The 72089-nt window shown below is 38.2% G+C and overlaps 3 protein-coding genes across 5 annotated transcripts in view; 1 reads left to right on the forward strand and 2 right to left on the reverse strand.

The window, feature by feature from the left end:
* Nucleotides 1-6868: 6868 nt before the first annotated feature.
* Nucleotides 6869-24418, reverse strand: prox2 (prospero homeobox 2). 3 transcript variants are annotated; one of them, XM_048190201.1, is made up of 5 exons: nucleotides 24296-24418; nucleotides 21557-22859; nucleotides 19117-19224; nucleotides 11636-11830; nucleotides 6869-7541 (listed from the first exon to the last, which is right to left on the reverse strand). In XM_048190201.1, exons 1-5 carry the CDS (start codon nucleotides 24406-24408, stop codon nucleotides 7374-7376), a joined length of 1887 nt encoding a protein of 628 aa, XP_048046158.1. In that variant the 5' UTR covers nucleotides 24409-24418; the 3' UTR covers nucleotides 6869-7373. The 3 variants fall into 3 exon arrangements, with proteins under 3 accessions (XP_048046158.1, XP_048046159.1, XP_048046160.1); XM_048190202.1 differs by lacking the exon at nucleotides 24296-24418 and adding an exon at nucleotides 23452-23558; XM_048190203.1 differs by lacking the exon at nucleotides 24296-24418 and adding an exon at nucleotides 23283-23407.
* dlst (dihydrolipoamide S-succinyltransferase) lies at nucleotides 24364-54319 on the forward strand. The gene is made up of 15 exons (XM_048190214.1): nucleotides 24364-24469; nucleotides 30685-30718; nucleotides 30888-30930; nucleotides 31051-31112; nucleotides 34352-34426; nucleotides 34507-34562; nucleotides 41580-41688; nucleotides 42156-42323; nucleotides 43088-43164; nucleotides 44065-44162; nucleotides 48108-48238; nucleotides 49926-49999; nucleotides 50212-50295; nucleotides 50762-50929; nucleotides 53680-54319. The coding sequence occupies exons 1-15, from the start codon at nucleotides 24407-24409 to the stop codon at nucleotides 53812-53814; spliced, it is 1377 nt and encodes a 458-aa protein (XP_048046171.1). The 5' UTR covers nucleotides 24364-24406; the 3' UTR covers nucleotides 53815-54319.
* A 4578-nt stretch (nucleotides 54320-58897) lies between these two features.
* Nucleotides 58898-72089, reverse strand: part of rps6kl1 (ribosomal protein S6 kinase-like 1) — a 22456-nt gene continuing 9264 nt past the window's right edge. The window contains exons 5-12 of the mRNA XM_048190193.1: nucleotides 71805-71897; nucleotides 71624-71671; nucleotides 70821-70953; nucleotides 64816-66051; nucleotides 63330-63419; nucleotides 63137-63219; nucleotides 60459-60554; nucleotides 58898-59855 (exon numbers count right to left, since the gene is read on the reverse strand). Coding sequence (XP_048046150.1) covers nucleotides 59733-59855; nucleotides 60459-60554; nucleotides 63137-63219; nucleotides 63330-63419; nucleotides 64816-66051; nucleotides 70821-70953; nucleotides 71624-71671; nucleotides 71805-71897 — 1902 coding nt within the window. The 3' untranslated portion in view covers nucleotides 58898-59732. The remainder of the gene's footprint in view (nucleotides 59856-60458; nucleotides 60555-63136; nucleotides 63220-63329; nucleotides 63420-64815; nucleotides 66052-70820; nucleotides 70954-71623; nucleotides 71672-71804; nucleotides 71898-72089) is intronic.

The following is a 72089-nucleotide window of genomic DNA, read 5'->3' on the forward strand; positions in this document are numbered from 1 at the left end:
GGCACGATTTAGCAAATCAAGTGAACAAAATAGTAAATAGTGCACATGATTTAGCAAATCGAGGGAACGAATCAATAAATCATGCACATGATTTATATATTGAGGGAACGAAATAGTAAATCGTGCGCATGTTTTAGCAAATCGAGGAAACGAAATAGTAAATCGTACGCAAGATTTATAAATCAAGGGAACGAATCAGTAAATCATGCACATGATTTATATATCGAGGGAACAAACTAGTAAATCGTGCACTAGATTTAGTAAATCGAGGGAACGAAATAGTAAATCGTATCCAAGATTTATATATCGAGGGAACGAAATAGTAAATTGTGCACACGATTTAGCAAATCAAGTGAACAAAATAGTAAATAGTGCACATGATTTAGCAAATCGAGGGAACGAATCAATAAATCATGCACATGATTTATATATTGAGGGAACGAAATAGTAAATCGTGCGCATGTTTTAGCAAATCGAGGAAACGAAATAGTAAATCGTACGCAAGATTTATAAATCAAGGGAACGAATCAGTAAATCATGCACATGATTTATATATCGAGGGAACAAACTAGTAAATCGTGCACTAGATTTAGTAAATCGAGGGAACGAAATAGTAAATCGTATCCAAGATTTATATATCGAGGGAACGAAATAGTAAATTGTGCACTCGATTTAGCAAATCAAGTGAACGAAATAGTAAATAGTGCACACGATTTAGCAAATCGAGGGAACGAATCAGTAAATCATGCACATGATTTATATATTGAGGGAACGAAATAGTAAATCGTGCGCATGTTTTAGCAAATCGAGGAAACGAAATAGTAAATCGTACGCAAGATTTATAAATCGAGGAAACAAAATAGTAAATCGTGCACATGATTTATATATCGAGGGAACAAAATAGTAAATTGTGCACGTTTTAGCAAATCGAGGAAACTAATCAGTAAATCATGCACATGATTTATATATTGAGGGAACGAATCAGTAAATCGTGCACATGATTTAGTAAATCGAGGGAACGAAATAGTAAATCGTATCCAAGATTTATATATCGAGGGAACGAAATAGTAAATTGTGCACACGATTTAGCAAATCAAGTGAACAAAATAGTAAATAGTGCACATGATTTAGCAAATCGAGGGAACGAATCAATAAATCATGCACATGATTTATATATTGAGGGAACGAAATAGTAAATCGTGCGCATGTTTTAGCAAATCGAGGAAACGAAATAGTAAATCGTACGCAAGATTTATAAATCAAGGGAACGAATCAGTAAATCATGCACATGATTTATATATCGAGGGAACAAACTAGTAAATCGTGCACTAGATTTAGTAAATCGAGGGAACGAAATAGTAAATCGTATCCAAGATTTATATATCGAGGGAACGAAATAGTAAATTGTGCACTCGATTTAGCAAATCAAGTGAACGAAATAGTAAATAGTGCACACGATTTAGCAAATCGAGGGAACGAATCAGTAAATCATGCACATGATTTATATATTGAGGGAACGAAATAGTAAATCGTGCGCATGTTTTAGCAAATCGAGGAAACGAAATAGTAAATCGTACGCAAGATTTATAAATCGAGGAAACAAAATAGTAAATCGTGCACATGATTTATATATCGAGGGAACAAAATAGTAAATTGTGCACGTTTTAGCAAATCGAGGAAACTAATCAGTAAATCATGCACATGATTTATATATTGAGGGAACGAATCAGTAAATCGTGCACATGATTTATATATCGAGGGAACAAAATAGTAAATTGTGCACGTTTTAGCAAATCGAGGAAACGAAATAGTAAATTGTACGCAAGATTTATAAATCGAGGAAACAAAATAGTAAATCGTGCACATGATTTATATATCGAGGGAACAAAATAGTAAATTGTGCACGTTTTAGCAAATCGAGGAAACTAATCAGTAAATCATGCACATGATTTATATATTGAGGGAACGAATCAGTAAATCGTGCACATGATTTATATATCGAGGGAACAAAATAGTAAATTGTGCACGTTTTAGCAAATCGAGGAAACGAAATAGTAAATTGTACGCAAGATTTATAAATCGAGGAAACGAAATAGTAAATAGTGCACACGATTTAGCAAATCGAGGGAACGAATCAGTAAATCATGCAGATGATTTATATATCGAGGGAACAAAATAGTAAATTGTGCACGTTTTAGCAAATCGAGGAAACGAAATAGTAAATTGTACGCAAGATTTATAAATCGAGGAAACGAAATAGTAAATTGTGCACCCGATTTAGTAAATCGAGGGAACGAATCAGTAAATCATGCACATGATTTATATATCGAGGGAACAAAATAGTAAATCATGCACATGATTTATATATCGAGGGAACAAAATAGTAAATTGTGCACGTTTTAGCAAATCGAGGAAACGAAATAGTAAATTGTACGCAAGATTTATAAATCGAGGAAACGAAATAGTAAATTGTGCACCCAATTTAGTAAATCAAGGGAACTAAATAGTAAATCGTATCCAAGATTTATAAATCAAGGGAACGAATCAGTAAATCATGCACATGATTTATATATCGAGGGAATGAAATAGTAAATCGTGCGCCTGATTTAGTAAATCGAGGGAATGAAATAGTAAATCGTGCGCCTGATTTTTGTAAATCGAGGGAATGAAATAGTAAATCGTGCGCCTGATTTAGTAAATCGAGGGAATGAAATAGTAAATCGTGCGCCTGATTTAGTAAATCGAGGGAATGAAATAGTAAATCGTGTGCCTGATTTAGTAAATCGAGGGAATGAAATAGTAAATCGTGCGCACAATTTAGCAAATCGAGGAAACAAAATAGTAAATAGTGCACATGATTTAGCAAATCAAGGGAATGAAATACTAAATTGTGCGCTCGATTTAGTAAATTGAGGGAACGAAATAGTGAATCGTGTGCGCGATGTAGCAAATCGAGGGAACAAATCAGTAAATCGTGCGCAAGATTTAGCAAATCGAGGGAATGAAATAGTAAATTGTGCACACAATTTAGCAAATTGAGGGAACGAATCAGTAAATCGTGTGACAAGTATATATGAGTCATTGAATCATTCATTCAAGACAATTTTTTAAAAAATAATTCATTCAAATTTAACATCTTAAATAGACTGCAGCAATGAACATTTTGTCAGAACCTCAAGTAAATGATATTTTGATTTTCATGATATTTTGTTTAGTTGTCTCTCTTGTCTGTTCAGAATCGTGATCTCTATTTGAAACTAAAGAATCATGATTCACAATTAATTTATCCAAAATTGTGAAGCTCGTAATGGAGGGGATTTGGAACCATCCCGCCAAATTTGAAATGCCTTCCACTAATGGTCTCTTTAGGGCTGGAAAAGAATAATTAATAAAAGCCAGAGTGTTCCCAAATCCACAGCATTTCCAGATATTTAGCATGCTGAATATTCCACGGGCATCAGTGATGCATTAGGCTTCTCTCAGATCATGTCTGATCATGGCGATTGTCACTCACGTTAACGAGCACCGATTTGCCTCCGATTTCAGGCATTTGTCAGCGATTTCCACAAAACTGTCAGCGAGTGAAAACTGGGGATAAACTTGTGCAGTGTGAACCCAGTTTAATTTGCAGTGTTTTCAGGACATTTAATAGAATCTGCACTGGCAATGCCAAGGTCATGGGTTCGATTCCCAGGGGATGCATGAACATAAAGTATAGACATTGAATGCAATGTAAGTCGCTTTGGATAAAAGCATCTTCCAAAATGCATAAATGTACTAGATCAGCTGAATCAGCTGATGTAAATAAGAACCAAGTTTCATATGTTCATAAGCCAGTGAATGCACCAACAACGGGATGCAGACAGACAGACATGCGCGTCAGACAGGAGTGATGAGTCGACTGCACGGGTGCTTGGAGGAGGAGCAGCTGCGCGGCTGGAATTCTGCAGCGGTTGCAGATCTCTGCTATGAGGTCATGTTGCACATTACTCATGAGGAGAGAATGCATTGTTGTTGTTTTTAAGACACGGCCGTTGCGAGAGCTCGCGTGTCCCTCACAATGAATGCGGCCTTAGAAATGTGCCTTGAATTGGCCACAGGAAACAATGTGAGCAGCATACTTTCCTGCGCAGCCTTTATATCATGGATTAGTTTCACCTTAGTGGCCTGGAATCGGGGAAAGATGTTTTCAATGGAGCTGCACACACTTACATGGGGGATGTCCAGTTAGCAGAACAGGAACACAGCCGTTAGGAGCTTTGAAAGGGTAAAGGAGGCCTAGTGGTATCAGTGTGTCATTGTGCCAAACACGTATGCTGCTATTTGTTCAGTAAAATGCTAAAGGAGAATCTTCACACAGCTCTTTTTCATACAACTATAGTGACCACAACTGTCCGGCTCCAAAAAGGACACGCGCTACAATGCGTTTATACGCACTGAAAAGCATTAATAGAATGTTCGTTCAAAGTTCACTGGTCTTTAATAACGTTCTCAAAACTTTAGAACAGAAATATTAAATACATTGTTACATTTTTTTATCTGAAACGTTTTGTTTGGAAATTCCACTAACATTTTTTAAATGTTACTGCTTGTTTCAGAACATTCAGAGAACATTCAAAAGTAATGTTCTCATAATCTTTGCAAAATTATAAAATGGAATGTTCCCTTAACGTTCACATAACCAAGAAAAAATATTTTCAAAACATAAAAAACTGGACATTTTGAACGTTCTGGAAACATTCAGAAATAATGTTTTCATAACATAATAGGAACATTACCAAAACGTTCTTAGAACATATTATATAGCCTATGTAAGCTGGGTTTTTGTCAGTGTGAATAAATTTGCCTTGAAATGCCTTGATATTTTGCGAATATACACACTACGCTTGTGCACAAGGTTCATTTGAATATATGATTCAGAAAGCAATTGGATTCAAATCTTTACATGGCTAATATTTTCCTATTTAAGATCTACACCACTCATTTAAATCAGATTGAAATTCAGATCCAGCTCATTTGGATCATTTGAGGTGTTTTACATTAAGGCTGTGTTCACACTTGGCAGGTTTGGGTCAAGTAAAATGGACTCTGGTGAGATTGCTCTGTTAAGTGCAGTTCATTCGAATAAGTGACATCCGAACACCCGTGCGCACCAGACAAGCTTCCAAAGAAACTCTGGTGCTGTTCGACGGAAATACGAACGCATCACAGACCAAAGACAATTAAACGAACCAAAAACAGGATGTGATGTCACAAGTCCCTAAAACTACTGAATGCTCAAGCACACCTGGTTCTTCTTGTCACATTCGTGAAGTTACTTACAGTTCAGTACAGGCATCGGAAAGGCCATCTCCTTGCAGATTTTTGTTTGTGTGTGACGGAGCGATTCCTGCCGCTGTTTTGACTCCTTTACACATTTTATAAACTCTTCACTTGTTTGCAGATGGTAAAAATGTCATCATACATACGCACATACAACGAGCGTATAGTTTTGGATGTTTGGTAAGTTCTATCACAAATTACTTTTTTTTTTTAGGTTCAGTGTTTAAAATGGCAGTGTGAATGCTAAGCGAACCAGGACTAAATGTATTATTTTCTTTTTTTGGTGAAGAGAACCAAACTACAAGTGTGAACGCACCCTAAGGCTTTTCAGTCCAACTGAGCCATCAATCCGATTGTTAGGGTGCATGTAGAATTTGCCAATCATTGTATGCATTTTGGTACCAAAGCAAAAAGGTACCATTTTTAAAGGGATAGTTCACCCTAAAATGATAATTAAGTTATAATTTACCCACCCTGGTGTTGTTCTATTGCAGTACGCCCTTCTTTCTTTTATAGACCACAAAAAGAACATTCCCACTCGTCCATATAATGGCAGTGAATAGTGACCAGCATCAAGCTTTTTTAAAAAAAGACTTAAACGTATCACAGAATGATCCCATGCGACACGTGCCGTATATTCCAAGTGTTCTGGGGGATTATGATAGGGTTTGGTGAAAAACAAACCGAAATTTTATTTATTAAAATCCTGACCTGGTCCGTTGGTCTTCAGTGCTCAACTGTGACTATTAGCGCCACAGTTCACTCGACTAAAACGTATGTGTGAGAAACATACAAGGGCAATATTTTCATCAAATATCCTATCATATACCTCCAGAACACATGGAATATACGACACGTGTCGCATCAGATCATTCTGTGACTCTTCTGCATCTTTTTTAAAAGCTTCATGCTGGTCGTTATGCACTGCCATTCAATGGACGAGCTTGTGTTTGTGTGTCGACTGCATTTTTTTTTTTTTCTTTATTGTAAATTGACTTAGGAATCTGACATTTTTAAAAATTCTCCTTTTGTGGTCTATAAAAGAAAGAAGGGCATTCGGCATTAGAACAACATTTCATTTTCATTTTAGGGTGAACTGTCCCTTTAAATCTGAACACAATGTCGAGATTTGAGAGCTGGAAGACTGTCAGTGAATAAGTCAAAATATGACTTAAGAAGAGCATAAAACAAAAGTAATGCTGTTATGTTACTTTACGGTGTTTTTTGTTTTTTTGGAGCTTGACAGTCATGGTCACGATGAACCATTGCTGTGTGGAAACATGAAGACTCTTTGTTCAGAATATGGTCATTTTTCTTTGCTAGAATAAAATAACAGCATACAGGTTTGGATTGTCAGAATTTATTTTTTTAGCAAATGAAGTTGAAAGTAAGTCATTATTTCCGAATCCTCAAACAATTAACCCCATATTAACTGCTACAATATGAATCTTTTATTATTAAATGAAAAACCACACACTGCTTGAAAATGATAAACAAGAATATGCAAACTAATAAACATGATAAATAAGTATAACGGCAACATTTGAGGGAAATGCTTCTACATGCAATATATTTTAATCTGGGGTCCCAAGTAAACAGCAATATTCCACCTTTACTCATATTATACAGCTAAATTATACTTATTTACACCTTTTTTAATAATTATTACAGATGTTTCATGAGATACTTCACAGAAGAAACTTAACAGACAAATCCACATTAAAACACAAATCATAACTGCTTTTCCATTTCATCACCAGGAACATTTGAACTAAAAACACACCACACATTTGTCTACAGTGGCATTATAAAAGCTAAAAATATATTACACTGAAACCCAAAATCCAAACTATTATTAAACAAGCCTATTCCACAGACAAAAATGAAACAAACACGCTTTTCAGTCAACAGCAAAATATTTAGAATATATATTTAGATTTGTTTATAAAGCTGACAGTTCACTTATAAAAAGAAACATTTGTGACTGACACTCATGATAAATAAAGGGCGTGCGGCCACACATAAAGAGTCCTGTAGGTGGCGCTCTCTGTTTACAGGTAGGAAGGTGATTTGAAGTCCTCTGGAACGTCACTGTCTAGTTTGCAGATAACCTTGTAGATGGCTTTTTTCCAGGAGGGGTCGGAGTCTTTGGACAGGGAGATGGCGCTGTAGAACTCCTGAAGTGTGATTTCAGCCACCTCCAAGAATCTGTCAGGAACCTGAGGACAAACGTTTGAAACAGACCTCGGTCAGCATACAGCGTCACAAACACTGACTCAAGCCATACATACTGCCATGCCTGCTGATTAGTGAATCAGCAGGTGAGTGAGGTGAATCCTCACTAGTACTAGTGCTGATCAGTGTGTTTGTGCTACAGTCATCAGTGATTCTTCAAATCATGTGTGCTGTTGAGGACAACACACCAGAACACCTTAGAAACACCTTAGTAACCAGCCAGAATGCCCTGGCAACCACCCAGAACTACAATACAAGCACCTAGAAACCACCCAGAACACCCTAGCATCCAAGCAACCACTTAACAACCACCAAAAATACCCTAGCAATAACATAAAATTTCTTGAACAAAACACCCAGAACACACTAGCCTTGAAACCACCTAACAATGCTTTAGCAACCACCCAAAATACCCTAGCAATGACCTAAAATGACTAAGCAACCACACAGAACACACTAGGCTTGAAACCACATGGCAATGCCTTGGCAACCACTCAGAATGCCATGGCAACCACCCAGAACCACAATGCAAGCACTTAGCAACACCCTAGCAACTACTTAACAAGCATCCAGAATGCTCTATCAACAACCTAAATTGTCTTAGCAACCACCCAGAACACAGCCTAGGAACACCCTAGCAATAACCTTAGCAACACCAGAATTTCCTGGCAACCTCACAGAACATCCCAAAATATCCTAGAAACAACCTAAAATTCCCTAGCAACCATCAAGATCACACATGCCTAGAAACCACTTAACAGTGCCTTAGCAACCACACAGAATGCCCTAGCAACCACCCACAACACCCATGCAACCACCTAACAACCGCCCAAAATACCCTAGAAACAACATAAAATGCCTTGGGAACCACCCAGAACACACTAGCCTTGAAACCACCTAACAATCACCCTGAATGCTCTGGCAACCACCCAGAACCACAATGCAACCACCTAACAACCACCCAAAATACCCTAGTAAGAACTTAAAATGCCTTAGCAACCACCTAGAACACCCTAGCCTATAAACCACCTAACAACCACCCCAAGTACCCTAGCAACAACCCAAAATGCCTTAGCAACCGCCTAACAACCACCCAGAATACCATAGTAAGAACTTAAAATGCCTTAGCAACCACCTAACAATCACCCTGAATGTCCTGGCAACCACCCAGAATCAACTTGCAAGCACCTAACAACCACCCAGAATACACTAGTAACAACTTAAAATGCCTTAGCAACCATCGAGAACACCCTAGTCTATAAACCACCTAATAACCACCCCAAATACACTAGCAAAAACCTAAAATGCCTTAGCAACCACCTAACAATCACCCTGTATGTCCTGGCAACCATAGAGAACCAATATGCAAGCACCTAACAACCACCCAGAATACACTAATAACAACTTAAAATGCCTTAGAAACCACCAAGAACATCCTAGCCTATAAACAACCACCCAAAATACCCTAGCAACAACCTAAAATGCCTTAGCAACCATACAGAACACACTAGCCTTGAAACCACTTAGCAATGCCTTAGCAACCACCCAAAATTCAATGGCAAGAAGCCAGAACCACCATGCAAACACCTGGCAACTACTCAAAACACCCTAGCAACAACCTAAAATGCCTTGGCAACCACCCAGAACACACAAGCCTTGAAACCACTTAACAATGCCTTAGCAACCACCCAAAATTCCCTGGCAACCACTCAGAATCAAAATGCAAGCACCTGGTAACTACTCAAAACACCCTAGCAACAAGCTAAAATGCCTTAGCAACCACACAGAACACACAAGCCTTGAAAAAACTTAGCAATGCCTTAGCAACCACGCAAAATTCCCTGGCAACCACTCAGAACCAAAATGCAAGCACCCAGGATACACTCAGCAACAACATAAAATGCCTTAGCCAGCACCCAGAACACCCTAGCCTATAAACCACCTAACAACCACCCACATCACTGCAGCAACCGCACAATGAACACCTTAGCAAATGCATAGCAGTGCCCTGGCAACTGGTCACAACCACCTTAGCAACGTGATGGCAAGTTTGGAGGTCAAGTCTTGATGGTCTAACCCAACCGCAGGTTCAAATCATGCAGCTCAAGGTCAGTGTCAGAACCAATGCGACCGATGTTAAAGAGCAACTGCTCATGCCCACAGAACTCTGAGTCAACACCGTCAGCCCTTGATCTTCACGGAGCATCTTTAGTGTTCTCATTTTAAAGCGCAGTGGCAATGAACCAAATACAGTGTCAGAATCATTAGGTGAGCAGTGTGGATGGACGCTTTGATTTCCTGCAGCCTGTTGCTTCGAACTTAACTGCTCGGAAAATGCATGAAAGGACCCCGTTCCCATCGCAGGAATTCAGGCGGCGCATCACTTTGAAGGACTCAGCTTGTGTATGAGGGTGGGAAGAAGGTGGATCTATCCGGCGGCATTATTTCCCGAAGAGTAGCTCCGCTCACTGTTGACAGTTTTGTTTCTCGTGCATCTCCAGACACAAAAGCAGGCCCTGGGAAAGGAATGTCTTGGTGCTGAGGTAAAGACAACTGTCTCCGCTCGTTCCCATCGGGCGGCCCATCACTCTTGGGATTTCTGGCTTCTTTCGCATCAGTAGCAATCCAAACGGCAGTCAGGCGTGGCCGGGGCATAATCTCAAGTTGTTTTAGCAGATGCTGCAGCTTCCTCTTCCCACAGTTTGATGCAGCAGCGCTGGGCTCTGGGATCATGGCCGTCTACAGCCGCACAGCTACAGGTGCGGCTCGACGCGCGGGTCAGACCGAGGACACCCGACTGAAAGGACCGGCTTAGACCAGCATGAATCTCTCTGCTGGTTTATGCTGCAGATCAGCATCCAAAACACATACTATACTATACGCTGGTGAGCAGTAATGCTGGTCTTTAAATCTCTGATGTGCATTTTAACAGAAACTAACTTTATTTAGCAAATAATCAATGGGACATTCTGTGTCAACTCAACCAGGCTCAAATTTTTTATTTTGTAAATATTTTTTCTGTAGAAAGACAAACAGAAATAGTGATGAAAGCCAAAATATTAAATGTCACAGATGTATATTTACTGAGTAATCCACTATTTTGTAGAGGGTGTCAAAAGGACAATTTTCACCTGAGATTTGGAGCCAATTTTCAGGGGTGTAAAAATGACTTTAGAAAGATGGCAGCATCATTATTTTATTTTTACACAGAGATTGGTAGATATATTTGTAAAATCTGTTGACTTTAGCAATCTTTGTCTCGTTATTTGCCAACAGTGACATCTCAAAAATGGGAAAAAAGCACTTCTTATGCTTTTTTGCCTCAAGTTTGCATGCCTGTAACTCAAGAAGTATTAAAGATATCTTAATATCCTTTCAGATTCTGATTTTTAACAAACTTTCCTTTTGGTATCTTCATTTTAAAGGCTCTCAATGGTTCAATCCCAGAGATATGGAGATCTTAATGTGGTTCCATGAGTAAATTGGTCAATTGTACACATTTTCAGTGGTCAAAAACCAAATGTGGAAAGTGGGGAAAAATGGCTTATGAACCATTTCTGTTTAAAGTTATATCCTGTTTTACTACTTCACCACCGTATATCCTAAAACGAATGTAAATATTGATTTAACTCTATTAGACACTAATGTAGAGGCTGTAGTCCATATATTGGTGCCTTCTGCAATGCAAAAAAAATTCTTCCTTAGTATTTTTGTCATATTCTAGTACAAATATCTAACATTTTAAATCAAGATACATTTACTTGAGAGGCAAAATACTTGAGATATTTCTTCTGAAAATAGTATCAAAGACTTTGAGTTTTTGCTCAAAAAAACGGTAATCTTCTTTTCCCTTTGAATTAAGTTTATTTTTCTGACCCCATTGGCAGATATTGCTTCTTGTTTGTTCTTTTCTTCAGAGCTCAAATAATACACAGGATCATACATCATATTTACATCCATTCCAATAATTTCTGCAGATTTTTCACTAAAACCAGTACAGTATCTGCTTGAACTGGTCTATTTATTTTTAGCAAACATCAAACATTACGTGTGAAGACTGGTGTAAAGGCGTAAGTACCTGGAAGTCATTGGCTTTGTTGTAGTGCATGTTGAGGGCGCGGAACAGCTCGGACTCTCTGGTGATGGATATGTCTTTCACATCGTTAACACCGTCTATGATGGCCTGACGAGCAAACTTCTCCATCTGGATGTAGTAGAACTCTCTGAAGTTACTGAACCACTTGATCAGCTGGGACGTGATGCAGCGATTGAACTAAAACAAGGAAATATTCAAAGTGTCAAATGAAGAGTTGCATTAATGTAATATATTTTTAGGCTGCTCTGCCTCATCTTTCTAACAGCGCTCATCAGTGTCAAAATTATTAAGATGACCAATCATATCAAAGAAGGCGGGGCTTTACTGTTCACAGAACCCGAGCATGAATTCCTGCGCAACCCTTCAGGTTTAAGGGTAAAAGAGTGCAAGGAAAGATACAGTATCTAAAGAGTTAAAATCTGACAACTGTTTGTGATACAAACTATTCAACCTTTTTTCTTTTTTTGCCATTTTGAATTTAAAATATATAATTTACAAGAATTCGTAATTGGATGTTACCAGAAAAGAAAGGGTTAGTTCACCCAAAAATTAAAATAATGTCATTAATTACTCACCCTCATGCCGTTCCACACCCGTAAGACCTTCGTTCATCTTCAGAACACAAATTAAGATATTTTTGATGAAATCCGATGGCTTAGTGAGGCCTGCATAGCCAGCAATGACATTTCCTCTGTCAAGATCCATTAATGTACTAAAAACATATTTAAATCAGTTCATGTGAGTACAGTGGTTCAATATTAATATTATAAAGCCACAAGAATATTTTTTTGTGCACCAAAAAACCCCCAAAATAATGTCTTTTTAACAATATCCAGTGATGGCCGATTTCAAAACACGGCTTCATGAAGCTTCAGAGCTTTACGAATCAAATCAGTGGTTCGGAGCGCTAAAGTCACGTGATTTCAGCAGTTTGGCAGTTTGATACGTGATCCGAATCATGATTCGACAGAAAAGATTTGTAATGCTCTGAAGCAGTGTTTTGAAATCGGCCATCACTAGATATTGTTAAAAAGTTTTTTTTGTGTTTTTTTTGGTGCACCATAAATATTCTCGTGGCTTTATAATATTAATATTGAACCACTGTACTCACATGAACTGATTTAAATATGTTTTTTAGTACATTAATGGATCTTGAGAGAGGAAATGTCATTGCTCAGGCCTCACTGAGCCATCGGATTTCATCAAAAATATCTTCATTTGTGTTCTGAAGATGAACGAAGGTCTTACGGGTGTGGAACAACATGAGGGTGAGTAATTAATGACATTATTTTCATTTTTGGGTGAACTAACCCTTTAACTATTTCAGCATATTTTGATTAAGAGTGAATGGTACATATTTTAAAATAAAAATATTAGTTGCAAATATTTCAAATGCATTAATTCACAATAAATTCTAGTTCTTTTACTGTTTTCTTACTTTTTCTATATTTCCTTTAAAAAACATAAACAAACATGTCAAATCAGATGACAATATCAATTACTCGATTTCGATCTCTTTATTTTGATGAACCAATATTGATTCTTAAATCCCAAGATTCGATCTTTAAGTCTGTGAATGAAAAAAAATGTACTAAACATTATTTGTAACTCCTGCCATCCAATAATCGCAATAATCTTCTAAAAATGTTCTTCGATACATCTTTCCGTCATGAAATTCAAACAATGAATTTAAGTTTTTAGTACAGCCACCAATTAATGGTTTATGTTTCAACACCAAATTGGAGTAGAAAAATAATTTAAACATTAAAAAGTTAATATAACAACTGCCTTGTGTGCAATTTAAATGTTTGTATATAGTGTTGATTATTATATCTAAAAATAAATAGCAATTGAATTTAATACTTTGGACTTGTTCATTTTAGCCTTTAATATTATACTAATGTACCAAATGACAGGGCTCCCTGTGTAGTTTTTGACATGGATTTTACCTGATATTTATCCAAACTATTCGAATTGAATCAGATCAAGAGCTTGTGAATCAATTTGTGGAATCTGTGTCATTATCCAGTGCTAGCTCTTGGATTTGTGATAAAAAAGGTAAAAAAAGAAAATCCCACAGACACACACTGAAGGAGCGGGTCTGGATCTGAGATAGATTGAACTTGGTGGGACAGACTTGATTCAATTCATGATTCATCATAGGTTTCTGATGGAATTCAAAAGCAATTTTGCAAATTTAGAATGATTCACTTTGAATCGTAATGAAACTGTATTAGATTCAAATAAAAATAATTTAAAGGATTTTTATTACTGCATCTTGAGCAAGAAAATCTGGTACTTTATTGCACCAAAAGAAACAGTTAGGCTACAGTTGAGGTCATGAGTTTATCCTTGCAGAATAAATTGCAGTACTGTTATTTTAAAAAAAAATAATAATAATAATTAGAGGGATCACGAAAATTGCATTTTGTTTTATTTAGTACTGTTATTTTAAAAAAAGAGCTATTTTACACAACAGAAGTTTACTTATAGACCACATGACTATAATAATAACTGAAATTACACAATGTTTGCATATGCTTCATTCTTAATACTGTGTCATTGACAAAAAAGGGACTCATGAACAACTATCACAAAACTTACAAACAGCACACACTATTAAAGGTATGAAACTTTCATTTGTGTGAATTCAGTCAGTTATTTTGTCTTATGTACTGTGAAATAGCTTATTCAGGGCAGTATTACATAAAAAACAACAACATGCAATTTATGATCCCTCTTAGTTTTTTTAAAATAATCAACATTTTCCAGATTCTGTCCTCAACTACCCATAAAAAGTACAATATGCTGATAAAATATTTTAGAGCTTCACTTGAAAAATTACATATTTTTTTCCCACAAATTTTCATGGCCTGGAAATGACTACTTTAAAATTGCCTGATGTTTTGAGGTTTGTTGTGAGAGAGAGAGCTGTCATGAACTCATATAGTCAGTGTCTGTCCTGAGAAGTGATCGGAAGACCCCGGAAAACTGCTCAGGAGTTATGGATGGAGAGCAGGTGCAATCCCGTAAGGAACACTTGACAAAAAGTGCATTGCAACACAATGTCAGGAACCTAGAATCATGGCAGTACTCGTTTCCTAAAAGTTTTGTTTGTTGTTGTTATTCTGGAGCTGCTTTCCAAACTATTTTCAGCAACACAGTCTGTTTAATCGGCTGTAGTCACAACTCATCTTTCCCAGCCGATGTCTTGCACATAGAATAACATCTATCCAAACAGCAGACGAAACCCTGCCTTCACATTAGCCCTGTTATTATAACTGCTGATCCGATAACAGAGGGGCAAAAAGAGCAAAAACCTGCCCAAGGGCTCAAAGACGCTTCTTTTCGTGGAGTGTGAGAAAGGGGTCAGAAGGAAACTTCCTTCTGATTGACTTCGGCTGACGGGAATGGAATCGGACACTGGGATTAGCCCAGCCTTTGTTTGCTGAGACTTCCCACATCAGGACAGGGAGGAGTTCGGCCGTGACTCTGTGACCCTGTGACGGTCCGGACGGACGCACCAGATACAGTGTCCAGCTGAGCTGCAGCGAAGTGTCCAGATGGTCACTTTTCCAGTGATCTTGATTTTCTGGGCCATTTTTCTGCTTTCTGTGTGTATCATTTGCTTTTTTAAAGTCACCATGAAATCAAACTCGTACTCTTAAACGAGGGCGGAGCAACCTGTCACTCACATGAGATCCACCAACAGCAAACCACAACCATTGAATCAATTCCCAACAGACAAAATCAAGCCCCGCCCTACATTTGTTCTTGTTTGAGAGGCAGCTTCACTCGGATATACGTCACAATAGGGAAGAAAAGACTAGCACAACTTCCGTTTCATGCCAACTTTAAATTTGTCACATGCTGTAGAGAACATATTTGCTGCTATTGTTTGGTGAAGAAATGACTTACTTATTATTGATATAACCAAACATCACTTTCAAAACCTTACTGAATAATGTTATCAGACAAGCTTTGACGCTTTGTTGTTAGTCTGTGGAGGATCTGTGTATTCGGATTATTTAAAACAGAATTTTATAGAAATTACCTAGATACACTTTATCTAGCTGACATTATATATTTAACATTGTCAAATCTGTTTGACCACATGACTCAAACTGAAATAGTTTCTCTTATCTCTCATCAATGTTTCATGTTCAGAATTATATCAGCCTTATCGAGCTCAGTGATTCAATCACAACCACACAATGTTTTCCTGACACCAACATATTGTTGTGATGTGGTTTAGCAGTGAATTAGGTAACTTTCAACAATCAAACAGGGTTTTACAAAGATAATTTTTTCTTCAATTATGTGCAATTTATTACAGGAAAAAAACTGAACTTTATTTATAATATATAATATAGTACTATCTATGTAGTAATGTTTCACTTAAGGGTTTGGCTTATGGTTATTAATTATAATTAATGGCACTTAGGAAGGCTGAAAGCACATATTTAGGACTGTGGATAATATTTTAACCTGTCACTCGCATTTTAGAATGTAGCCGTGAAAATGCACACACATTCATTTGAAGCTGATAACATGTGACGTGAGAATTTGTACCAAAAACAGCCACCAGGTGACGCCCACAGATTATTGATTTTTTTTACATGTTCTCCTGTCACAAATCAATACATTTCTATCACAATATCACTTCTATAACAACAGCAACACATAAAATAGTGAAGTCAATTTTGTGATATGAAACTTGGCACCGCCCACAGGGGGGAGGAGCTTGCCAAAAGGTATATAGGGCCAGATTTACTAAACGGAAAAAAAAGCGATAATGGCAGTGGAAAGTTCTGCGTGTGATCTACTGACGACGCTCAAATTAAAGAACACAGACGCAGCCGGATCATTTCCACAATAATCAACGCAATCTACCAAGAGCAGCGCAAATTAGCGTCTGTATCGTTTTTGGGCGGTAAATAATGGCACAAATACCAGTAAATTGACTAGCACAAACCTTAGTAAATCACCTTGCATGATTCATTTAAATACTCTCCGCCCATAAATTTTGCATCTGAAAGGGAAACTCCTACAAATGCATATGCAGTAATATCAGCCGCAAAAATAACCTGTTTTTCAGTGCTAATTTTCACTGACAGCATTTTTTTAATGCCAAATGAGGGTTTGCGCTGGCCCAAGCAAACCATAAAGTACCGTTTCATTGGTGTCCAATTTCAAAACGGATTAATACTAAAATATGTGATGGGGAAAAAGGCAGCAGAACAACAGGATATTTGAAGGATGTGTTCCTTTATATATATATATGTTATAAATGTTTTATTTTTTATTTTTTTCAAAATGATTAAAACATTTTTTTCTTTCTGAAATATGCAAGCACAAATGGAACAGTTTCCTGTCAATATGCCTGACTGGTAACACTGAATATATGCAGTGTCTTAAACAGTACGGGCATTAATGTGCCATCTGAGGGAGTGAGACGATTGAGAACCAACGAGAGAGTCATGCAATAACAACACACAAGCTTTTTCCTGTTGTGTTGACTCATCACAACACTTGTGCCTCAGGACACGTTACACACTCACAGGATATGCCGCTAGACACACACACACACACACACACACACACACACAGCCTGAACTGCCCTCACTATCCGCGGCTCAGCGCTCTTCTATTGTTGTGTGGTGAAAGCTCACAGCTGAAGGGTTAACGCTGAATAGAGGAGGTTGTGCTCCTCTCCACCGCCTCTTTTGTCTCCTTTTGCTGACTTGAGAAACTCTTCTTTTAACTTTGTCAAAGTTAAACCAGCAGTTCAGGAATTGCCACCCCAACATACAGGAATATTTGCTCAAGCGTCTAATTTTGTGTTAATATTCTGTATTTTTGCTAAAGCAACAGAATGTTCTTTTCTTTTATGACTTGATGTGATTTTTTTTTTATGTGTAACTGATCATTAGGATAAATATAGATTAAGATAAAAGAGATAAAAGCTATAAAAATGTATAAAATAAATAACTGATTTACTCTAGGGTTCATGGGACTCAATTAAAAAAAAAAAAAAAAAATGCCAAAAAGGTTCTATATGGAACTATAAGGGTTCCGTCAGGAACCTTCCATCATGGGATCGTTTTATGAATTTAGTTTTGAACTTTTTAATTCTTTTTAAGTTTAATAAAGTTTTATGAATTAGGCAGCTCATAAGCACACTTTATCACTAGAAAATGTTTTAAATAACATGTTAAACATGAAAGCATTATGCAATCATGTAAAAAATTTCTCCTTACAGTATATAGAACCTTTTTAGGCATTTTTTAAAATTGGAGTCATGAACCCTAGAGTTCTATTTAGAACCCCAGTTTTCTAATTATGATCACGATATACACTAATTAACATTAAAGGCCGTTCACACCAAGAACGATTGCCAGGTTGGCAGGTTTTCACAACAAAACCCACCCAATTGCTACTCAAAACTATCCCAATTGCGTTTCGGGGGGGTCCCCAGTAAAAATCGCACTCTGGGGGAAAAAATCTGCGTTTTTGGCGGGGTTCCCCTAGTAAAATTCACATTCCAGGGACTGAATATCATGTTATTTGGGGTCACTTCAAGCTGCGACAACAGTGTTAAAGTAGCCCAATTCTGCAGCAAAAACAGCGGACTTGGCAACACTGAAGATTAAAGATATAGTTCTAAAAATCATTTCTAAATATAAAAGTATAGCACTGTCCACACCACAACTTTAACAATATAGAGAAACAATATCATTGGGATCACTTTCAGAATTATCTGTTCCAGCTATTGAACGATAAAACACTGACAGCCAATCAGAATCCATCCTAATTTAAGGGCTCGCGCATTTAAAATGGCAGACAACATTGTGGAGAAGTTAATCGCTGAGGTCCAGAAAAATCCACCACTGTTTGACAAGTCAACCCCCCTTTTCAAGGATACTTTAAAGAAAATGGACATATGGAAAACAATCTGTCATACCCTCGGAATAAATAGTGAGAAGTATTAACGATGAGATCATTATGCCAGGCTAGAAAACAGTGTAACATAACATTACCTCAGGGAACCAGCGCTATTTTCGACAACATTGTCTTGATTCCTCTGAAGTTGCAGTGAAAAAGACTAGGTATTGTTTCACCGTTAAATTAGATCGATTACACTAGCTATTCACTCCAAACATAGCATGCTGAGGATATCTGCTGGTTAAAGCCGTGTAAATGCAACAAGAACAGCAAAAACATGCTGAACACACTTTTGCACTTAGCATAAACAGACTGTTTTCGTTCATTGGTGTGGACGCAAATACAGTTATCTTTATAGTTATCGTTCTTGGTGTGAACGGGCCTTAAGAGAAGCATTACCGACCCCTAATTTCGGGTATAATGATAATTTTGATAGACACAAATGCTCATGTAAATTAATGTGCATTGTCCCTTTCAAAATAAAATAGACATATTGAGAAATTTGGTGAAACACATACCTTGACATCAGGGAAGAAGTTCTTGAGTAAGTTCGAGCTTGGGTAGCGTGTGTAGAAGAACATCAGTTTGGCTTTCTTCAGATGGTTTGGGGTCAGACCTTCCTGAATGTGAAGAGAGTTAAGGCCTCAAAAACCTCACGATAAATGGAGATCTGCCAAATATGACACAGTGACCTAAGCCCTTGATGTGTAGATGAACTTGTGCATTTTCAGACAGCACTGCACATTAACACACCCCCAAACAAATAAGCATCAATTTGCCCTATTCATCGCTCCAAATGAATTAACAGCTCTGTATTGACCAGAGAGAGTCGATTAAGCATGTGCTAACTAGAAAAAGAGCCAAACTAATTAGATTAAGAGACCTCCAATCCAAGCCGTTTGCTCCACGTCTGCACATAGTAATTGCTTTGCTGCGAAACACAGATGAAATTGTCTCAGTGAGGATGAAGAGGATCGGCTTACGTCCTTTTTTACATTGTGAAATAATCCATGAGAGTTTCTTTTTAATATATATTGTTTAGCACAAAGAAACATGTTGCTTCTTAATGTAAAGCAAAAACAGCTGCTATTATTAAACTATCACTTCGAAACAGACAATCACAGTTCGGCCTCAAAAAGGAGCCGCAATATTGTATAATATAAATCTAATGATGTTTAAAAGCGAAGCGTTCTGCATGCTGCGGTATATATATATATATATATATATATATATATATATATATATATATATATATATGACACTCTGGCCATTGATGATGGTGTATAATGATGGCTGAGAGCTTGCTTTTCACAAACAACCAAAAGTGACCTCTCTCATCCACTCCAATCACATTGAGAGTGCAGAAACATATTCCGCACCTTTTCAAGTCCGAGGGGGAAAAAAAATCAGAGAATTTCCAGAAGAGAAACTGTTGCTTTTTCTGCCTTTGAAAATTGGCTTTTGTTCCTAACAATTCTTATCAAAGCCTTGTATTCCTTTTTATTTGTCTTTTCCTGGACTTAAAGTCATTACTGAGCCCAGATTAAAGAAGATGCTACAATTTTCTTTGGGGTTACCGAGATCAAAGCAAAAATTCTCCTTGAAGTCTGCGTTAGTGGAACTGCTCACCGCTGCACTCAATTCAACGATTGTTCGCCGAGCTCGAGAGCTGGTCGTTTGTTCAGCAATATCTCAATGTTAACTACTCTATATTAAATAAAAACAGTCAACTAAACAAAGAGAGGGCTTTTTCAAAAGCAGCTGAAGCTAAACAAAGAACATCATCCAGAGATAAAAACGACTCCTGCAACATGAAACGTATTTCTTTCAACACATTTGTTGCGCATCCACTATAAACTATGAAACTGCAAACATACGAAGAGAAAAATCAGCAGTGAGATTTCTTGAATATCTCAGTCTAGGCAGCAACAAGATTAAATCTGCAAAGTTTCTCCTGAAACATCTCAATAAGAGACAACTTTTGACTCTATTTTTATGAAAACACTTTACATTAAGGTCATTTGTTAACATAAATGAGTTACAAACAATGACCAACACTTCTACAGTTGATGTCAACATTTACTTATGTGTTTTTAAAATCAAAAGTTGTATCTGTTAACATTTGTTAATGCATGATGAACTAACACAAATTATTGTTTTTTATTATCAAGCACTAATAAATGCTCTTAAAACGTTCTTATTTTATGTCAGATAATGCATGTTAACAAAATAGACCTCATTGTAAAGTGTTGCCATTTTATTTAATCTAATGAATTTCAGAGAGAGAAAAAACACACTTCAAACTCAACAACATCCAAGCAACACAATTTTCTTTTTCACACATCCTTAGAAGAAAAGGTTCTATTACGGAACTTTAAATGGTTCCGTCAGGTGCTTCGTCTTATATATAACCTTTTTGTCATGAAGGGTTCTTTAAAGATGACTCTAGAGTTCTAAAATAGAACCTTTTGTCTAAAGAGTGTCTGAAAGAAAGATTATTTTACTCTGATATATAGTTCTGCTTTGGCATTAAAGGAATAGTTCACCCAAATGGTTTGGTCCAATGCTTGCACTAATAAAAAAATGACACTAATGAATTTCAGAGAGAGAAAAAACACACTTCAAACTCAACAACATTCACACACTCTTAGAAGAAAAGGTTCTATTACGGAACTTTAAATGGTTCCGTCAGGTGCTTTGTCTTATATAGAACCTTTTTGTCATGAAGGGTTCTTTAAAGATGACTCTAGAGTTCTAAAATAGAACCGTTTTTCTAAAGAGTGTCTGAGAGAGAGATTGGCATTATTGGCATTAAAGGAATAGTTCACCCTTTCTTTCTTCTGAGCAACACTGGATATAGTCGCTATCCGAACCCTTTTGGTTTGGTCCAATGCATTGGACTAATAAAAGGAATAACTATCCCTTTAAAGAGCTACAGACGCAGCGTTCAAAGGATATATTGAGGGACATGAAGGAGCTTCTCTCAGCCATGCTCTGCAGATCTCCACACTCCATCTTGACGTGCGGGAGGCAGAGCGCGTCGACAGCGACTAGTCCGGGAGGTCCGGCGCGATGGTGCTGCTGAGCCAGATGCCCCTTGGATCTCATGGCCACGCTTTCCCACGAATGCTCCATGGAGTCTGGCGTCGACCTCTCCAGGGAAGTGGGCAGACAGGGCAGTCCGGAGAAGGCAGAGTGCGGTCCGTACTTCAAAAGGTGCTCCAGGATCTGGCTGTCGTGCAGAGGAGCATTGTAGCCGAACTGGAATGGACTCTGGTGGAGCGGGTAGGGTCTCTTTACACCCGGGATTAGCTGGGTTGGGGAAGGTTTACGGACTACTAAGGACAAGGCTTCGGTTTGGTGTTCTGGGCTCTCGAAGTGAGACTTGGCGACTTCCTCCGAGTCCGACAGCTCTGAAGGGGAATCGTCTTGGCTTGGCTTCTGTGTTTCTGAGGACTCTGGACTCTGAGGCGATTGATTCGGTAGGGTCGTCGAGAGTTTCTTGAAGACCATATCGATGCTTTCGCTCACAGTCCTGGTCAGCTCGCACTTAAGAGTCTCCTGGAGGTTCTTCACCGCCCTGTCGCTGCTTTCCACTTTAACCTGGTGGTGGATCTCGCTCAAACTCGGTTGCTCTGATCCGCCTCGTTCCTCGTTCTCCGAGTAATTCTGGTCGTACACATGGGAGATCTTCTCCTGGAGCTGATGCAGGAGTCGCTGCATGCTTTGGAGCTGCTCCTTGAGTTTGTGACACTCTTCGTCTTTGCTGGTCTTCGGTCGGACGTCGGGTTCCTGGTGCAACGGGAGCCTCTGCTTGCGTTTGTCTCGTCTAGAGCGAGCGGCTTCGCAGTCCCTCTCTGCCTCTCCTTGGGACCCTGCCATGCCTCGAATGATGTTCTCCACCCGGGCACGTTTGGCCTGGAGGTGTTCGCTCAACGGCCGTTCGACGTCTGCGCTCGCCGACAGATCCTCGCTGCTGCTCTGGTCCTCTTGAGCGAAATCTTCTGTCGCGTTGGACTCGGAGGGCAGGTACAGGAGGTTGCTGTCGAGGGAGGTCAGTTTGTTGTGAATGGTTTTACGCAGGAGGTGAGATATAATGGAGCCGTTGTGGTAGGAAGCGAGAGGCTCGTCGTACGTGCTTCTGCGAAAGCAAGGGAGCAAGTGCTCGGATTTGTTGCCGTCGCTCGGCTTGTGCATGCTTTGTTCAGGTGGACTCAGATTCATGTTTTTCTGCAGGACTTTCCGTGTGAGTCTTGAAAATCTGTAATATTTTATAAATGAAATTAGGCATTGCATATATACCACGCACTTCTTACATTATTATAAACTGCATTACACATCTTATCCTTAAATACACACAAAACTATTTTTTTTATTCAATGAATTCTGGTTTTAAAGAATTGTGAGTATTGTTTATTATATTATTGTCACTTTTTCATATGTTATTAAAACAGAACAGAGAAAAAACATAATATTAAATTATAATATTAGATTCAGAGCAAATTCAGTCGATTTCATATTAGTCTAGATTTAATTTAGATTCAAGTAAACCTTCTATTTGTGGCATTCATGCACCGTTTTCTATATGTTAATCTGAATATATCTATATTTTCGCACTCTTTTCATGCTTTGAACGTAAATATTCAATGCAAACCCGTGTAATAATTATGAAACATACACATACGTGAGATATGACTATATGCATTTCAAAGCAGTATTATAATGAAGAATTATAACGTTCATATTGCAGTTTTTTTTTCACAAAAAAAGGTAAAAGTTAAGCCGATAAAACCGCCAGTGTAATGAGAGAAACTTCCGCGCATGATGAGAGAGAGGAGAGAGCGCGCGCTTACCTGTTGCTCTGGAGACGCTTGACTGACAGTGTGTGCTCGCGGCACGCGCTCTGATCTGGCTCCAGTGAAGTGGGCGGGGCCAGAGCCGCCCTTAATCAACATGCCGGCCAATCAGAAACTAGACACACAGCCAAGTATGTAAACAACTGCCTTTCTGTCGTTTCGTGGATTTTATTAAAACTTTTCACTTTTGGTGAATTTCATGTACATAAAATAAAAATGTAGCATATCTAACCCATGTTTCATACTTTGTTTAAATAAGTTTGATTATGAAATTTACTATTTTAGCTAATAATTGATTTTTAGTAAAGGAAATTATGTCACTTAAGTTATTTTATTTAATATTTTATTATTATTTTATCTTGTTATCGTCAGAACATATTTTTTGTTAATTATTATTACTGGAACTGCTGAAATGACAGACTATTTGACTTTGATATGTGTACTTTGAAGTGGATTTGTACGGTTTTTGCATTTCATAAGAAAAAAATAATAACAACAAATGTCTACAAAATAAAAATAATATAAATGGGATCGAAATAAATATTGTAATTTCGTATGGACATTTATAACGTTTAATTTATGAGTATAATACGGTTATGTGTTACAGATGTTGCAATGAAAAGAGGAAATTAGTAAAAATTATAAACATTATGTATAACTTTTATTATTACTATTTGTATTTTATTTCGTGTACTAATAATCCCATTAATAATAAATACTGTAAAACAGTACACAATATGCATGGTTCACAATTCTATTGCGCATTTATTGTTATAAATCCAGGTTGAATTAAAATGAAAAAAAGAGTGACAAATCAATGGTACATTCCGTCCTCGCTCACCTCTCTCTGACTCGTGATGGTACGTTCCGCACTGCTTCCGGCTTGTGGCGGCGCTGTTTCCGGTGCTGTGCTGTGAGAGCTGCTGCAGTGCGCGCGGTCCACCCTGACGACATGTTATCCCATTCCCGCTGTCTCACCCGGAGCCTCGGGCGCTCGATCACCGCCCTGCGGCAGGTACGTGTGTCTTTCACCCGTATGTGTCCCGCAGATTGACCGAATGATGGTTAACTGAGCGCGATGACCGTTATGATGACGGCAGCGGTAGGCCGCGCGCAGGCCCAAGGGCAGCAGGACATTCACACACAAACACACAGCAGAAGAACAAACACCTTCACATCACATTAAAGACACTCGCGCGGGCTCTTAATGCGTTATATGGTGCGTTCATCAAAATTTAAATCAATACTGTAGATCAGTGAGGTCATTTGAGAATCGTCTGCTGTCAAAGTTCCCATGTGATCGAGCTGTCACCTCCCATTTGATAACTGTTAATGCTCATGTTTGTTATGCTAATGTATTTGTTTTGTCTCTGCTGTTTCTGGGCATATGTTTTTCTCTTCTTTTGTCGTCGTCTTCTGAAGTGACTGCACAAATGCCACATTAATTATTGATATCTGCTATAATTCGGTCATATTTAGCTGCATCTAGCACCCCTTCCCAAATTAACAGAAGTAGTCAATCCATTGTGTGTCAGTTTTTAAGGTCATTTTTAATTTTAGTAATATTTGAGGAAACATGTTAAAGGATTAGTCCACTTTTAAATAAACTTTTCCTGATAATTTACTCACCCCCATGTCATTCAAGATGTTCATGTCCTTCTTTTTCAGTCGAAAAGAAATTTTCTCCATATAGTGGACTTCAATGGCCTCCAGACAGTTGAAGGTCAAAATTACAGTTTCAGTGCAGCTTCAAAGAGCTCTACATGATCCCAGACGAGGAATAAGAGTCTTATCTAGCGAAACAATCGGTCGTTTTCGGAAAAAATACAAATGTATATACTTTATAAACACAAAATATCACCTTGAACGTACTTCCGGTTTCTGCATTCTTCAAAACGCTTATGCTGTATGTCCTACGCCTTCCCTATTCTACTTACGGAAAAAAGCGAAACTGGCACCGTAACCCTTATTCCTCATCTGGGATCATGTAGATCAATTCTACTTACGGAACGAACGCGGCGGCAGTTTAGTTTTTTTCCGTAAGCATGTAAAGCACATACAGTTGTATTTTTTTATTTTTTATCGTTTCGTTAGATAAGACTCTTATTCCTCGTCTGGGATCATGTAGAGCTCTTTGAAGCTGCACTGAAACTGACATTTGGACCTTCAACCCGTTGAACCCCAGTGAAGTCCACTATATGGAGAAAAATCCTGGAATGTTTTCCTCAAAAACCTTCATTTCTTTTCCACTGAAGAAAGAAAGACATGAACATCTTGGATGACATGGAGGTGAGAAAATTATCAGGAAATTTTAATTCTGAAGTGAACTAATCCTTTAAGTAAGTGTTTAATTTCAGATTGTGCAAACATCTTATTTGCAGTAATTATGTGTCTATATTTATCAGTCCTTTAAAGTCGGCATGGAGCGGAAGTTGCACTTATCTTCTCTATTGTGCCATATATACGAGTGAAACGCTTCTGGAACAAGAACAAATGTAGGGCGGGGCTTGATTTTGTCTGTGGGGAATTGATTGGATGGTTGTGGTTTGCTATTGGTGGATCTCATGTGAGTGACAGGTTGCCCCGCCCTCATCATCAGAGAAGAGAAGAGATGCTGCAAGAGGGAGGAGAAGATATTCTGATTCAAGATTATGAGGAACATGAATAATGATGAGCGCCGATAAATCATTTAATATAAATACTGCAATATTCCATTAAAAATGGAAGAATTTTGATTTCATAGTGACTTGAAAGACTGGAAAATCCAAAAATGTGTCGGTAATTTACCAAAATTCTAAGAGAATTGATAATTTATTCGTCTGCTTCGTTTTGTAGATGTCAAAGTCCTTCCAGCCGCAGCATTGGTCGTTCTCACTATGACCCTGTGACATAGATAGATCACATGACTCACATGTGTGCCTGACTGTCACTCCAGCCTTCTGCTGTTTAATGGCCTGTCAGACGCAGTGATGTATCGGCGCTCGTGTTTGTGGCCTGAAGTTTTTCCATAACTTGCTTTGTTCGTTTGCTCTGGTACGAAGTGTGATCAGATTGGTAGATTGTCATGTCATCATCAACATGTTAAGCTCCTCCCTTTTTATGAGTTATTTATATATTAGACTTTCAACCAAATCTTTAATCAAATGATGATAAAATTAGTAATTTACTATGTTCTTATCAAAAACAGTCATTTGAACATGGTGTGTTATCCACACACACTACAAAAGACTCTTATCAGGGGTGGGACGGTTCAGATTTCTCACGGTTCGGTTTGTATCTCGGTTTTAGTGTCACGGTTTCGGTACAGTTCGGTATGTGGTTTGTTCAGCAAAAAATAGGACAATTGTCAAATAAAAATAAAGAAAATTAAAACAAGTAATCTAACTACAAGCGCAAATGAATACATGAGAGCGAAGATAAACAATGCTTTACAGGTTTTTCAGGTATCTAACCGCTTTCAGGTACAGAAAGTGAATGAAGTAATCAAATATAAAATAACACTGCATATAAACTTCTTTGAATAGTTAAATAAAGATAAAACATTATTGAAGTTACAAAAGCTGTTCAGTCAAGAGTGGCTTCTTCGTCTTTTGTCGTTCGATTAACATTAAAACAGAGAGCAGGAATATTAGACTGCTGTCCCTTTAAGACATAATTCAGAGATCCAGTTCACTGATACACATGCGCTGTCTGACTCGTTTTTCTCTTAAGACATAACCTACTATGTTTGTTAGGATACTCCCTAAGATGGGCATGTTGACATAATTTTTGTGTGAATTTGTCCGTTTAGGTGCAAGACTTGGAAGTAGTGTTGTCAAGTACTGGTACTTCAGTACCAAGTTGGTACTGAAATTTTGAAAATGTGACGATATCGCATTTCTGTAATACCGAGAATCCGGGTATATTCGGTACCCACTGATAGGACTGTGCCAGTATTTACGTGAATATGACACGAGTGAAAAACAAAGCTCTGTTTACAAAAGAAATAATAGCTAGGTTAGCAATTAAATGTGACATCGCAGCCATGGAAACATTTGGATTCGTGCCGAATGTGAGAGATACGTGAGTTCATACATTTAAGCTTTGTCGGGTTTGTATTCTGTTTTGCGAATCACGATCTGGTCTCCTGATTATCAGAGAAGATAAAACTTGATCTTCAGACCTTTTACAACAAGTGTCAGTTGCTTGTAACATCAGGAGATAACATGAAGATATTATTAAAGAGAAATGGTCTCTTTCCTGCTCGTGTCCTTCATCCCTTTCAAAGCGCATCTTTGTGGAAATAAAAAACTAATTTTTAAAAATATTTAACCTTCTTATTATTATTTAGGTCACCATTATTTACTGATATTTATTTAATAGTTTTACAGGCTGTAGTGTGTCATTTCACTGAAGGAATAGCTAAAATAAACATGCACGTCTGTTTCAAAATGGATGTTTGAGCATTTGATTATTTGTTTATAGTGCGAGTTCTCTTTTGCGTCAAGGTTTAAATGAGTTTATTTTAAACACAGATAGCGACGTGAGATGTTCAGATCTCACCTGCGCTCGCGCGCTATCAACACCCAGGTGATGACGGCGTAAATGACATTCGTTATAGAGCATTTGTCATGTCATTGAACATTTGTTTACGAACGAGTTGACTGGTTTTGTCCATGTTCTTTTGATCGCTGTTGTAACGTATTGGGAAACTAGAATGCTTATCCCTCGACTGAAACATACATTAGCCGAATCCGTCTGTCTGTTTTGAACGTTGTTTTCAACAAACCATATTATAGATGCGTCGTCAGATTTGGGATGAACCGCGGTGCAAGCACGTGCCGAACCGTGGGTGGAGAACTGAGCGGTTTGATTTTTACATTGAACCGTCCCACTCCTGGACTCTACCCATGTGGACTGTGAGCCCAGTAATGACAATAAATGCCAAGAAATATTTTGTCCTATTTATTTATGAAATAAAAATAGCGCTGGAAAGCTTCTGTAATATTAAACGTTGGGTTCTAAAGCACTTGCTCAATCATAAACCTTCATTGCAGTGATACTCTTTTGAGCTCTTTTGTATTGTCTCTCATCTCTCTTTCTGCAGTTTTTCTTCAAATCTCTCTCTTGCTCGTTCTGTCTCCTCGACTGTCATACGTAGGGTTGGGTATCTTTGAATTTGAACGATTCCGATTTCGATTCCTTGTTTTGATTCCGGTTCCTAACGATTCTCGATTCCGATTCTTTTAAGAGGCAGGGTCAAAAAAAGTTTAGGATATTTTAAATGAGCTAGCTAACCAACGGTCTTTCTGAAGGAAATAGTCTGACCTTCTCCATCAATTTTAATTCTATGAACTTTTTACTTTTTATGAACTTTACTATGAATTTCTCACAGGGCTGTTTTCAACTACAATATAAATATCAAATCTATGAACTTGAATATAAATATTATAAATTATGAATATATTGAAAACACATTTACACATGAGTATATGGCTGCATTTACACTGCAAGTCTTAATGCACAAATCCGATCTTTTGACCATATGCGATTTTTTTGGCCAGTGTGTTTACACTCACTTTAGACGCGACTGGTATCCATATCTGTGTTTACATTAGGCTACTTCCTGCCCCAAAATGATCGTCACTGATAGTTTTAAATGCACATAGTAGATCCTCTGGGTTGAATGGCCGTGCTATTAAAATTATTTATATAATTCATGGAGTGGCCATGATTAGCCTGTCAGAATGGATAAGTTAACAGCTGTCATGGGTGTATTGCAGCGCGAATTCTGACTGAACGGATATAGACCGGAAAATAAAGGTAATTTGTGTTTTATATTTTATCTACATTTATTAGTTTTAGAATTCCGTTTTTTGAATAAATTCGAGCGAGCAAGGGAGAGAGCGCGCGCGTGCGAAGCTGCTGAATATATGTGTGTGCGCAATTTCTTTCATGTTAGACAAAGTTCCCACATTATTGAGCTGCGAATTTTTAGTGCGAGTGCATACATGCACGTCTGCTTCATAATACAACATTGAAGCTATAGTTTAGTGAGCAAACGTGCCGCCCTCGCCGTTTGATGGCTTGGAATTACAATAGGAATCGGATATGCGTGTTTAGACGTAGGTCGCATGTTCAGAGATCGGATATGTATCGGATTTAAAACCACATTTGGAAGTGGCTCAGATCAGATACGAAAAAATCGGATCTCGCGTGGATTGCCAGGCTGGGGGTCGGAGCCAGAGGAAGAGGCAGCGGAGGATGGTCGGCGCAGCGCATCAAAGAGATTTATTTATTTCTACTCCATGAACTCGGAGGTGCTTTATCATGTTCGACGTGCACCCTCCTATGCACGAAACAATCTTGCCGCAAATGTTGCATTTTGCCGAGATTTCGTTCCATTTAGAAAATTGAAGCCACACTTTGGACCGCCGACACACGCTATCCATGTTCGACTCGCTCGGTTATGCCAACACTTCCGGTGGACGCTTCTTCGTTGGTGTTAAGCGGTTTCTTCTTCCAGTCGGCGGACTGGGAATCGAAACTAGGAATCGAAATTTAAACTTTTGAACGATTCCGGGAAAATCGCAAAGCTAGTCCCGGTTCCAATCGATACTCGATACTCGAAACCCAAGCCTAGTCATACGCCCCCTAATGCTGATTGGTTACACATTTGTTGTTGGTGTCGGCCTGACTAACTTCCAAACAGTGTTTTTGAAAAACTACTTACCATACCTTTAATCAGGCGTGTCATGTGGTCGGATCATTTTCGCCATTTTAAGTGGGTTGAGCAGATTCTGACTGACTTACACATCTGATTGGCCATTGCGTTCACACACTCAACAGATATGTCTGTGATTGGCTACAAAAGTGCGACGCTGCAAAAACACAGTGTGAATAGAAACCTTTGATGCTTACATGAACAGTCATGGGAGCGTTTTAAAGCAAAAGACTATCAGCAGGTACCAGTATTGCAGAACGCCTGGTGTCATCACATTAAATGATCAAATAAATCTTTGGCAGGACAAAGATGAATTTTGACATCCGGCAAAATATTTTCCCATGCACAAGACAGGTTGGTTATGACAGGCGCTCCACTGCACAACAAACCAGATGTTATGTTGTTTGTCAAAGTCTGGCTAGACGAGATTATCTTGTTCTTTGTTAAACGTTGTCCCTGCTGTTTGATTGGCACAGTTCAGTGCTGTTAGTGCTCATTGATGGATTGGTGTCGCCTTGTTCTTCTAGGGAAACGGTGTTCTCGCGAGACGAGCTACGTCAGGTGAGTTCTGACCCACTCTGTTTTATGATTGTTGGTGATATTTCCTCTGTATTGCATGACATAGGTGGTGTTTTTGTAAAGGTACAGGTTTTAACAGTCTTGTATCTTTCTTTTTCTGACAGTGCAAACAAACATGATTAGATGTTCCTGTGTCTCCTTTTTCCTCCAGGTATATCATCAGCTAGTCAGTGCGTCAGCTTCAAGAACAGCCCGTAAGTATACGGCATTTCACTGATCCCAGAGCATTTATTTGGGAAGGCAGATCCGTGGTCACCGTGTGATCCACAGATACCAAATAAAAGATCTCACTGGATTGTGCTGTTGGTTTTCAGGAGGTGTGAGACCCGGTCAAGCGTCTATCAAATCAGATACTTCAACACCACAGCCGCTCACAGTACGTATCAGCTCATGCGCTGGTTCTTTAAAGTAAGGTTAAAGTTGCTAAAAAGTGTTGCACAGCATCATTAGCTATGTTTCCATCCACCTATTTTTATGCACATTTTGAGATATCACATGAAAAATGCTTGATGGGAACGCATAAAAATGTACATGCTTAATTCAGGCTGATAATTTTTTTTATCCGATAAGTCAAAGTCTGTCATCAGAATGATTTGGTTTAATTCCCTCCAGAAGCGTCTCACAAGATTGTGTTCACAAACACCAGCATCCGAACGCAAGAGAACATTCCCAGGAATTGTCGGTTTTGTTCTCTTGAACACATGGGATGGAAATGGTGGTCCATTTCCAAATGATTTATGCGAAATTCCAATTTTGTGCATAAGTTAAATTCACAACTTTGGATGGAAACTTAGCTAATGTACATTTTGCCTTGGTTTTTGGTCATGATGAATTTCCATTGCCTTCAGAGTTTTGTGTTTATGTCATACAATGTCAACACAATTCTTTCACTCATTTATGGTCACGTGTCTGTTGAAGGTCAAGGTCATCCTTCACTGACACACTAAAGTCTCCATTTCTGAGGTCGGTTACACTTTATTTTAAGGTGTCCTTGTTACAGTGTATTATTGGAGTCAAGAAAAACCTGGAAAAGTCTTGCAATTTTAAAATGGCAATTTCCAGGCCTGGAAAAGATTTGGAAATGCAAAACGTTTTGGAAAAGTCATGGAATTTTGTGTTTTTGGGGCACAGTTTAACATGTCTTAATGCTTCGTTTTTTTTAAAACACTATTTTTCGTATATTTTATCTTTATTCTACACCTCTGTTTCCACTGTCATATGAACGGCTCGTTTGACTTCCTGGTTCTATGAAGCCACTCCCTCCGAAATTCGCAATGTGCTCAGATTGGTTAGCGGGCCCAGTGTATCCAGAGCCATTGTGATTCGCTGAAGCGTCTGGAAACGCCACGCCCCTTACCATTTATTAACGGTTACGTGGGCTTCGGTTATATTGTATGCTCCATTTGATTATATTGCTGTATCAAATTGAGCCCAAATCAGACCCAGATGAACAGCAATCGTGGCTTTTAAAGGACGTTTATGAATGTTATTTCATTTTGTATTTGTGTCAAAGTGTTTAGATGCTGTCACTGCTGTTTGTTAGCTTTCAATAGCCGAATACATGACTGAGTAGTCGCATTTTTGTAAAGGTAGCATTTAATTTACAGCATGAACAACTGTTTGTCTATGAACATAGAAGTTTGTTGGCGTTTGTTGAAGTATGCACTATAATACAGCTAACTGGCTAGCGAAGCAAAAACGAGTTGCTCTTTGTATATGTCCTTGATGCAACCAAAAATAGCAACAGAACTGTACCTTTAAAAGACATGTACAAACAATAAAACGTACTTACAGTTTGAAGCCAATAAACAGCAGCTTCTGCTTTTAAAGTGGGAACTGCTTCATCTTTCAGTAATCGCTTTTGTGCAAATCCAGCATTGAACTGGTGTAGATTCTGGAAGCTTCTTCAGCGCCGCATCCAGTGTAGGAAATATCACTGATTATAATGGGTTCTATTATCTTTTGACGTGCCGCTCACGTCTGGTGTACACAACTCTTCCGCTTCCATTATGCTGCGCCACAATGCCTCGCCCACTTTGTTGCGTGTTCCCGGGGGCGTGTTTTGCAGGGTTTATGATGTCACCAACCCGGGAAGAAGCTCCTTGTAGTCCAAACCGGGCGTTTTTGTAGGCAATAAACTGCCATAACTTTAAAAGACAATATCTCCGTTTGCATTGAACTTTCAGCGCTGTAACTTTGCAGATACTGTTTATGCTCAAACAGCAACATTACACACTAACTAAAGTTAAAAAAGTGAAATCGGATTGAACCACCCCTTTAACATGAATTTATGTAATCGTCTTTTCTGGTGTGCCAGCGTTATTTAAATACATGTTTATTTTGTGTTAAACCGCATTGCTTGTTGTCATTAGTTTTAGTTAAGATATGCTGTGGTAAATATGAACATGGATTTTATTCCCATTTTACTTGTATACATAGACGTTTCATGGAATGGTAGGTCATGAATATTTGCCTCAAAAGTCATGGAAATTTATTAAAATGGCATGAACCCTCAATTATACATTTAAGTACTGAGTAATATTAATTAACAACATATACTTACTATAGGGATAGGATTTGGTTTAGGGTTAGTTGCATTTAATTGCTATGATTTAGTTGTATTTAATTTGTATTTAAATTGTATTTAAGTTGTATTTAATGCATAATTTACTGTATGTAACAAGGACACTAAAATAAAATGTTACCCTGAGCTCATAAGTGGTTTTGATAGGCCTGTCACTGTTGATAATATTGCTGAAATAACTGAATCTGCTGCTTATTTCAAGTTCAGAATTAGATCAGTTTTTTTTTAAATAAAGAATAAAAAATGTATTGTTTGAACATTTTCAAAAAGTTGAAAATACTACAAACCTTTAGAAAAAGTAACATCTGAGTCAACTCAACATTTAAAGTGCATATGAATGGATGCAGCCTTTCTAATTCTCATCAGCCGTGAGATCAAAAATGATTTTGAAATATTTAGCATTATTACACGTCTCTAGAATAGATGATTCTAATTCATCGAATCTCAGCATTCAGTGGCCTGATGTTTGTTATTTTCTATTTTCTTGGCTGAAAACTGCGTGCTAGGAACTGTTGTCTTCACAAAAACTTTGAGCTAATGAAAGATTTAACGTTAATTAAATCAATATTTTGTGTAAAGTAATGAGCAGAATAATATACAGGCACAGCGTTGCCGTGGACGCTGATAAATATTTCATATGTGAGGAATCATGTTGCATATATGATGCTAGAATACAAAACACGATGCCTGGCCAAACCTGAAATGTTGGATTCATTTGGTGATGTTTATTTGCTCTATTAATTATTCACCTTACCTGTGATAAACTCTGCTCAATCAAGGCTACTGCAGACGCACTTACTCGCAGCGCTGCTTATCTTGTTGTTGCTGAAGTGTTTGTGTCCACTGCTCTTTTTTTAATCTAGTTACCTGGTGAAACAAATCAATTTTGTTTTAAATCACACAACCACTTTTAGGCAGGCTTGTCTTTCTGTACAATCATGTCTTCAGTGGTGTGAACAGTATGGATATATCTCTAGTGGTTAACACATTTCTACATGCCACGCCACATGACATGTCTGGTGTGATTGCAGGGAATGAAGTTATTACAGTAAAAACCCCAGCGTTTGCCGAGTCTGTCACAGAGGGAGACGTCAGGTGGGAGAAAGGTAAGATGTGTTGATCATGTGTGCGTTACAGACGGTTCACCTTGATTGGACCTTGTTCACCTTGTTTGTGTCTCTTTTAGCTGTTGGAGACACAGTCTCTGAGGACGAGGTCGTCTGTGAAATTGAGACTGATAAGGTAAGAAGCGTTGATGAAACTCCATTAAAACAATGTGCTGCAACTAATAACTGTTTTAATAATTGATTAATCATATTTTTCATGCCAGTGCACTCAAACAATGTGCACAATTGAAATCTGCATGCTAAATATTATTATACAAAAAAGGCAATATAATATAAACTGATTTTAAAAAACTTCTCAGTCTGAATACTGCAGAACGGTTGCAAACCACAAACTAAGAAGTGGTTTTGCAGGAGCACATTTACTCCTCTGAACACAGTCAAATGTAATTTTTCAGTACTACAGTTAGTTAATATGCAGACATCAGTTTTTTTTTGCTTATATTTAAATTTTCAAATCAGTTTTAAACCTAGATTTGATGTTTAACAATAAATGTTTTGATTTAAATGTTTTAATTGAGGTTATGACTAATCAAGGATAATAATCAGAATTTTTCCCACTAATTGTTTATTAGCATTTTTAATTAGTTGTTGTAGGGCTAGATAAATCCTTAAACTATGTGCAAGCTCAACAGACATAATATACCATGTGCAAAATGTAAATTAAGTGTGTAAGTGTCAAGTCAGATTTATTTCTATAGCGCTTTATTCAGTACAGATTGTTTCAGCTTTACAGGGCAGTGCTTCCCACAGGTTTGAAATATACTTGCGGTGGTAGCCGAGCAAAAAATTGTCCCATTGCTCACGGCACAAAAATGGTCTACTACATGTGACAAACAAACAATGTGTGATTTTTAACAGTATTTTTATTTATTGAAATTAATTTTAATTAAATAACATATTACATTTAATTACATACTAATATTATGCATTATTATGCATTGTAAATTATGCAAAATTACAGCATTTAAATGGTTCACATTTTCCTATGTTCTTCTTCCTGTCATATAGTGTCTCTCTCAGTGAATGGGACACAGAGTTTACTAGTAAAATTTATCAAATGAATAATATGTGTGTCAAGTCAAAAAAAGTCAAGTCAAATTTATTTATATAGCGCTTTTACAATTGGTAATTGTTTCAAAGCAGCTTTACATATTAGAAGCACAGAAAAAAGGGAAGTGGTTAAAAATAAGCTGTACAAACAAGCGTGGTAATATGTAACATATACAAGATGGTGCTACATTAAGCCAATGTCGGCTGACTCCCAGGGGTGGAAAAAACCCCCTAGGAGAAAAACCCAGCGTGCTAACACTGGGAAAAAAGTCCTAGGAGGGAAAAAACCCCTTGGAAGATATATATAATATATGTAAATGGATATGGAGATCAAAATCTGAATTATACATTTTTATTATAGAGATTAAAAATAGATTATATATAAATATATGTAAGCGGATACGGGGATTAAAAATCTGAATTATAGATGCAGCCAGAACTGGATCTGTAGGCCCATTGTCTCCTGGGCTACGTTGTAGTCAGGTCCAGACACAGGTTCTCCATCTGATCTGGATACGGCCTGGATCCAGCACCCGGCAAACCTCAGGATAAGCAGAGAGACAGATATTAGCGTAGATGCCATTCTTATTCTGATGTACAGGTATATCTAGTGTTATAGGAAATGTTCTCGGTTCCGGCCGACCTAATTATTGCAGCGTAACAATCCTTTAACGGATTTGAAAAATGTTAATGTATTGATAATGTGTTATGTGTATGCAAGAGCAAAGAGATGTGTTTTTAGTCTAGATTTAAACTGACAGAGTGTGTCTGCTTCCCGAACAATGCTAGGAAGATTGTTCCAGAGTTTAGGTGCTAAATAGGAAAAGGATCTGCCGCCTTCAGTTGATTTTGATATTCTGGGTATTATCAACTGGCCTGAATTCTGAGATCGCAATAAACGTGAAGGACTATAATGCATTAAGAGCTCACTTAGGTACTGGGGAGCTAAACCATTTAGAGCTTTATAAGTAAGTAGCAAGATTTTAAAATCTATACGATGTTTAATAGGGAGCCAATGTAATGTTGACAGAACTGGACTAATATGGTCATACTTTCTGGTTCTAGTAAGAACTCTAGCTGCCGCATTTTGGACCAACTGTAGTCTGTTTAAAAGCCGAGCAGAACAACCACCCAGTAGAGCGTTACAGTAATCTAGTCTTGAGGTCATGAATGCATGAACCAACTGTTCCGCATTTGTCATTGAGAGCATATGTCGTAATTTAGATATATTTTTTAGATGGAAGAAGGCGGTTTTACAGATACTAGAAACATGACTTTCAAATGAAAGATTGGTATCGAAGAGCACACCCAGGTTCCTAACTGAGGACGAAGGTTTAATGGAGCACCCGTCAAGCGTTAGGGAGTATTCAAGGTTTTTTCGTGAGGAAGTTTTTGGTCCAAAGATTAGGATATCAGTTTTTTCTGAATTTAATAATAAGAAATTTCTTGTCATCCAGTTTTTAATGTCAGCTATGCATTCTGTTAGTTTTGTGAATTTGTAGGTTTCGTCAGGGCGCGAGGAAATATAGAGCTGAGTATCATCAGCGTAGCAGTGAAAACTAACACCATGCTTCCTAATTATCTCTCCTAAGGGCAGCATGTACAGAGTGAAAAGCAACGGTCCTAGTACTGAGCCTTGTGGTACTCCATATTGAACTTGTGAGCGATACGACATCTCTTCATTAACTACTACAGACTGATAACGGTCAGATAAGTACGATTTGAACCATGCCAAAGCAATTCCACTAATGCCAATATAGTTTTCAAGTCTTTTTAAAAGAATGTTGTGATCGATAGTGTCAAAAGCAGCACTGAGATCTAATAACACTAATAGAGAAATACAGCCACGATCGGATGATAAGAGTAGATCATTTGTAACTCTAACGAGAGCAGTCTCAGTACTATGGTATGGTCTAAATCCTGACTGGAAATCCTCACAGATTCCATTTCTTTCTAAAAAGGAGCACAGTTGTGTTGAAACTGCCTTTTCTAGTATCTTTGACAGAAAAGGTAGATTCGAGATTGGCCTGTAATTTACTAAATCTCTCGGATCTAGTTGAGGTTTTTTAATAAGAGGTTTAATAATAGCCTGCTTAAAGGTTTTTGGCACGTATCCTAGTGTTAAGGATGAATTAATTATATCAAGAAGTGGACCTACGACCTCTGGAAGCATTTCTTTCAGTAGTTTAGTCGGCATTGGGTCTAACATACATGTCGTTGATTTTGATGATTTGATAAGTTTAGATAATTCTTCCTCTCCTATAGCGGCGAATGATTCTAGTTTTACCTCAGGGACACTACAGTGCACTGTCTGAAGCGAAACTGTGGACGGTTGCATATTTTTAATTTTCTCTCTAATATTATCAATCTTGCAAGTAAAGAAGTTCATAAAGTCATTTCTGCTGTGGTCTATGGAAACGTCAGCAGTTGAATCTCTGTTTCTAGTTAATTTAGCCACTGTGTCAAATAAATACCTAGGATTATGTTTGTTTTCTATTAAGAGATTTGAAAAATAAGTAGATCTAGCATTTCTTATAGCCGTTCTGTACTCAATCATTTTTTCTTTCCACGAAAGGCGAAAAACTTCTAGTTTTGTTTTCTTCCAACTACGTTCAGTTTTTCTAACAGCTCGTTTTAGAGCCCGAGTGTGCTCATCATACCACGGCGTTGGATTAGTTTCCTTAATCTTCTTTAGACGTAAAGGAGCGACTGCATCTAATGTGCTGGAAAAGAGAGAGCCAATAGTTTCTGTTGCAGCATCGAGTTCTTCTAAGTTGTCAGGTATACTAAGGCGATGAAACTGCTCGGGGAGATTATTTATAAAGCAATCTTTAGTGGTAGACGTGATGGTTCTACAATATTTATGGCTGGGTGGTGGTTTTGTAGCCTTGGCTAATTGTATTATACACGACACTAAATAATGATCTGATATATCATCGCTCTGCTGTAGAATTTCAACAGCATCAATATCAATTCCATGCGACAGTATTAGATCTAAGGTATGATTACGACAATGAGTGGGTCCTGACACGTGTTGTCTAACTCCAATAGAGTTTAAAATGTCTGCAAATGCCAATCCAAATGCGCCTTTATTATTATCTACATGGATATTAAAATCACCAACAACAAGGACTTTATCCGCAGCCAGTACTAACTCTGATAGAAAATCAGCAAATTCTTTGATAAAGTCAGTATGGTGTCCTGGTGGCCTGTATACAGTAGCCAGCACAAATGTCAACTTACATAATGTTACATAAAGCACCATCACTTCAAAGGAGTTATATTTGAAATTCTTTTGAATGATTCTGAATATATTACTATAAATTACAGCAACACCTCCCCTTTGCCTTTCTGTCGAGGATTGTGTCGATAATCATAACCTTGAGGACTAGATTCATTTAAAGTAATGTAATCGTCTGGTTTTAGCCAGGTTTCTGTCAAACACAGCAAGTCTAGTTTATTGTCTGTGATAATTTCATTTACAATAAGTGCTTTTGAAGAAATAGATCTAATATTCAGTAACCCAAGCTTTATCATTTGTTTATCTGATTTATCTGTGATTTTCATTTTTTGAACATCAATTAAATTTTTACCCTTAAAAGGTTTCGGAAGTTTTTTGTATTTACTAGTTCGAGGTACAGACACAGTCTCTATGTGATAATATCTAGGTGAAAGAGTTTCTATGTGCTGTGAATTATTTGAGTTCTGTGACGTGAGGCGGCTAGCAGACGGTCGGTTTAGCCAGTTTGTCTGCGTCCTGATCTGGGCCCTGGTTTGTCATGTTTCAGCTCTAAGACTATTTGCCAAATTTCTAGAGAGAAGAGCAGCACCATCCCGGGAGGGATGAATACCATCTCTTTTCAACAGATCAGGTCTGCCCCAAAAGCTTTTCCAATTGTCTATGAAACCTATATTATTCTGCGGACACCACTTAGACAGCCAGCCATTGAGTGATGATAACCTGCTAACTATCTCATCACTCCGACGAACAGGAAGAGGGCCAGAACAAATTACTTCTGCTGACATTGAATTTGCGAGTTCACACACCTCTTTAATGTTAATTTTAGTGATCTCCGACTGGCGAAGTCGAACATCATTTGTGCCGACGTGGATAATGATTTAGAATATTTACGTTTAGCATTAGCCAGCACTTTTAAATTTGCTTTGATGTCAGGTGCTCTGGCCCCCGGCAAACATGTGACTATGGTGGCTGGTGTCTCTATTTTCACGTTCCGTGTAATAGAATCGCCAATAACTAGGGCACTTTCAACAGGATTCTCAGTGGGTGCGTCACTGAGTGGGGAGAACCTGTTTGATGTTTTAATCGGAACGGAAGAGTGGTGTTTGTTCTTGCCATTATGCCGCCTCACAGTCACCCAGTTAGCCTGCTGCATGGCTTCTACAACCGGAACCGAATGTGCAGTGTTTACTAGGCTAGTCGCATCCAAAGCAGTATCTAAGGCCCTTTCATTCTCACTATCCTCAATTAAAGTTTGGATGCGTGTCTCTAATTCTGAGATTCTCTCTGTCAGCCTGACAATATCCCTGCATTTATCACATGTGTAAGGCTCACTGCTGACAGAAAGAGCTAAGCTGTACATGTTGCATTTAATACACATGATAATCGTCGGACATGACTGACCGTGTGTTTGATGAACGCCGTCCGAAAAACTGCAACGCACACGGGACTCGCTGGCTGGATGTCTCGGTCGCTTGCCGGTGCCTGGGGCAAGGGTGATGTGCGGGACGCTGTACCTCGCGGTGGATCGATGAATGCCGGGCAGCAACGTCTCCACAGCTTCCCGATCTGGCGAGGACAGATCAGAATAACATACATCTGATAAATCCGCCATTAAATCGACAAGGAAGGTTGGTTTAGAGGAAAAAAGAAAGTAGACGGTAGCTAGCAGGCTATGGCTAACACTAGGTGATTACGCTGGTGGATTGCTAGTAATAAATCGTTCCGTTTAGTAATACTATGCAATAGGTTAAGTAATCTAGTGAAAAATAAGAAAGTTATATTATGTGAATAGGAATAAAGAGAAGGATTTAGGATAAACTCCACGAAGCTCCGAGCGTAGGTCAGACAGCAGGCAGGCAGCAGCGTTGAACCGGAAGCTCAATGAACCTTGGCAAAGACTATTTGCCAAATTTCTAGAGAGAAGAGCAGCACCATCCCGGGAGGGATGAATACCATCTCTTTTCAACAGATCAGGTCTGCCCCCAGGTCTGCCCCAAAAACATCAAATAATGTTCTTAGTCTTTTCTTTCTGTGGGGGAGACTACAATAATTTACTATGAATTAAATGGAAATCAAATTAAATACAATTTATTGTGTAACCAAAATACCAATAATGCCCAAAAGAAAAAACTCAGCGTGTGACTTTTAATTATAAACAAGCCCGAAATTCACTGGGACTCTTATTTTGAAATGTTTGTACTATTGCAGGCTGATCCTTCAGATTCTCACAATCGTCTAAAACATTTTATATAAAGGCCATAAAGTAGACATTGTAATAATTCATCAACTTGAGTTCATTAGCAATCGCTTGGCATAAATCTGTGCTAGCGAGCCTGTAGAAAGCACAACAGCGCCCCCTTGTGACTTTGCAAAATTCAGCGTCCGTTTGAATGTCAGCGGGAGTGAACAGTTCTGACGCACACATAACGAGCAGGTACGAAACGACTAGTTAATCGATCGCGGATGGTTTCATTATCTTGCGTGGATATAAAAGTATAAGAGGATAAAAATAATAAAAGCAAAAATGTGTCTCCAAATATACTTGGGCGGCCGTTATAATACGTGGGCGGCCCGCTCAAGTAAAGTCTATGTGCACTGCAGGGAAAATGATTCATGATGCAGAAAGAATTCAATTCTGCTCTGAAGCAGCTCTAAAAAAGACAATAGTGTCATTATTCAGCTGAAGTCAGTCAGTTCAGTGTTGATTCAGTTCAGTTCAATGACTTTAAAGCTCATCAATTAATTAATGAGTTTAATTCAGCTCTACAGAAGTCAGTAGTGTTTATTCAGTTTGTGTGAGTGCAGTGTTGGAGTAAAGTGTGTGTTGTGCCCGTCCTGTAGACGTCGGTGCAGGTTCCCTCTCCAGCCGCAGGAGTCATCGAGGAGCTGCTGGTTCCTGATGGCGGGAAAGTGGAAGGAGGCACTCCTCTGTTCAGACTCAAGAAAGGAGGTCAGCCACATTTCTTTTTGCTAATAGCAAAAACTAATAATGATATATTAAAGGAATGTTCTTGATGGTCTTGTCACAGGCTGTAATCATTGCCTGCCATGTTCATTTTGTCATGATAATAACCCACATAACTTGTTATATTATAGTTGTATATTACTGCCATATGGACATTACTTTGACTCATGCATTTCTAATAGTAATTTTGAAACATGCATTTTCTGTATATATTGAAATAAAATGAATTAAACTTCTTCTAAAACTTTACTTCTAGACATGTAAACTAACTTTTGAAATCTTTATTAGGGCAAAGTATATATATGTATAACCACACTTAAAATTTCCATCTTCATAATAACCGCAATCAGAAATAAAGTATCAGGTCTTTCTGTCCTAGGAAGTGGTTATTATTGTAAGTGAGTGATGCTCTGCTGCAGTGGTTTCAGCTCTGACTCAATGAAATGTTTCAGCTGGAGTTGCTAAGACAGCGGCTGCACCTCCTCCTGCAGCAGAGACGCCTGCGGCTGCTGCTGCACCACTTCCTCCTGCTGCTCCTGCTCCTGCTGCTGCAGGTCCCATCCCCTCCACCATGCCCCCTGTACCCCCTGTGCCAGCCCAGCCCATCCAGTCCAAACCAGGTTAGTCCCCATTAGAGTGTTACTCTGTTCATAATCAAACCTCACCATCGATTAAAAATGTCATTTCTTTTGTTCTATGGTGCATATTGTGCTTATTGTGACATTAACTTTGGTTGGTAAATCTAGCACCAATACTCAAGGTCCGTGCGGCTCCTTTAAAAACTCTCAAATTAAGCTTTATCAAATTTAAGGCCTTTAATGGTATAAGAAAAGTCTTAATTTAATTAAATTCAAGAAGTCTTAAAATTGGTGACAGAAAGAGGAATCGCGATATGAATCGGCTTAATATGATTGATTATTAAACTTCAGAAGGTGATAATTTAATCCTGAGCGCTGCATGTTTCAAAGTAAAAATGTAAAAAAGTCCTTTCAGAGCAGTTCACAGTCAGTGATTGCTGCACATTATGCAAAACAATCTTTTATTGATCTATTGTTAATGAATTATGACATTGTTTACCTTATGGTGTTTATATCATTCCTTCAAACTCGTCACAGATGCTTTGTATACAGGGTTTACCAGGGTAACCGCTATATTTCTGCTGTTCTGTAATCACCATTTTGCCCTGTACAGTTGTTTAAATCATCGTTTACAGTCATGTTACCATAGACATTGCTCTACCTCACCCATATGGTATTAATTTTATTTGTACAGGTCTTAAAAAGCCTTACATTTTATTTTAAAAACCCTGCAGATAGCCTGCTTTTGTTAGAAAACATTGCAGGACTGAACCATCCTAAAACTCTTCTCTTGTGTCTGTTGGCAGTTTCAGCCATCAAACCCACTGCTGCTGCTCCTGCTGGTGTTGACACTGGAGTCAAAGCCGCCCGCTCAGAGCACAGGGTAAGACACCCATTAACACAGCAAACCTGCTGTCTGATGAACTCACAGTGCAGCTTATATACTGTATGTTGCCACGTTTACTATAGAACTAGTACTATAGAATGTATTTTTCATACCCCAGTTTGACGGGCCTTGCTGCGTATGACCCTACTGTGCTCATTCTGTTAGGACCTTTCTTGAGTAATATTGGACTAATTACTTTAAAGAAGACTGACTAATTTAGGACTAGTTAGACTGTGTCACAGCATTTGATTTCTTCAGTCACTTGTGCAGCTGTTGTGTTTTAGCATGATCATGTTAGACCACAAAATGTCAATGTTTTTAGTTTCGCCTGTGTCTGTGATGTGGCTCAAAAATTATACCTTGACATTTTTCATCTGTGACGATATTCAGTAAGTCTATATTTGATTTGAAATGACTTAAGGTAATTTTTTCTCTTTTTTTCTTTTTCTTTTCTCAAAAAAAAAAAAAAAAAAAAAAGTAGAGCCTGTTGAATTATTGCCTTTTGATTGGATATGTTTAATGCAAGGGTACAAAAAGTGAAAAATAACCAATGCATCTTTTTCACCAAATGAAATGCACTATTTACATATGTGTAACAGTGTTAAATGCCATTTGGAAATTTACATGAACATTTTGTCAGGCCAAATTGTTGAAACAGTTCACAAGAAATAATTTCCAAAATAAACGCGATCATCATTTTTATTGCTGAGGTTTAAATCAGAGTTGCTGTTATAAAAACTCTGTCTTTGCTTAAAGATATAATAGCCTAATAGCCAAAGAAAAAGTTGCATTAAAAACTGTTATATTAACATATGAATGTTATCAAAAATGAAACATACTGAAAATAGCATGAATTCAGCTTGAAAATGCTTAGTCCCTTCTGTGGTTTTGTTGCAGGTGAAGATGAACCGCATGAGACTGCGAATCGCTCAGCGGCTGAAGGAAGCGCAGAACACCTGTGCCATGTTGACAACCTTCAATGAAGTTGATATGAGGTTTGTTCCTGTGACTTCAGCCTACAATTCTTTGTGTTGGCTTGTCTGAAAGTTTAAAATAACTTTGAAAAGCTTGAATTTTGAAGATTTTACTTGGTCTTTAAAATATTAACACGTTCTAGGACATTGCTAACATGTTTTGCAAGTTGTTAGCATATTTAAACACTTTGTTTTAGCAAGTTACTAACATGTTTTAACATGATTTAACATGTTGCACGCATGTTTCTATCATGAATTATCACATTGTTAACATAAGCCAACATGTTCCCCACATTTTATCTTGTTAGCATGATTTAACAGTGTTTCTACCATGATTTAACGCATTGCTAACATGTTTCTGCATGTTGTTAGATTGATAGATAGATATATGGTGGATGTAGGTTAAATACTCAGCAAGAGTTCATGTTTAAAAGTTTTGGGATTTTTCATAGATTTGTTCATCCTTTTACGCATACTGAAAGTCCGATCAGTTAGAAAAGATACAGGAACCCGAGTCAGAACAGTCTGAAGGTATGTTTGGTTCTAGCTTGAAAACTCTTGGAGGAGATGCTGTTTAAAATGTAGTCTCAGAAGAAGCAGCAGCGTATATAGAATTGCATTATTTGAAAGTGTATGCGCACACTTTATATTTGTGTACAAAACTGTTTTCAAGCATTCAGGGAAGTGTGTCCAGACTTGTGCCTGCCAGTGTGCAGAACAGACCACCGACACATAGGAAAGTCTGTCGATGGCCTGTGAAAATTTTGCTTATTGCCCAAACCTAATTAGAAGCTCCGCAATGCCCGTCCAAATGGTTATAGATTGGAATCTGGCCTACAGGAAGAGATTTCTGAAACCGAATCGCCACTTAAAGCACGGAATGTAAATATTTGGTCCTAATGTTGGTCAAAACAAAGATAAGAAGGGTAAAATGGGCTTTATTAATTTACAAGGAAACGTTAATGTCCACAACCTCCCTCGCTAACCCCTGAAGATGACACTTTGAGGATTTCTCCCCAGCGCAAATGGCCGTATTGCCTTTCAGCTGCTCAGGGTTCGTGTTCTGCCGCTAATCTCGTTGGCATTGATGGGATGGAGGAAGACTCTGCCGGTCTGGAGTCGAAGGAGCGCGCTCGTCTGCGGCCTGTGAGCATCTGCCCCGGACGTCCCCTGAGACGGGCCTTCGGAGGGAGCGTGCGAGACGCCCGGAACGTTATGGGCTATTATGACAAGCCAATAAGATTTGAAGGCTTTGGAAAGTGAAGATTTTTATCGCGTCTTCTCTCCTTTCTCTGAGAGCGCGTGTCTTGGGACAGTCCTAATTCCGTTAGCGGAGAAACCGGAGAGGCTAAACGGTGTTAGAGACAGGAAAATGGAGAATTACAGTCTCGGCCCTTTTCACTCAAAACCTGGGCAGACTGTTGTCCACAACATCCTTGATTGGGTTTTTAGTAAGGAAAGTTAACCTTAAATGCCACGGACCACACAAACAGAGGATTTTGGTTGTTGCAGATGATTGCTGAAGAGTTATTAGTGGGATTATTTGCATTGGATTGTGCTTTTACATTTCAAGGAACTTTAAATCAAAATTAGGGGTGCTCATTTTTGTGGGTATGCATGTCGTCAAATATTCCAATTATATTCTGTAATGTCGGGCATTACCGTTTTAGCTGTTGATGAAAATTATGATGAGAAAAATAACACATGCATTAGATCATTAAAAATGTATCATCAGTGTTTTTGAAAAAGAAACATCTGTTTCAAATATTCCTATCATAATTTGAATAAATTATTGTTTGATCTGCGTGAGCCAAAGCTGAAGAGTGAATGAACACCGATAAACTGAAGTGCCTATGAGATGCCATAGTGTATCCAAAATCACAGCCAATCAGAATAGTTTGTGGGCGGAGTCTCTGCAAGCGCACTGCGCTCGCAACCAGATCAATCCAAAATCACAGCCAGTCAGATGAGCTTGTGGGCGGAGTCTCTGTAAGCACACTGCACTCGCAACCAGATCAATCCAAAATCACAGCCAGTCAGATGAGCTTGTGGGCGGAGTCTCTGTAAGCACACTGCACTCGCAACCAGATCCAAAATCACAGCCAATCAGATGAGCTTGTGGGCGGAGTCTCTGTAAGCACACTGCACTCGCAACCAGATCAATCCAAAATCACAGCCAATCAGATGAGCTTGTGGGCGGAGTCTCTCTGTAAACGCACTGCACTCGCAACCAAATCGATCCAAAATCACAGCCAATCAGAATAGTTTGTGGGCGGAGTCTCTGCAAGCGCACTGCGCTCGCAACCAGATCAATCCAAAATCACAGCCAGTCAGATGAGCTTGTGGGCGGAGTCTCTGTAAGCACACTGCTCTCGCAACCAGATCCAAAATCACAGCCAATCAGATGAGCTTGTGGGCGGAGTCTCTGTAAGCACACTGCACTCGCAACCAGATCAATCCAAAACCACAGCCAATCAGAAGAGCTTGTGGGCGGAGTCTCTCTGTAAGCGCACTGCACTCGCAACCAAATCGATCCAAAATCACAGCCAATCAGAATAGTTTGTGGGCGGAGTCTCTGTAAGCACACTGCACTTGCAACCAGATCAATCCAAAATCACAGCCAATCAGATGAGCTTGTGGGCGGAGTCTCTGCAAGAGCACTGCACTCGCAACCATATCAATCCAAAATCACAGCCAGTCAGAAGAGTGTGTGGGCGGAGTCTCTGCAAGCGCACTGCACTCGCAACTAAATCGATCCAAATTCACAGCCAATCAGATGAGCTTGTGGGCGGAGTCTCTGCAAGCGCACTGCACTCAACTAAATCGATCCAAATTCACAGCCAATCAGATGAGCTTGTGGGCGGAGTCTCTGCAAGAGCACTGCACTCGCAACCAAATCAATCCAAATTCACAGCCAATCAGAAGGGTGTGTGGGCGGAGTCTCTCTGCAAACACACTGCACTCGCAACTAAATCGATCCAAATTCACAGCCAATCAGATGAGTTTGTGGGCGGAGTCTCTGCAAACACACTGCACTCATAATAAAATCAAAAATCTCAGCCAATCAGAAGAGTGTGTGGGTGGAGTCCTTCTACAAGCACACCTCACTAGCAACCAAATCAGTCCAAATTTACAGCCAATCAGAAGAGTGTGTGGGCGGAGTCTGCGATGTCGCAGAAATAGAAACTGTTTCTAAAATAGAATCGTTGCAGTTGCTTAAGACAAAAACTCTGATTAACATGAAAAAGACGGCTTTAATCACGTATCTCAGCGTTGCGTATGTTTAGGACACGGTGAAATATTACAATTTTTTTCTACAAAAACATTACACAGGCTGTGAATGTGCTCTTCCTTATTTTCCTCACTTTCGTTATCAAAGTGTTAGTCTTAATGCTAACCAATCAGACCATCAAGATACCATCCAAAAATGCCGCCATAACCAGAAAAAGAAATAAAAATATTTCATCATTTCGATCATCGTTTTCATGCTCTATACTGTTAATTGCTCTTAATCCTGTTACTTATACACTGTTTGTGTTTCAAACCTATTTGACTTTTTTCCTGTGGACCACAAAAGGGTTTTTATTCTTCATGCAGTTCTTTCCATACAGTGAGTGAAGTCACATGTATTTCTATAGCGCTTTATACAGTACAGATTGTTTCAAAGCAGCTTCACATTAATAAACAGGAAAATTACCACTGTTATGTTCTAAAATTCATCTTAAAATTCAGTCTGTTTCTCACACAAATCTATCATATGACTTCAGAAGACCCGGGAAGCAGTGCACGATTCACATGGGTATGTTTTATGATAGTTTGTCAGTGTAAATCATTCTGCTGAACTTCTGCTTCAGTATTTCATGGTTGAAAGTCATACGGGTTTGGAATGACATGAGGTTGAGCAACTATTCCTTGTAAATGTTCAGTTGCAGATGTCTTACATGTTTCCTTATTCCTCCACGACAGCAACATTACAGAGATGAGGAAACAATACAAAGATGCTTTCCTGAAGAAACACGGTATCAAACTGGGCTTCATGTCTGCGTTTGTGAAAGCTGCTGCCTACGCTTTGACAGACCAGCCTGCCGTTAACGCTGGTACGTGTCTCCACACACACACACAAGTTTGAACCTTGCTAGTTCAGCATCTGACCACTTCAGATTAAGCCACTGCTAAGCGTGTGTGGTTATGTGGTTGTCTGTTCGAGTCTAAAGAACATTTTTACAGATTACCTTTCAGTCGCCCCCCTCCTCTCTTTCCTTCCAAACCTCATTGGCTTGGCCTACATAGACAGCCTCGTTTAACACGGTTTCATTAGGCCAGTGTGTGTCTATATTTGCCCAGAGTCACACCATTTCATGTTCTTCATTGGATACTTACATGTACCTGCTGGCCAGGCTGTCGTATCTGACCGAATGCTGAAACAGACACCTGTAGGGTTGTCACAATCTGGGTTATTATTGTTCACTAAAACGAAAACCATGAACTTCTGTTACTTGAAAGAAACTTTAACTGAGATAAAATGTATATAAATGTGGCATTTAGTTTAACTTGATGTACTAAAATAACTAAGACTAAAATAAATATAAAAAATAATAAATATATTATAGACTAATAAACTAATAAAAATTAAACTCAAACACACAACAAAAATATAAAAATAAAAACGAATTCCAAATATTCATTAAAACTGAAATAAAATATAAAAAACTTATTTCAACAGATGCTAAGGAAACATTGCATATGAAATTAACTTTATTTACTAAAACAAAAACATATTTAAAAATGACAAACCCACAACAAAATTACTAACAATTAAAATGAAAACAGAAAATATCAAAATAAAAACTAATTCAAAATATGAATTAAAAACTGAAATAAAATATAAAAAAAGGTTTAACTTGAAATACTAAAATAACTAAAACTGAAATAAAAACATTTAAAAATACAAAATCTAATAAAAATACAAAAACGCACAAAAAATTACTAACAATTAAAAGGAATTCAAAATATTAATAAAATAAAATATAAAAAACTTATTTCAGCAGTTACCAAGGCAACATTTCTCATTTGCATTTAGATTAACTTGATTTACTAAGAAAAAAACTAAATAAATAAAAATTTATTTAAAATTACAAAAACTCACAAAATTTCTAACAACAAAATGATTTTAAATAAAATATAACAAGACATTAAACTAAAACTGAAATAAAAACATTTAAAAAAAAAAAAAACTAATTCAAAATATTAATAAAATAAAATATAAAAAAAACTTTTCAGCAGTTACCAAGTTAACATTTCTCATTTGCATTTAGATTAACTAAACTTAAATTAATTTAGATTAGATTTACTAAAAAAAATTTAATAAAAAAATGTATTTTAAAAATGACAAAATCCACAACAAAATTACTAACAATTAAAATGATTCAAAAATGATTTAAAAACTGAAATAAAATAACACATATAGTTCATTTTAGTACATTTTTGTACACTTGATGTGCTAAAATAACTAAAGCTGTAATAAAACGTATTTAAAAATGACAACAAAACACAACAAAATTACTAAAAATGAAAACCAAAAATATAAAAATAAAAGCTAATACACAATACACTAATATGCTTGAGAATTTAAAAAGGCAATTATTCAAATAAGTGTGAAATTTATTATAAATAACAAACTAGTGACATTTATTCAAAGGGAAGTAATTAATCGAGTAAACAGTAAAGAACAGGTCAAATATACTGTATACTGAAAGCTGTTAATGTGTGTTTTTATCTGTGCAGTCATTGATGACACAACCAAAGAGATCGTGTATCGGGAATATGTGGATATCAGTGTGGCCGTCGCGACACCAAAGGTAATTCCTACAGATTTATTCCTCTTATAAAGCCTCCGAAAGCGTGAATCTCATGAGACCCACCGTTCAGAAGTTTAGGCTCAGTAGGATTTTTTGCTTATGCTCTTTATTCTTTAATCTTGTTATGGCAGTAGAGTGATTGTTGCTGTGTTACTGTGCAGCTGATCTTCAGCGTCTCTGTTTCTCATCGCTGTCTCTCTCTCGTCTCACAGGGTCTCGTGGTTCCAGTGATCAGAGGCGTGGAGGGAATGAACTTCGCCGACATTGAGAAAACCATCAACGAGCTGGGAGAAAAGGTGAGGCAGATGGATGCGTCTGATTTGTGCTGCTGTCTGAAGACATGGTTATTTAGCTGCAAATGGAGCAACTAACCAGAAATCTTTATTTAGGTAAATATGTTACATGACCTAAAAAAACAGCGGTGGTGTCACTGGTAGAGCTGATGTCAAGTGATGGGAAAAATCAAACCATGTAATTTCTGAAAAATACTGCGGTTTATTCCTCTAATGACTCGGTCCGGTTTTAAGAGCGTTCATCAGAGCACCTTTTACTTTCATGCTTTTAGCAGATGGTTTTTATCCACAGCGACTTACAAAAGAGGAACAAGAGCAAAGTGTCAACAATATTCAGAATATATATAATGCCAGGTTTATTAGACAACTAGATTAGGGAGAAATGCAAAGAAGAAAAAAGACTTCTTAAAAGTGTCAGATTGAATGTTTCTGGGGGATTTCGGACTTATTTTTTCTGGATTTCCCACAGGCTCGTAAGAATGAACTTGCTGTGGAGGACATGGACGGTGGCACGTTCACCATCAGTAACGGAGGGGTGTTCGGCTCCATGTTTGGGACACCGATCATCAACCCGCCACAGTCTGCCATTCTGGGCATGCATGGCATCTTTGACCGGCCCGTGGCCATTGCTGGGAAGGTTAGATGTGAACATTTTGTGTCTTAGAGCAGTTGTGTTTCTTCATAGAGGAAAACTTAAAAACTGTTAAAGACAGACCTACTAAGAGTTCAGAGGTTGTTAATCAAATGTTGAAGCCATCTGTTCACATTATTTCAATGTATTTTTAAAATAATCCTGTTTAACAGTGGAATTTGGGCTGAAAAATTACAATTTCCATGATGCTGTACAGAAAATTCCACCAATCAGAGAATTGCACCAGACTTTAGCTCCGCCCACTCCCATTGAGCACCACAAATAATCGAGTCTCGCTGCACTCTAAAAATTAATGTTAGCTCTACAAAAAAAAAATTAACGCAACAGTTTACATCAGTTTTTTCAAGTTTTGACAACTTTGAGTGAATTTACGTTCAATCAACAAGTTACATTGAGTTAGAGGAACTTAATTTGTAGCATAAACACAAATTTTTAAGTTGAAAAACCATTAAACCATTAACCATTAAAAACCATTAAACCAAAAAAAAAGTTGCTCCAACTACCAGATTTGTAGCCCTGGAACCAATTAATCTTATCTATTTCAGTTCAAATCCACAGCTGTCACAGCACATGCTTACATAACTTATTTAACAGGTATATTTAATGAACAAATAAGATATTACTTGTCACTGGCATTAGTGCAGTCATTGTTTATAGAGTCAATGTAGTGTTTACCTTCCTTTATCTACTCTTCAGCACAATGGGAAAAATTACAGAAACTCTTTTAAATGTCAAACATAAAACACTAACAGGTCTTTACCTTCACTAAAAACAAATAAATACTTAATTTCAACATTTATTCTCCATATCCAGTCCTATACAAAGCATGCTGGGAACTAGAAATCCACTGCCAAATTTCTGAAGTTAAGACAATTTCATTAAGCTGCTACAACCTATTTTTTTTAAAAAAGCCATTTAATGTAGAAATTTGAGTTTAAATTACAGACAATATTAAGTTGACGTAACGATCAACATTATGTCAGAAGAACTCAACAAATTAATGTTTGCAACTTGAAAGGTTTAATTAAAACCATAAATTAGAATTTTTAACTTGCAGCCATGCATTTATTTAAGTTGTGGTAACAGGTCCCCTGAATTACTTATTAGAATGCGTGCTGTCTAAATACTTCAAATTGTTGAGAGTGCAATTTGCAATAACAGAATAGACTTTACTTGTGTGAGGACATACTATTTAAAAAGCCAATTATGCATTTAAATAAGTGTGAGATTTGTTATAAATCAATAAACTAGTGACATTTATTCAAAGGAAGTCCACAATGTTTTCAATTAATGAATTGAGTAAACCGTAAAGATCATGTCAAATATACACTGAAAGCTGTTAACTGCTGTTGTTTTTATCTGTGCAGTCATTGATGACACAACCAAAGAGCATAGAGGAAACTGATTTTTAATGATAAATTATAAAGTCAGCCCTACTGTGAGCTCTGAGGTTAATCAATTATACAGTATATGCTTTTGTTGAAGCCTTCTGTTCATCATTCAAACCTATTTTTAAAACTGTCATGTTAAAGGGTTAATTTACCCAAAAAATTAAAATTGTCATTAATTACTCAGCCTCATGTCGTTCCACACCCTTAAGACCTCTGTTCATCTTCAGAACACAAATTATGATATTTTTGATAATTTTTTTTTATTTTATTTTTTTTATCTCCCATAGAAAGCAACGAAATAACCACATTCAAGGTCCATAAAAGTAGTAAAAACATCATTAAAATAGTATTTTCATGACTTCATAACACTAAGGCTGAACCACTGGAGTCATGTTGACTTTGTGTGCACAAAAACAAAACAAAAATAATAACAACTTTATTCAACAATTTCGTCCCTCCCGTCAGACTCGTACTCTGTTTTTCAGCTGTATAGAAATAATACTATAGAATAAAGTCATTATTTTCGGGGGGTTTTTGCGCACAAAAAGTATTCTTGTCGCTTCATAACATTAAGGTTCATCCACTGCAGTCACATGAGTGTTTTAACAATGTCTTTAATACCTTTCTGGACCTTGAATGTGGTAATTACGTTGCTTTCTATGGAGGATTAAAAAAAAAAAACTCTTTGATTTCATCAAAAATATCTTAATCTGTGTTCTGAAGATGAATGAAGGTCTTACGGGTGTGGAACGACATGAGGGTGAGGAATTAATGCTAAATTTCATTTTTGGGTGAACTAACACTTTAACTGTAGAATTTGTGAAGAAAAACTACAGTACCCATGATTCTGAGCAGAAATTCCACCAGTCAGTGTCATGGCGTGCAAATCGTGCCAGAAGAGCTCTTTAGCTCCGCCCACTTCCATGAAGCACCACAAATGACTGAATAGAGTTGATCCAGATGTGCTCTCAAAATACTTTTTAAATATGTGCATATTTTGCATTAAAATATATTGTTTCTATAGATATAATCAACTTTAAAAGAGTACGAATTGGATTATGCTGTTTGCAATGCTTCATGGGATTGTAGTTCTCTCCCTCACTAAAGCCGATAAGTTCACAGTCTTTGTCTTTTTGTCCGATTTTCAAATACTTTTCTGCTTCAAATCAAAGATTGTGATGGTGTGATTCTCCTCGGTTCATGGATTAGGAAGCGTTAACAAAGACTTTATTTTGAAGTCCTTATGGGAAAAATGAATGGAAAAACCAACAGCGTGGAAAAAGTTCACTCGTGCTCTTCTTTGCTCATTCTCAGACGTTGTGTGTGTTTTCTGGCTTTGTTCAGGTGGAGATCAGGCCGATGATGTACGTGGCTCTGACGTACGACCACCGTTTGATTGACGGCAGAGAGGCGGTGACCTTCCTGAGGAAGATCAAATCGGTGGTGGAGGACCCTCGGGTGCTGCTGCTGGACATGTGAACGCACTCAAAAGAGCCGCAACTCGCACAGAACGGTCATCGCCACCCGTCTGACACACTAGGGGAAGACGCGTCACTGTTAGAGTAATTGATGGCAGCAGGTGATTGGAGTGGATTCGCATTGATTAGCTTCATGTCGAGTTGTTTTACCATGTAAATGTCCGCTGGGTTTTCAGAATATTATGGAGTTTGTCGCCCTCGCAGGAAAGCCGTCGCGCTGTCCTGTCCTTCTATGTACAATTCAACACACAAACCATGACCTGTGCAATTATTTGTTTCTAAATGATGAATAAAATATTAGTAATATACAGTATGTCATATTTAATCTCTTCAGTGTAAAAAAAAATCTTCGAACAGATAAGAACAGTTCATCAGAAACACTATGTTCCAGTGTGTCGCAGGTGTTTTGTTTTTTCACCCGCACAACTCCAGACGATCAGATTCTGTCTGCCCGTGTAAAGAACCAAAACTGAGATTTTAAACAATAAAATGAATGAAATGCTCCAGCTTTGTCTTTTTGGCTTTATTGTTCAGAAACAGAAGTGTGTCTGTATGCACAGCTGAGGTCAGTCTGATCGCCTTCAGTGATGCCTGTAGCCTTAAAAACATCAGAATAAACTGAGGGATATCATCCGCTGGTGTGGACACTAATGTAGTTATCGTTATACTTATTGTTCTTAGTATGAACAGCCTTTAGTGACAATCACAGTACATACCAAGATGAAGCATACATAAAATATTCTGTGTTCAAGTGGTAAGTTGCTTTGTTCCATCTTAAGCTAAATACATTTGAAATACATTAAAATAGCTTTGACATAAGTATTCTTTCTGAATGCTAACAGGGTTGAAAGTTTTACAGTGTAATTTAACATTGATGCTGATAATTGTGCAGAAACCCACTTTCAATCATTTGATAATGGTATAATAGGGTTGACAAACAATAAGTGAACAAAGAGACCTGTCTTGAAGGGCTTCATTTCCTGAAAAGAACTTGTTTATTATTAATATTCTCAAAATGTTATTTACATATAGACTATAATAATATAATATCATAATTATTGGAATATTTTTAACGGTTTCCCAGCCATTGGCGTGATTTTCTGGCAATCCGTGTTTTTACTGTTATATGGTAGGGGGCACTATTACACTTCTTCTTAAAGGGGACCTATTATGCCCCCCTTTCACAAGATGTAAAATAAGTCTCTGATGTCCCCAGAGTGTGTATGTGAAGTTTTAGCTCAAAATGCCCCACAGATAATAATCTATAGCATGTCAAAATTGCCAAACAAAATTGAGCAAAAACAAAACGCAGTTTTTGTGTGTGTCCCTTTAAATGCAAATGAGCTGCTTCTCTCGGCCTAAGAGGGAGGAGCTTCAAGAGCTGATTCTCCCCTGTCAGGATTCAGTCAGGACGTGCTATAATGACAGAAACTGAATATATGCTGCATGGAGATAGAACAGGTATAGTTTAGTTTAATTACGGTTATAACTTATATTGTCTTTTGTTTTAATCCACTATATTAGTACAAGCCTGTTTACCGATGAGATTTATGACGTTTATTGTATTTAACACAAAAGATTGAAGCGTCCGTTTTCACTCTAGAAAATCACTGTAAGAGCTTAATAAAACACAGTGCAAGTGTGCATTAAAATATTATCCATAAACTCTCTCTCTCTCTCTTGCATTATCATCACCAACATAGCGAAGAACACAGAAACACTCGTTACAACAGTACACAAATATATAAAGACCTTATGCCTTTTCGGGTGGTGCTTAATAAACTGGTAAACTTTATATCCGTAAATCAACTCCGATGAACTGTAATAAAGTGCTCTCACCTTCATTACTGTCGTATCTAGTATCACTCTGGAGACTGTATTGTCTCTTTGTATTGACATTCGTTCATAAAGCAGTGAAATGATTCACACAGACATAAACAAATTTCTGTAGAGCTGAAGGAGCATTTTCTTCGAAAACAAAATGAATCCACCTCGTCTTCAGCGGCTCAGATTTAGGGAGTAAATGGAGAGAGTTATGTGGATTAATCCATCCAGCTACAGAACACCTAAAACGCTTGGGAGACGTTCTCTTCAGTGCAGCAATGGCGGACTGTGTAAACTCACTGTGAACTCGCTCAGAGCGTTTCTATGTTCAAACGGCAGTGTCTGTCAACATTCGTGGGCGGGGCCTGTGACTAATGTGACGTCACACTGCCAGGGATCTGGAAACGGCTTGTTCTGAGACACTGCTTATGATTTATGAGGATTAAAAAAAAAAGGAGTGCTTTGATTTTTATCACTATAGGGTGGTTGTGTTCACACACTGCCAACACACATTTATAGCCAAACACCATGTAAAAGTGAATTTTGCATAATAGGTCCCTTTTAAAGAGTACAGAATCTCCAGATCAAAACACAGGTGAAGAAGAAGCAGATGCACTTGCAGTGTTGCCAAGTCTGTGGTTTTCCTGCAGAATTGGGCTACTTTATTGCTGTTGCTATGGGTTGTTTTTCATGTCTCGGGTTGAAGTATATAAATAACATAATCTTTAGCCCCTGGAATGCAAATATTTACCAGGGAAACCCTGCCAGAAACACGGATTTTACCCTGCCCACGGAACTTGATTTTTACCGGAGATTTGATTAACAATTGGGTGGATTTTGTTGTGAAAATCTGGCAACCCTGTGCACATGAAATAATGCGATCATTAAATGGTATATACATCAATACTGCTTGACGTTACCGAGTCAAATGATGACCCCATGAAGAGGAAACTGAAGCTTTGAGGTGTTGATGGACTTGATCTACTCCATCTGTGCTGAAGATGGAGTAGATTCTGAATCCCATCCGGACGAAGATTTTGACAAAAATACAATTTTCTCAGCTTTTTGTTTAAAATGTTGCTTTTTGTATGAAATTTACCCAGCTAGAATAGTTTTTAAAGCAGAGGCTCTGTTCTTCTTTTGATATATTACATGTTAAGATATTAATACAACAAAATATTCTTGGGGTCATGAAAGTTTTGTGGAAATGATGAAACATGCTGGCACTGGCTGGCAACTTTAAAAATAAATAAATAAATAAATAAAATGGGGGAGGGGGGGGGGGGGTGTATGCTCATCAGGATTGATGCATGACATGGTTATTTTCGTCTAATTGTATACTATTGTTTTTTGTTAATATTTTGAATTAGATTTTAATTTTATATTTTCTGATTTCATTTTCATTTTAAAGTATTACTAATTTGTTGTAATTTTTATTCGTTTTTTTTTTTTTTTTTTTTTTTTTTTTTTTTTTTTTAGGAGGTAGATTTTGATGAGCCCAGAACATAATGTTGAATAAAGAGGGATACATATTCCATATTTTTTTATATTTTTCATTAAAATGAAGAACATTGATTGCAGGGGGGACTTCAGGTTTGTAACGTGTTCAAAAAAGAAAGTTTTTCTCTTTGTTAGCATATGTATATTATAAGAATTAGTTCAGCCAAAAATGAAATTTCTGTCATGAATTTCTCACCCTCATGTCGTTTCACACCTGTAAGAACCTTCATTAATCTTCAGAACACAAATTAAGATATTTTTGATGAAATCCGAGAGGTTTCTGACCTCCCTACACACAGAAATGTCATAACAAATTTGAAGGCCCATAAAGGTGCTAAAGACATTAAAACAGTTCATGTGACTGTAGTGGTGCAACCTTAATGTTATGAAGTGATTAGAATACTTTTTGTGCACAAAAACAAAACAAAAATAACTTAAATTTTTCAACAATATCTTTTCTATGTCATTCTCATCTCTTCATAACATTAAGGATGAACCACTAAAGTCACATGGACTATTTTAATGCATGGATGTTTTTAATACTTTTCTGGACCTCAAAAGGTGCAATGACTTTGCTGCCTATGTGTGGTTCAGAAACCCTTGAATTTCATCAAAAATATTTTAATTTGTGTTCTGAAGATGAACGAAGGTATTACGGGTGTGGAACGACATGAGAGTGGGTAATTAATGACAGAATTTTCATTTTTGGGTGAACTAACCCCTGAAAGAGCCCAAAAGATGGCTGTTGGTAGAAGGCTCGTGATGCAGATGCTGCTGTCTGATGAAGCCTGTTCAGACTCCACACGGGACTGATGCTGCTGCTGGACACACATATTACTAATGCAGCATCAGATGAGGTTTACCCTTCAGAGCCTGTGTGTATGTTTGTGTGTTTGTGGTTGTGTTTTACACGCACAAGGCTTCTGGAGAATATGAAAGTAAGTTACAGTGCAGAGTCTCGTCCATGTCTTCATGCGCAGGGCCGGATGTGGTCACAAGCGCTCAGAGTTTGGTCACATGCTAAAGATGCTTTGAGGTCACTTGGTTTGTTATTCTCACGCCTAAAAATATTACAAACCATAAACGCCTCTGCTTTACACTTCCACAAACACATGAGGTTATTGATGCTTTTTGACAATTTTTTTTTTTTAAAAGATCACATTAATGAAATAAGCTTCTAATCAGACTCAGGCATGCTAATATATTTGCTGTGACACTTGTGTTCGTATTTCAGAATAATTCACAACAACTAGTAAGAAATGAGTGGTTTTATTCAATGCAATCACGTGAGGTCAAGAAAAGACATTCAGTCGAAAATGGAGAGAACAGAACACATGATTAGATGTTTGGTGTTCAGTAATATTGCATTTTATCTGCAGAACAGCAAATACAAAGTTTCAATGCCCCGAATCAACCTTTTGCTTCATGCAGGGCCCTTTCTGTGAGAAGTGTGTGAGAACTGTCATTTCAACTCATTTTCCAGACATTGAGCATGATTCAATGGAGCCAATTTCTGTCACATAAACATAAAAATCATGCTTTGGCAAATCTTAATAAACAGTCCTAAGTATGAGATTAAAAAGTCGAAATTGACATGAATTGAAATTATGACACACTAAGCCATAATTTAACATAATTGATTTTTACCATAATTTTGGCTGTCATGATTTAAACTTTCTATATCATAATTGACTTTTTATGTCTGAATTTTGTATTTTTGTCAGAATTTGCACTTTAAGTCGACTTATAATTATGACAAAATTATACTGACTTTCAGAATTTTGACTTTTCATCTATTAAATATGACATAGTATGTCATAATTTTGACTTTTTATGTCAGATTTTCTACTTTTAAGTCATAATGTCAACTTGGTATGTCAGTTTATATATATAAATTATATATATATATATATATATATATATATATGTGTGTGTGTGTGTGTGTGTGTGTGTGTGTGTGTGTGTGTGTTATTACACACACTGACTTTTCATCTCTTAGATATAACTTGGTATGTCATAATTACAAAAGCATGATTTTTTTTTTCTTATATGGCAGAAATGGGCTTCCCTGCAATCCAGTTGCTTTCACTGCAGGTCTGTGATGTGATGTAGAAAACTGCTGATGTGGAGTAATAACTCCTGGTACCACCAGATGGTGGTAAAAGTACATGATGAATCCATAAATCCTGATCCACTTCAGAGCTTCAGTAAAGATTCACCCTCATTCACTGTTTCTGCTGGTCAAATAAAAGCATACTGAGGTGTTTCCACTCTCAATGCTTTACATAACCAAGAAAAAACATTTTTTAAAACATTAAAAAAAATAGACGTTTTGAACATTCTAAGAACATTCAGAAATAACGTTTTCGGAACTTAAAGGGATAGTCACTTAAAGAATGTATTTTTGTTAGCTGGGTAGATGAGGCCAAATAAGGATTTGCAACATTGTGTAGTCATTATTTTCAAGGGGAAATACATTTTAAAGTGAGGAAACTCAGACTCTGTAATGAATATTGTGCATCTGTGCTCAACACACAGGGTCTGGAGGTGTAACAGGCAGAAACAAATGGAGAGGGTGAATACTTTCAGAAGGCACTACGGCGTCAGTGACCGGCTGAGTGTGAGCCACGGGACCGAGGTAAAAAACGGATGGCACTTGATGTCGCTCACGCCGCCGCCTCCTGATCCCAGACGATAACATGCGTCATACTGGAGAAGCTGCGGGAAACATGAAGAGAAAACGTTTGCATGCAGGGAACTGTCAAGTCTGACAAATTTAATGGAGAAAATACAAAGATAGAAGAGAAAAGAGTTTATATATCAATATGAAATGCATTAGAACAAGATAGTCTTACACCACAAACACATTTATGAGTACAGATAATGTACATGCGTATAATTGACAAGTACAGTTTACACTGCTTTCATGTTCTTACTATTCCATGCCATATCCGTGTGTTTTAAGATATATTTATGAACATATGTTTATGATAATTTTAGGTTGTTCGAAGGAAACCCAAATTCAGACTACTCAGAAACCACTAGTTCATTTTGTTGCTTTTTATAATTTAAATGCCAAACAATCCATCAATAGCTGTGTTTCCATCCATCCAGTGTTTTATTTGCAAATGATTTATGCAATATTCCAATTTTGTGCACAAGTTAAATTCTCAACTTTGAATGGAAACATAGCTAATTTGATTAAGTCCTAAAAAGAATGACATTTACAAAAACCAAAAATCCTTACAAAAATGTATGAGGAGCTTCAACACTCAAGCACTGCACACACTGTCTATCAGTTTGTTTTGAGAGAGCAGTTACCTCAGTGAGAAGCGAGGCAGCTGCAGTACTGAGGAACTCTGGGATATGGAGGGGAGTGTGAGGGTGAACGCCTGTAGGGTGGCATTGCCACAGCGGCTGGAGAGAAACAAAGTTGAACAAATGAAAACAAGTCTCAACACATTCAAGACCAAGGAGATTTGCTGTTCCCTTTTCGAGTTCTGTTCACTCAATATTGCATCAGTGGCTGACAACAAAGCTTTGTGAGACATGTTCTACCTGCGGAGGACCTCTGAAAGACGAGGATCACCACGATAGCTGAGTTCTCTGTCTAGGTCACACCCAGGTGAACATGGTTTCAGCAAGTGCAACATGTTCCTGAATCAACATCTTTCTTGATCCTGGAGCAACATTCCAATCAACCAGATTTGAAGGACAAGTTTACAGTTTATGTCAAGTTTAGGTTTACAACCAGGGTTAGGTGCTTCTACATCAGTGTTATTCACCCATCATTTCCCTCTGATTTTAGGGATAACTTATGGGTAGGGTTAGGTTTAGAGGTAGGGATATGGCTAGGACTAAATTTTCAGACACTAATTTAGTGGAGACAGCACTGACTGGCTCGGACTGTACTGAGTGGCTCGGACTGCCCCCACTGTCCGCATGACAGTCTGTTCTCTCCGCACTAGCTCCCATCAGCTCAATGCCTGAGCCATCTTCTTGTATTTTAGGGTATTTTAGTGTATTTTAGGGAAGCTAGCATTTGCCCCTTCCCTGGAGCCTACAATGTAGTATCTTTTGGCACATCTGAAAACGATGAAGATATTATGTCCACAGCGGCGTTGGAGAGAGAGTAGCTGGAGCTCCATGGAAGAAATGACGACCGTACGGACAAATGTGAGTGAGTGAGGAACTGAACCATGAACACACACCCAGAGCAGTGGGAAGCCATTTTTTGTTGCGTGGGGAGTGATTGGGGGTTAGGTGCCTTGCTCAAGGGCACCTCAGTTGTGGGTAATGATAGTGGAAAAAAACACTGTTCATTCACTCCCCCAACTACATTTCCTGCCTGTACTGAGACTCAAACCCACGAGCTTCAGGTTTCAAGTCTGACTCTCTAACCATTAGGCCACAACTGCCAGCTTAGAGGGCAGATGCGCACCTTCCACACTCAGTATATGTGGAAGTGATTGCGGTGTATGACCAATGGATTTAGAACAAACCAGGTAAATGTGATTTGGTGATAAGGTTTCTGAGAGGTGCTAGTTGGATGAATCCCCCTCGGCCACCCATTGTACCAATCTGGGACCTGTCGCTTATATTGAGAGCTCTGACAGGACCTACTTTTGAGCCGATACAGTAAACTAATTTGCAAGCGCTCTCTCTGAAGACGCTCTTGCTGGTATTGGTTTCAGTAAAGAGTGTGGGGAATCTGCAAGTGCTGTCAATAGAAGCATCTTGCTTAGAGTTCAGACCCAGGGATTGTAGGGTCAATCTAAAACCTAGGAAGGTATATTTCCCAAAAATGCTTTCAACCCCTTTCAGAGCCCAGATCATAAAGCTGTCGGCTTTCCCTACAGAGGCGGGATCTGCAGGGGAGCACTCCCCATCTCAGCCGCTTTGCCCAGTTCAAGCGCTACATATATGCATTGAGTGCTTGAAGAACTCTTCATCTGTTGCGGTGGACTTGCAAAGGGGCAGCCAGTATCAAAGCAGTGGCTTTCAATCTGAATTGTGGACTCAATCGCACTGGCATATGAATCTCAGGGAGTGGACTGCTCTATTGGCGTCAAGGTTCACTCTACTAGTGGAATGGCATCTTCATAGGCTTGGACAAAAGGGGTGTCAAATTCAAGATATTTGTATGGCGGTGGGATGGGCCATGCCAAACACATTCGCCAGGTTTTACAAATTGGATGTATCCTCGTTTTGTCAGTGCAGGAGGGCTGACACCTTTACACGATTTAGTTTTCAAAGAAGGGGAACAGGTGCTCTCATCTTACGACAACCAACATAAGATGGACTTCGGTCAGGGTGCATATTTCTTATTCTGAGTTTGGGCAGTGCCAGCGCCACCACAGCCTTTCTGCCTTCATGCTTATAGTGCTTAAGCTTGACTAGTTGTGCTCGACTAAACAGAGCACTTGTGACGTTGCCCATGGTGTCAGTATTGCCCTCCCCCTGTAGTGCTGTGGAAGGTTTTAACTATGTTTGTTAACAGAAGACTGCCTAAACACTCTTCCAGCTGTTGATTTATTAGCTCAGGGTTATTGCACCACACTCATGGTATTCTGGTGGTTATCTATTGACTCCTCGCTATTACTATGGCGTGATTTTATACGATCCCCATAGCGTCAGCTACTGGCGCAATGCCGAGTGAACCGAACTCGAAAGGGAACATTTCTGGTTACTCATGTAACCCTGGTTCCCTGAGAGAAGGGAACGAGACATTGTATTAGCAGCCGTATTAATCACTCAGTGTTTTAAGATAACCTGTCCTGTTCAGTCGAATAACGTAAATAACGTTTTGATACGCCATATAATTGAAGTAGATTTTGTTCAAAGCCAACTCTATACATGACAAAACACAGAATAAATTGACTTTTACTAACAAATACATAGTTAAGGTGTCTCATCCAACAATCCAACATTTGCAGTCATTCTTGGGTTAATTTTAAATTTTTTATTTTTAAAACGGAAATAAAAAGAACTTTGCTTACCATGCCGGTAAGAAGCTCATATAACAAAGCTCCAAGACTCCACCAATCACATGCCTCTGTGATTTTCGACACGCCTCCAATTTCTGCTCCAAGTTAGTAAAAAAAATCTAGTTATTACATCTCCAGAGAACAGAATGTGTGTTACAAATGTTGCAGTTTGATGTAATTGTGAAAAACCAATTGAAATTTTTACCTGGTGCACAGTACATCTCTTCCATTGCTTTAGGGTTAATTTCAGGCTGAACTTCTGTCCACTGTCCAAAGTACGTAAGACATGCCTCACCTGTGTGCAATATATTTGAACAACTGTTTTAAAATACTAGAATGACATTTCAAACCTGTTGTCTTTCTTTCGTGAAACACAAAAAGAGAAGTTAGACTGAATGTCTGAGCTGCCCTTTCCATACAATGAATATAAAAGATAATAAACCCTATATTCCATATTCCCTATTAAGTCATAAGATGCTTTGTGTATGGAACGGACTGAAATTTAATTAATCACTGATAATTTCCCTCACTGCTGCACCTCTTAAGTGTCATTTGCTGTCACGTATATTCAAACGAAGCCATCACAATCCAATAATGATGAACCAATGCTGTTTGGTAACAATGATGTTAAACCTGGTGTGATGCATCTAAATCTGCCATTTTTTAACTGGGAATTTTCCCTTCAGATCCTCACAGTAAATCTCTATTCATTTCTTTATAGAGACAAGAGCATGCACTCATGGGTGAATTAATAATGGCAGAATTAATTTTTGGGTGAATGTTTCCTTTAATATATCAGATAACTGAATAAGATTCTACATGAGGAGTTAAATATTAATGGCATTGTCAATGTAGAGTTCAAGATTAGCTAATGCTGCTCCTGGATGGCTACCTTCCTACAGATATTAGTTCCAACCTGCTCCAACACACCTGCCTGTTTTTTTCAAGTAATTCTGTGATTTGTAGTTTGAGGTGTGTTAGAGCAGGTTGGAGTTGAACTCTGGAGGATGCTAGCCATCCAGGAGCAGGATTATATATGTATAGTTTCAATGTTAAAATGCTTAGGACAGGTCTCTTCAACTCATGCAGAGTTTAGCTCCAACCCCAATCAAACTCTCTAGTAACTTTCTAGTAATCCTGAAGATCATGATTAGCTTTTTCAGGTGCGTTTAATTAGGCTTAGAGCTAAACTCTGCTGAACAGTAGTTCTTTGTTCTTTTAAGCAGGTAACCAGTCGAGCTGGTTCACAGAATCTGACTGAATCTAAGTTTATTTCTGGGTTGATGATGCAAGGTGCACATCCAAAGTATCATGCACACTCCTTTTGCAGCATGTCCAGATGGGTTATTGAACCAAAGAACTGATTCAAAATGAATGAATCAAAAAGAAATGACTCAACCAGCTGGTTATCCTCTGAGAACTTTGACAGCTCATTCGGTTCTTTTTCAGTCGGACATCACAGAAAAGCTGATATTCATCTCTGCCTGTAGGTTTGATTAATTCATTTCTGGATATGCTTATTGGCTTATTCGGTGCTGCGCCAGGAGTGTGTGTGCTTCTTCGGATGTGCATCTTGCGTCATCAACCAGGACCTTAAAATAAGGATTTGTTCATGAATCGAACATATCTACTGGACAGTGGCCCACAGAATCAGCATTCAAAGGCTAAAGACATAGCATTAGAAAACATACCACTGCTGCGAAGTAGAACATTTCTTGGGTTGAGGTCCTGACACATGATGCCCTGCTCGTGAAGACTTTCCAAGGCCAACAGAATCTGAGCCCCCCACAGTCGCACCTTGTCCTCGGGGAGTCCCTGTCTACCCCACTTCCATTTGGCACTGAAATTCTTAGCCTTATTTTGGATATGATGGCCCAATCCATCAACCTTCACCAGCTGTTCCATCTGAGGGTCTTCTAGTTTAGTCTCACTCCAACAGGAGCTGTTTGTAGTAGGTGCTGATGGGAAGGATATAATGCCAACTTGTGGTTGTTTATATGAAGGGCTGAATATACGCCAGTTTTCCATGTCCTCATTCCCAACCTCCCTCACCATATCAACAGTGTTAACCCGAGAAGTCATCTTTGTGCAGTCTAAAGAGATACCCTCTTGCTTTTGAGTTGTACATTCAAATGGATTGCAATGAGAACTGACTTTGCTCAATTCAGCCACAAACTGTGAAAGCTGTCCATTTCCACTGAGTTTATAGTTAGTGACACCCTGTTCATGAGGAAATCCATCATGTGCTTGGTTTCGTGGAGGTAAATGTGATGTGTTTGGAACTATCCGAACTCTCTGTGGAAGTACATCAACTGTGTTGCAAAGGGTTGGTTGTGCGTTTTCACCAAATAAAGAGGCTGAAGTAATCTGAGCTGCACTGCTGAATCCTAGAATATCCGAGTTTGATCCTGGAACAGTGAAATTTTTACAATCCTGAGCAGGTTCTAAAGAATTCCAAGCTTTATTTAGATCTATGCAAGAGTCAATTCGCTCAATCCGGACATCATTTCCTAGAAGGTCAGAAGTGACATCAAGAGGATCCCGAGTGTCCACAATCACACAGGGATGAACGGGAAGAGGGATATTATCCTGAGGTAAAGAATTAAGAACATTGTGTGAACCATCAGAAGGAAGCGCATTATCTGTCCTCATTGCACACAAGCCTGGAGAACCCCCCTGTTGGCGCCCCGTATCTTCACAGTAGGAACGGGTTCTACAGTTCTCAAGACAATGATCGGCTGGGCACCCTGCCCTCTCAAGAGGTGTAGTTCTCTCACAGTTCTCATTGAGGTAAATCTCCTGGTGGAGAGAAGGGAGGGTGTAGCTGTTCTTCAGGTAGATCTTGTGCTGGTTGGGGCTGAAGCACTCTGGATACTCCCTGACTGCTTCACTTCTGACCCTGTGAAGTCTGGAAAAGAGTCTTCCACCTGTAGAAAAGCAAAGCTGTCAAACTATATGTCATTGTGGGCAGGGGTATTTCAGAAACTATTAACAGGCTGGATGAACAGTACGCCATCTCTCCTTGCCTCACTTATATAGAGAAAGAATAAGTCTTCAGTCTGCATATAACATGCTGTCAACTACACAGGAAGAGAAGAGGTTGTGGTAAAAAACCTGTCATACATTTTACGAATTTGGGGACAAAGCCAGTAAATTGCTAGCTTTACAGTCTCATCAATCAAATAATTTGAAAATGATTACTCATATTAAGTCCCCATCTGGACCCATGGCATATACTCTACAAGATATTAATGACAGCTTTGTCCATTTTTACTTTAACCTATACTCTTCAGAGTAACCTAATGATTCTGTAATTTTAGACTCCTTCTTTAAAATAATAAATTCAGCAACTATTAATTTTGACCTTAACTCTGACCTGGGCAGTAGAAGTTTCAGAGGCTATTGCGGCAATGCAGGGCAGTAAAGCTCCAGGACCTGACGGTTTCCCAATAGAGTTTTATAAGAAGTTTGCAGCTTTACTGGGCCTGGTTCTTGTGGCAGTTTATAATTAATCTTTTAATACAGGAACTCTACCTTTAACGCTTACACAAGCCTCAATTTCTCTTATACCAAAGGAAGGCAAGGATCCTACTCATTGCAAATTATACAGGCCAGCCTTGCTTCTGAATGTGGATTTCAAAATTTTATCCTAAATTCTTGCATTACACCTGGAACCCATTCTCCCTACTATAATTTCAAATGTTTTATTTGAGGCCGTAACCCCTTCAATAATTTACGACACCTATACACAAATTTTCCCCCAGGTGAACATGAAGCAGTAATGTCTCTCAACGCTTAAAAGGCATTCGATAGAGTAGAGTGGGAATAGCTTTTTAACACACTTAAACAGTTTGGTTTTCCCGCAGAACTAATCTCATGGATTAGACTGTTATATACAGTACCTCCCGTTTGCTTCAGTGTGCACAAACAACGTACACTCTGAATATTTCACCTCTCTCCCTTGTTATTCGCCATATCAATTGAACCCTTGGCTGCTGCACTCTGTCAGTCTTCTAATTTTAAAGGTATTACACGGCATGGTACAGAGCATAAAATTTCATTTTGCATATTTATTTTCGAATATTCCTATTTTTATCAGGAAGATTTTTTTTCTAATCTGGACAGTCTAATCACCTCCTTCCTGTGAGAGAATAAGACCCCTCACATTAGGAACATTTTTTTTACAGAGATTAAAATATCAAGGAGGGATGGTGCTACCAATTTTTTTATTTTATTATTGGGCAAGTAACTTTCAGAAAATAATCTATTGGTGTTGATCCTCAAAATACCCCTTTGTGGGTGCAAGGGGAACAATCATGTACTAACTTCAAACTTAGCTCCCTAGTTTGCTATCCACTTCCCCTGGTGGGGAAAAATTATATCTCCTTTCCTAATCCTGTACTGACACACACTCTTAAAATTTGGGCCCAATTTAGAAGACATTTTAGTTTACTGTCAGCTTTAATTCTTCTTCTGTTTCTAACTATCTATTCCCACCATCCTAGGTGGACTCTGCTTTTTGTGTCTGGGTGGAAAGGGGGATTAGGCTCCTAAAAGATTTATATTTAGATAGTACTTCTTGCTCTTTTGAAGAGCTTAGAAATAATTTTGCTTTACCTTTTTTTAGATTCTTGCAGATTAGGAGTTTCGTAAAGATGTTTGCCTCCTTCCCAGGAATACCACCCACCTCAACTATTGAGACATTGCTTGATCTGAACCCACATAACAGGGGACTCATTTCAAGCATATACTTTATTATAACATATATAGATCCACAGAACCTGTATGATATTCGTAAAGCCTGGTAAAGTGATTTGGGGAGAGAATTTACAGATGGAAAATGGGAAGATGCTTTAAATCAGGTGCACTCCTCCTCGCCCTGTGCAAGACAAGGCTTAATTCAATATAAGGCTCCATTTCACTAACCAGCCAAGATTTACCCGAATCTTAGCCCTGCATGCAATAGTTGTTCGCAATCACCTGCCACAACCTGCCCATATGTTCTGGCTGTGTCCTGGGCTATAAGAGTTTTGGAGGGGGATTTTCTGACCCTGACCACTTAATGGGTATTTTTGGTGTTGCACCCGAGGATATAGAACTCAGAAAAGACATTTGCTCTGTTATCGCCTTCACTACACTACTGGAGAGGCACTTAATATTATTTCAGTGGAAAAAGGGCAGACCCTCCAACACATAGCATCTGGATAAAAGAAGTAATGTCTTACATTCAGTTGGAAAAGATTAAATACATGATTCGAGGTTCGAAACGTAAGTTTCAAGACATATGGTCCCCCTTATTTTGATATTTAGAAGAGCTCCCCTGCCTCTAAGATGGAGTTACCTACCTCAATCTCCCCATCTTTCTACATCATCTCTCCATATTCTACTTTATTTATACATATATTTTTTAAATTTATTAATGTATCACTTATATTAGTTCCTTATAATTAGTTATGTTTTGTGGACCAGCATTCTCACAGTGTGTACTTGAGTATTTTTATGAAGGTGTGTCTCTTCTTCTGGGAGTCTCTAACTTGTTTGCTTATTGCCATATTCATTATACTGATTACTCATATGTTCCCTAGCTGCTGTCAAGCCTTTCATGTCTAAAGACAACTTATAGACTGAACAAACATGGAACACTTGAATCCCTCACAGTCAATACTGAAACTCTGGAATGTGTTTTAGAATGTTTTTTGTTTGGTCTCATGCATTTTGGCTGCATGAGATTCTCCAGTTTGGTTGTTGTTGAGCAACCGAAGCATTAGCTTTTAAAGCTCCGCCCTCTTCTGGAAAGTGGGCTGGGAGCAGCAGCTCATTTGCATTTAAAGAGACACACACAAAAATGGTGTGTATTTGCTCACACCCAAATAGGGGCAAATTTGACAAGCTATAATAAATGATCTATGGGGTATTTTGAGCTGAAACTTCACAGACACATTCTGGAGACACCAGAGACTTATATTACATCTTGTAAAATAGCAAAATAGTAAAATAGTAACAGAGCATTATAGGTCCCCTTTAATAGAACTTACAAAATTAAGAGCATGTAGGGTCATATATGGATAAAAAGCCTTCTGGGTAGTGATGGGCAGATCGAGGCTTCATGAAACACTGAAGCAGCTGAATCAAATGTGCCGTAATGATTCGAGGCTTCGAACCAATCTGACACCCGTCTCCACGGTGACCCCTAGTGGTCAGAGCAGTGCAAATGCAACAAAACTCAGGCCAAACATGCATTAAAAATACACTTTAACAAATGTATTGCAAAAGTATTATTTAAAGTAAAATCAATTAAATGGAATTAACTAATCATCTAATAAGATTAAATATAGAGTGTCTGTATAATATGTGTTCTTTTATCAATTTTAAAGGCTTGCTTCTCTGTTCCATTGCTCAAGCTAAACAGGCCAATAAGATATTAATAACTACCACTATTAATTTTAATTATTCTAATGTATAATTAAAACATCTACAACTGTATAAAACTGATCAGAAATCAGGTAAAACCATAGGGTAAAGCCCTAGACACTTGTTCAGTAGTTCTCAGTGAATCTGCATGATTCATGGGTTCACTTTATCATCGCCCTCTACCGGTGAACCATTGAAATTTCGAACTGTTTCGAAACAGTGATGACGTAATGAAGCCTCGTTTACTAAAATCAAGTGACTTTGGCAGTTTGATACACGCTCCGAATCACTGATTCGAAACAAAAGATTCATGAAGCCTCGGAGCTTCATGAAGCAGTGTTTCGAAATTGGCCATCACTACTTCTGGGTGATGTTTGAGACACAGGCCCTGTTTACACTTGGTATTAAGATGCGTTTAGATCACAAGTGGATGAGAGAAACACATACCCATCTACACCTGGTGTTTTAATCCGTATCTTTTGTCAACTTTCGATCAATTCTGTCCTGATTTCTTTGAGGGGAGGGTCTATGGGCAGGTAAATGTATGGGCTTCTTCAGAAGTTTTGATTTCATAGGTGAAATAATTATGCACAATTTAAATATGAACATGCTGGGAGACTACGAGAAAACATATAGAGAGCATCAGCTTTAGTTTCTGCTCTGACAGTAGCGAGACCGCGCTGAACACGGTAAGTGCATGTTAGAAAACAGAAATGAGAACACTGTGCTTAGTACGTTTTTCATCTTCAAACCAAACTTATGGCTTCAGCCAGCAAAGTTTAAATACCGTCTGGCTAGAGCGCTTCCCATAATGTTTATTGTGTCAGTAGGCGGAAAGTAGGTGGTCTTTAGTGGCTGTTTGAACACATTTAACCACATGAGTATCTACACCATGAATTCAATCTGGTCAAATGTGTTTTCGACTACCCCTGGAAGTGGTCGAAAGTGGACAAGCTCAAAACGTTTTACACCCAGCTTACACCTGTATTTAGTGTCATCCACTTGTGATCCGATCGACCAACATGCATCTTAATACCAGATGTAAACAGGCCCACAGACACACTCAGCTTAAATGAACCCCATCTGAAAACCATCTGTTCAACCAAGACGATTCTCATATTCATTGTATAAGATGGTTGGGTTCCCCTTGGTTCCTTCCAGGTTTTCTTCCTCATCAACATCTTGTGAAGTTTTTCCTTGCCATTGTCACATTTGCCTTGTTCACTGGGGATATACGATGTCGAACTGCTTTGGAACAATATACAACATGAAAAGTGCTACTCACCTTGAACATGTTCTAGATGAAGGAACACAGTGTCTTCACTGACATAGTATTTTAGCAGCTTCACCATGAAGGGCACTCCCTGAGGAATGATGGTCGACCTCTCACGACTCTCCCAGCTCGACTTGGGTAAACTCTGTCCAGCAAGCAGAATTTTTCACACCAGAATTAGGCCCTTTTTTCAAAACCTAGTAAACTGCCTCTTGAGACAGCCTTTAAGACAAATGGAAGCCTGTTCCAAAAGGAAGGCAGCATGGGCATGCTTGTTTCATACAAACAGAACCTGCTCTCCCTGAGCATAACCACAAGGACTTGTGCTTTTCACAAAAAAAAAAAAAAGAGTCACTTTGAATAAAGGTATCTGCCAAATGTATAAATGTAACAGACCTATGGCACTATACAGAAAATAATGTGATTTCTGGATTACTATGTTGAGTATTTATTTTAAAAAAAATCTCATTTTCATTAATGTAATGCAGAAAAATAATTATATATTATTACAATTGTAAATTATTTGACCAGCATGGTAGTATTTATTGTATTTCCTTTAGTGTTTGCTGGTTTCAAATGACTTTTTTGTTTTGTCTACCTGTCTCTGTCCGATTATAATATCTTAAGTGTCTGGTTTCAGTAACCCGAGACGAGTTTGTACTCAGATTCAGACAGCAGCTTTTAACAGGATCAATCCAAGCAGACATGCAGTAATAACAGAAGACGCAAGGTATTCCCAGAGACTGGATGGCCTGATTCCAGCTCATTTCTGAAATTAACCCATACATTAGAATACTTCTGTTTCAAATGCCTACCTTAACAATAAATGTCTCCTTGCTTATCAGACTTTCAACCGTCAGCACCTGTGGAAGACACACATTTATAACTGTAATAACTATTGCACTTCCAATGACTTTAACTTCCTGGCATACAGAGAAATGACTGACTGGCTGTAAACCATGAAGAGCATGAGAGGAGCAGATATTTCACACATACCTTATCAATGATTCCAACGACTTTGCACATCGCCAGATTCTCCACCGGCGAACTTAGATGTCTGATCGACCGAAACCGTAAGCTACTATAACCCTGATGAGCAGGAAAAAAAATAAGAAAAAATAAACAGACCATGGTCTGTATGTTATACCTAGCCTCACAAAGTCAGAATATTAATTAATAGCAAAAGTCTGATTCATATTGCATCTGGCCAAGAAATGCCCACTTAAGACCTGTTAACCCCAAGGACGATAACTATAACGATAATTATAAAGATTTAATAAT

Source organism: Megalobrama amblycephala, linkage group LG5 (genome assembly GCF_018812025.1).
Source record: "Megalobrama amblycephala isolate DHTTF-2021 linkage group LG5, ASM1881202v1, whole genome shotgun sequence".
In the NCBI taxonomy this organism is placed as follows: domain Eukaryota; kingdom Metazoa; phylum Chordata; class Actinopteri; order Cypriniformes; family Xenocyprididae; genus Megalobrama; species Megalobrama amblycephala.

Bases quoted from the DNA above. Each gene is read 5' to 3' on its own strand.
- dlst (XM_048190214.1), top strand. From the start codon at position 24,407: ATGTTATCCCATTCCCGCTGTCTCACCCGGAGCCTCGGGCGCTCGATC. The intron at 24,470-30,684 runs GTACGTGTGTCT...TTGTTCTTCTAG, and splicing joins CGATCACCGCCCTGCGGCAG to GGAAACGGTGTTCTCGCGAG. The intron at 48,239-49,925 runs GTACGTGTCTCC...TTATCTGTGCAG, and splicing joins CCAGCCTGCCGTTAACGCTG to TCATTGATGACACAACCAAA.
- prox2 (XM_048190201.1), bottom strand. From the start codon at position 24,408: ATGTCGTCAGGGTGGACCGCGCGCACTGCAGCAGCTCTCACAGCACAG. The intron at 19,225-21,556 runs ATATCCTTTGAA...AACTCTCTTCAC, and splicing joins GCTCCTTCATGTCCCTCAAT to ATTCAGGAAGGTCTGACCCC. The intron at 11,831-19,116 runs GTATGTGTTTCA...TCCTTGTTTTAG, and splicing joins ACTTCTTCCCTGATGTCAAG to TTCAATCGCTGCATCACGTC.